Here is a 72089-nt window from a genome sequence, read left to right as displayed (position 1 = left end):
TTCGTTCGGCCGCCTGGGAGACCCGGGCCGGGTGCCCGGTCAGCTGGATGTCCGGGGATGGTCCGCCAGTCCGCTCGGCATGACCGTGTCGTTGACCCTTGACCTCCACGTGTCGTTGACCCCCCGCTACCGAGGGTCCCTCATCCTTGTTACCGGATCAATATATATATATATATGTGTGTGTGTGTGTATGTGTATATGAGATTTGACAACCTCTGACTGTCCAGTTCTGACTTTGAGTTTCATCGAAATTCTAGGTCAAATCGACGCCTCACAAACGAGCCCCTCACTAGGGCCATCGGATAAAACACATGACCACATCTAAAGATAGACAAATAGATTAATGTTGTCATATTAAAGGGTAGGTAGATCGTCAACCCTATAGAATGACGTCGTCATCTATCTTGTTTACAAAAAGTAAGTTTGAGGGGCACATGGCATTATAGGAAAGGAGACATTTATGGCATTGATAAAAGACAAAAGAGTGGCAAGGCACACCACGCTGGGGGTCTTGTCGGGCATTTATGACGACGACCATCTAATTAACCCAACTACGTGTGGATGGGGCACTATGCGAGGACTATCGAAACCCCCATCTAGGACCTAGTGGGGCCTCATGAAGGCAGAATGCCCTATCTAAGCCACCCAACTATAGTCGACCGTCTCCACAGCCGAAGTAGAGGGTCCCTGTCTAAGCGTAGGTCCGCAAGCACTCATGCCACCAGTCAAGGTAAATTAGTAAGTCGACCAAGCGAAGTGCTTAGTAGTCAGTCGACTACAAGTTGGGTGGCGATTACTCGAGTCTGTGACGAACATTCACTAACCACTACCCTGAGGGAATAGCGGAGGCACATAACGCTACCCTAAGGGAATAGCGAAAAACATTACTTGATCGAGACAAAAGAGGGCGACCTTGACTCTAGCCCCTATAAGTTAGTGCTCACATACACAAAAATAAACAACACCCCGCTAGAAGAAGCCAAACAAGATTGTAGTTCATTACCAACCAAGAAGGGTCTATGATCAGTCTAACTTTAGCATACAGGGTTCACGAAATTATTTAAAGACAGGGAAGGCTTCATCTGGTAGGCCATTTAAAAGTCACCCACAATCTAAAAAATCTTCAAGTGGTTCTGAAACTAGCAAACTCGCCTCATGTAGTTGGATGAGGGCCCCCTCGGCGTCATAACAAAGCATTTGATTAATAACGTCGCCGACTTGGGACCCGAAGTTTAGAGAAGAAAAGTAGGTGGTTTTTTTGGCTTTAAAGTGGTCATCCTCCTCTGCTTGGTCATTCTCTAGCTCGCGCTAGGATTGGAATAGCTTGGATTGCACCCTGGTCAATTTAAGTTTAGAAGATGCAGACTCAGACTTAGCCACCTATAACTCAGTATGCAGGGATTCCAGGGCAGTCCTTTAAGCATCTAGTTGTTGTTGATAGTAAGATTCCCACGAGGCACTGGCAACTAACTCAACCTCTTTTGTCGATAAAATCGCCAAAGTCGATGCATGAGTGTCACCTAGCTCCTTTATCTTAATGGAAAGGGCCTGGGCTTCAAGAGTTTTTGCGAAAAGGTCGGCCATCGCCTAGGTCATTCACGCACTTTTTGATCGAAGTCTATCCGTATTAGTTTTCAGGTCAGCCTCTAGTTTCAAGATTTTATCGGCCTTCACACTGGTCAACTCCCGAGCTTCATGCGCTTTCTTCTCCGCTTGGCCTAACAAAACGGCTTGCGTCTAAGTCTCCTGGGGCGAAGGTAGGTCACAGGCATGGCCCGAAGCCCTGGAAGACCACGGCTCTAGGGCCTGTTTCCATAAAGCTTCATTTTCTTGTTGTAGCCCCACGACGACTTGGGATACACGCATTACAGTCACACGAGCCTATAGAGGGACATAGTTTAGCAGCACTTTACACACAAGGGCAAAACAACCAAAACTTACCGTGAATAACTATTGGAAAAAATCTATCTACCAAATTTAGCACTAGGAAATCCAACACCTTATCTGTCACATCCTTCCAGGCCTCTGCTAATAAGCCCTTTAGCCACACTTGCACACAGACTGGTGGAGGATCCGAAATTGGGACGGGGTTAACACTTGGAGGGACGGCACGTGGAAGGCAAAGGTAGACAAGAAATGACTTTTGGTCGGGAGAAGAAGATGACACTTCCCAGGGTGGGACGATGGGCGAAGTGGAGGGCCTAGTAGGTATGGAAGTGGTGGAAGAGACGCCCGCCCTAGAGGACTTTTCCCTTTGCTCCGAGCTAGGGGGATGTGGGAGTGAAGCAACAAACCTAGGAGAGGTCAGAGTACTTCCTTGGGATGGGGTAGATGCCCGAGCAGATGGGCGAGTCAAAGATAGCCGCTTAGGCGAAGATTGTACTTAAGGGGTAACTGGGCGCCTCTTACATTGGAGGCATACAAGATGTTCAGGGTCCTAGACCGGGATATCTACGAGGATGGTCAAGGCTCAACAACTGGGGTGATGCTACCTGCTTGGTCACAGGATGCTCCCTCGGAAGGGTCGGTTGGCTGGACCTCCTACTCGGACAAAATAACCTGACCTTGCCATTTTAATAGGTCTTTCTTCAATTTCGAGGAGTTGACGATGTAGGCTCTAAACATGATGTCCTCTACGTAACAAAAAAGAGACCTCAATCAGTGAGAACATAAGAGCTAAGTTACCTGAGCTTACCGAGAGGAGCAGGAAGTGATGCGCAAATAAGACTCTGGCCAAAGGCGTGAAGAAGGCTCTCGCATAGCAAAGGGGAGAAGGAATTGCACATCTATTAGCTTTTCCGAAGCAACAACACAAGTAGGCTCATGTTGGCGGTCCTTTAACTCAGAGGGAGAGGGGAGGTCCAACTGCCACACAGTCAGCCAAAGTATAGGATCAGGGGCTTGAATGAAAAAGAAATGAGATTTCCATTTCTTATTCGAGGAAGGTATGTTTTTAAAGAATACTACCTTAGCTCAAGATTGAACCATGAAAACTCCGGATTTAAACTTATTGAGGTAATAAAATGGTGAAAGAGATTAGGGGATAAAGGAATATCGTATAGACGACACGATTACCATTTCGCACATAGCGCAAAAGGCATTATGAGCAAATTTAGAAAGGGGGATGCAAAAATACTAGCTTAGGTCTGAAAAGAACTGAGGAATAAAGAATCATAGATTAGCATGAAGTTGATCCTTAAAAATGGTAACAAAACTAGAAGGAGGATGGTGGGGGTGATATTGAGGGTCAGGAATGTAAGAGAAAAGGTTTTAGGGATCTCCAGCCTCAACCTAGCCGACGATAGCTCATAGCTATCAAAATTGGAACGGAATGTGGCATACCAAGGGGCTAGGGTTTCTTGAGCCATAGTCAAGGAACAAAGAAAAGAGAAGGGCAAAAAAAAGAGTAAGGTTGGAAATAATCACCTACTGGAGGAGCTGCAGAAAAGGGGGTGCGGACAAGCGTAGGAGCTGGAGGTTGAAGAAGGCAGAGTACAAATGGGGAATACTCCACAACACTTAGGGTACGTTTGATTGGGGGTTATTTTTGATAACCTTGGGTATCCATCTAAGGTTATCAATGAAAATCCTATTTGGTTTAGGTAATCGATGATTCCCGAGTAATGTTCTATGCCCAACACATCAGCAAAATGGACATGCAACCCAAAATCGAAAAACCTCGGAAAACTGAGGCTTTTCTTGATTCTAGGGTTAACAAATTTTTTTTTACCTAAAATACCCTTAGATAAGAGAAAAATGTGAAAAAAAAACATAAAGGAAAAAAAGGAAAACATAAAAAAAAATTAATAACCTTTAAAAAAAAAAGTAAAAACATAAAAAAATAAAAAAAAATGTAAAAAATAAAAAATAAAAAAATACATAAAAAACGTATAGAAAATATAAAAAAATAAAAGTACATAAAAAACATTAAAAAAACATAAAAATGAAAAAGTATAAAAAAAAAAAACGTAAAGAAAAGTAAAAAAAATAAACAAAAGGAAAAAAAAAAGTAAAGTAAGGTTGATTTTCTAATTGAGAGTAATATAGTAAAATGTTAAATTAGATTATTCATTAAAACTTTAAAATAAGTTTTTATTATATTACCTAAGTTGAACTAAACAATATTTGATTATGTTTTATTCCCTATAATCTTGGTTATGTAATTATATAGTAATTACATAACCAAGGTTATACCTGATAACTTGAACCAAACACACCCTTAGAGTTTTTAAATTAAGAGTCAGAGGATGCCTAAGAGTGTGAGCCGCACGATCGAAACGGTCTTGTTGGGGACAATCGTCAGATCAGGGAAGGTAAATCACCATTGGGACTCGTGCAAAAGGCATGCGTCAACCATCATATTAGAATAAAGTTGGTGAGACACGTGACACCTGCGAATAAAATGACATTTATGATGAAAGATACAAGTAAATCATTACCCTAATACGCTATCGCCGAAACCCTACCTCTCATTTAAAGCAACGGGCAAGCGCTCCTTCGGGAAAGGGGTTGCATAAAATAGTTTCGAGGAGAAGGCATTAGAACAGATGTCTGGTTAAGCAACGAGACAACAATAGGACTCCTGTCTAGTCAGTCGATTGTGAGCTTCCTTCGACTAGACTTGAGGGGGAGGCTTGTGATATGTGGTGCATCATAGATGACCCTGGTGATATTAGGAAGTCAATAGTCAGAGGGACGTGGAAGTCAAAAGTCAAGAGAAGATAGCAATTCAAGCCAAGGAGTTCCTGGCCTAGTCCAAAAGGGAAACAGTGGTCAAGACCGGGAAATCCTTGTGGGACTTGACTTTCCCACCTCAAAGAGCATGGCTCATGGGCATCGCCCCTAGTCTACTCCACGTCAGTTCCTTAGCTGCTGGGCCATCAGGGCTAAGTCCCCTCGTCTCTCGTGGCCATCGCCCCCAGTCTACTCCAGGTCAGTTCCTTAGTCGGTCGGGCTACTATTAGGAAACAACATTGTCAGGGAATCCTAACTGTTTATCAGAGAATAACTACTATCTACCAGAGAATATTCCAACGCTCATACATGGGAGTAAGACGAAACCCTCCTCTACCCAATGGGAGTTCATCATACCTCATCCCTCATATGACATTTTTTGATATCCGATATTCTTTGATGTCTCATGATTACAGAAGTTATAAGGGGCATTATAAAGAGGGAGGTCATCTCTGTTGGCCAGGTATACACACATGCACGCATCTGCTACTATTTATCTTCTTCTAGTTTCGCTTGGCTCTGGTTCTAACTTGAGTGTCGAAGTGTCTATGCTAGTGACCTTTTCCTTAATTTTTGGGGCTCTAACATTTTCGTGGGATTTATTTACATGTGTGTTGGGTCGCGGTACTCTCGGAAAATGGTTCCTCCTTTGCCTCGCATGAGGGTCTGAGGTAACTAGTAGATCCGTAGCCTCCGCCTTCTGGACATGATCACTTAGTTTTTTTTTTTGTTTTTTTTTTTGCAAGATTCATTTGAAGGGAAAGGCAATCTTCCAGGGTGTTTCAACCATTATTCGGCTCTCAATGTCAATGTAAGTCTTAAGATAAGGTAATATTCTCTTTCCCTTGTAATCAAGATATCAATGTTTACATAAGTTAAAACATAAATTTAAAACACAATTCATACATGTCTGAATTTTCAAGGGGCCATTAGGCTGTTATTCTGAGAACCCAAAAATGTTATGATTTTTTTAATAAAAGTTTAATTTTTATGATTTAATTAATTTTGTGTAAATGGCAGTTCGCTACCCAACAATCCCAATAATAAATATTTATCCTCTCTAAATTTTAAACCACGAGTTCATAGAAAATTAGGAATCTACTTACCACTCCACCATAGCCAGGGCCCTAAAAATGTTATGATTGAACTTTCATGTGATCTGATAAGCAAATGGGGGTTGCTGCCCACTGGACATCGCCGGACAACAAGAAATTTTCGAGCGACGCAAGAGGATGAGGAGGCTTCAGCCTTCCCCGCCTATACGCCGCCCACGGCGCTTGCTGCCAGTGTCGATGTATGCCTTATGGCGGTGAGCCGGTGTCGTTGCGTTGTGCCTGTGTGGCTATGTGCTTGTGCCACTGTGTGGTGCAGGTGCGGCTCGTGCGTGTGCAGTGTCGGAGAAGGAGTGTTTTTTTTAATGTTCTTAGCATTTTAATTAAGCAATATGACAACTTAGTAAGTGGGGCCCAAAGTTAAATAATAAAAAAAACAAAAACATTGAACACGGATCAACTGTGCAAATCTGCCTTTTCTTTTCTTTTCCCTTTGCTGCTGCTTCGCAAAATGGCGAAAACCCTAAGTCCCTAACCTTTTCCTCTCGCACTCTAACTCTCCTTCAAGGCTCTGGAGTCAAGGCTCCAAGCCTCCAACCAAGTCTCCAAGTGCGGTCGTCGATAGAGTCGTTGTCTCGCTCGCGGATAGCCAGGCGGCACCAGTAGTCTCCAATCTCCATTCTCCAACCGGAAACTGAGTCTCTAACTCTAAGGCTCCAATCTCCAACACCATTTCCCCATAAGGTTAGAACTTAGATTTGTTGTATTTTAATTTTTTTTTTTTTTTTTTTTGGAAATGTACATAATACTATATTACCATTGTAGTTTAGTTTTCTATTAAATTGGTAGTTTTCCACTATTATTTGATTTTTTAATAAAATATAAAGAATTATATTTGTAGTTTAGTTTTCCGTTAGTATTCTATTAGATTGGTAGTGGTGGTTTATTAAAGTTTTAGTTCAACATATATTTTTCCATTACATTTGTAGTTTTCCATTACATACTTTATTTTTAGTTATTTATTTGTGTAAGATATAGAGAGATTTTTTAAACGAACTCGTAGTTCCGGCTCTAGCTCCTCTAATGAGCCGAATGTTATTGAACAAGTGAAAAATCAATCCCATGTAGAATTAAATTTGGATGATATTGTTAGTGATCTGGGATTACGAAAACCAATTGAAGAATTTGATATTGTTATTCAAGATCAAGCTCGAAGAGAGTATGCGCTCTTAGGGTCATGTCAACCAAATGGTCATGCGCATCTAAAAACAACTTTTGGTAATCAAGAAAGAAGTTTTCAAGGAATTTAGTATAAAAAATATACATGGCTAGAGTATAGCATATCAAAAATACTGCTTTTTGTTTTTGGTGTTATCTTTTCAAACCATTAAATAAAGAAAATGTAGATAATGCATTTATAAAAGATAAATACAACAATTGGAAAAGAGCATTAGAAAGATTCAATCGTCATATAGGGACTGTGAATAGTTGTCACAATGAAGCTAGAATGCAATTTGAGTCTTTTCAAGATCAAAGGCATAGTATAGGGAATATTTTACGAGTACATAGTCGTGATATGGAAATTGATTATCGCACTCATTTGACAGTAATATTGGATGTGACACGCTTTCTATTGAAGTAAGGGTTGCCTTTTCAAGGACACGATGAGTCAACTAGTTCTTCAAATAGAGGTAATTTTATTGAGTTGCTTGAATGGTATAATCAATGAAATGAAGAGATTTCTAAAGTTATAAAACAAAATGCTCCTGCAAACAATGATCACACTTGCTATAATCAATGATATTAGAGATAAATTCTTTTCTTTGATGGTTGATGAGGCTCAGGACAGTTCAGTGAAGGAGCATATGAAAGTTGTTTTGAGGTATGTGAATAAATAAGGATGTGTGATTGAACGATTTCTTACAGTTGTACATGTACCTGACACTAGTTCTCATTCTTTGAAAATGGCTATTGATGTTTTATTTCTGCAACATGGTTTATCATTATCTAGATTGAAAGGCCAAGGATATGATGGAGCTTCAAATATGCATGGTGAGTTCAATGGATTGAAATCTCTGATAATATAAGAAAATCCATTTGCAATGTATGTTCAATGTTTCTCTCACCAACTCCAATTAGTTCTTGTTGTTGTTGCCCATGAAAATTTTACTGTGAGTGAATTTTTTGGGTATATCACCATGATTGTGAATATATCTAGAGCATCTTGTAAGAGGAGAGATCAACTTAGAAAGATTTAACATGATAAGATAATTACTGAATTGGAAAGTGGAGAAATTACTAGTGGAAAAGGAAAAAAATCAAAAAATTGGTTTAGCAAGACCTGGAGATACGCATTGGGGATCACACTACTTAACATTACTTCGTTTATGCTCTATGTGGTCTTCAGTGATAGAAGTGTTAGGATATGTACATGATGACACCTCTTATTCTGCGAATAAAGGTGTTGCCACAAGTTTAATTGAGACGATAGAGAGTTATCAGTTTATTTTTGTGTTACATTTGATGAAGTATATATTGGGAATTACAAATGAGTTATCACTTAACCTACAACAAGGGGATCAAACTATTGTTCAAGCCATGTCCTCGGTTAGAAGTGTGAAATGTTGACTACAAGACTTTATGGAAGATTGATGGCAGATAATTTTGGAACAAGTTAACACATTTTGTGAATTGAATATGATTTCAATACTTGATATGGAGGACAACATGCTAACTCGTGGTCATGGCAGGCGTAGAGGGCAACTCATCACTAATTTTCATCATTATCATGTGGATATTTTTTGTTAGGTATTATTTCTAAAAATCTATTTTTTTTGTTAAAGAGATTTCATTGATTATTAATGCTATCAAATTTGAATGTTAGGTTGTTGATTTAATTATACAAGAGATGAATAATCATTTTTCAGAAGTTAGTACGGAACTGTTTGGTTGCATATCATGTCTTCATCCAAGAAATTCTTTCTCTCAATTTGATGTTCACAAACTCATCCATCTTGCTGATTTTTATCTCGAGGACTTCTGTGGTACTGATTATTTATTTTTGGAACAATAACTTATGAGTTACTTTTATAATCTGCGGGATGATCCATACTTTCAATTGATGACTTGGGAATTTTTGCTCAGAACTTGGTTGAGATTGAAAAACATTTGGTGTTCCCATTGGTTTATCGTATGATAAAGTTGGTATTAGTTTTACCAGTTGCAACTATTTCGGTTGAACGAGTTTTTCTGCAATGAAGACTGTGAAGATTGATTTACGCAATAGAATGGGAGATGAATGGATGAATGACAGTCTAGTTGTATACATTGAAAATGATATTTTTTCTACAATTGAAAATGAGCAAATATTACAACATTTTCAACAAATGCAGTCTCGTATAATTCAATTGTCTCCTCTTGTACTGACTACCATTGCAGACTTCTGTGCCAACCCGGAAATGAAGCTCACCTATGGAAGAAAGGTAGACTAATCTTTCCTAAACTTCTAGTTTTTTTTTCTTGCAAGTTATATCAAATGTTCTCAATGTTAATTTATCAGGTTATGGAGATTCGGTAGAGTATAAAGTGGGATAAGGGAAAGGCTCTCGAGTTCTAGTCTCTTGGACTCTGGTAAACTCTAACAATATCATTTCAATTACATATTGTAAGTATTAATATTGCAGTCTATTATATGGTTAAAATGAGAATCCTAAGTGTTCAACACGATCAATTGGTTGTGATTAACTTAATAGGCTAATAGCTTTTGCATGGAGAGTGTTTCATGTTGTTAGTCATCAAGTGAGTTGCAAAATAAGATGTACAACTATTTCTTATTGCTTCTGTATTGACAGAAACATTTGCTATTAAAGTGTTCTTTGTTCATGTTGATTCCTTAAAATTCTTAACCTCCTTTTTTTTGCTCTGTTCTACACTATCTTTCATGAGAATTTCATGCATATTATGATTTATGTGAGTGATGTTCATGTTTATTTGGCTGCAGTTTCTGCAGCAATGTATATTATGCAAGAATTGGAGCCTTAGAGGGATCATCACACTGGAAATGAATAGACTAGAGTTTAATTTCTTTGTCAGTTAGATTTCAGACTTCATGTGTATAGTTTCTGTAGCATCGTATATTATGCAAGAGTTGATGTAAAATTTTAATTATAAATGTTTTTATTTAGCCGTACAAAAAAAAATATCTGTGCAATTCAGTCCCTTGAATTTTTTTTGTTCCACTTCTGCATGCAAACATCTCTTTATTGTGGTCATGAGCTTACGGCTTGGCCACAAGTAGTTTGTGATCGCAAGCTTGCAGGTCAGCCATGCCTCCTATGTCGCAGAGGTCGTGAGCATTTCGCTTGACCATGCCAGAAGCTCATCATGACTAGACAGTCTGTCTATTTAACTGAGTTGCAGTTACTTTTGTTTCAATTTAGTTATTTGAGGTTTATATATATATATATATATATATATATATATATATATATATATATATATATATATATATATATATATATATATATATATATATATATATATATAAAATGAAGGATCATCATTACTCTTATGGTCCAGGCCCCCTGAGCATCTAGTCACTCTGATTCACTCTAGCTTTTTCCGCTAGTATCCGGTCATCCTAACTTATTCCGGAACCTTCTTTGCAAGTATCCGGTCAACCTGACATGCTCTGGGGTCTTCCCGCAAGCATTCCATCAACCTAACTTGCTCCGAGACCTTCTCACAAACATTCAGTCAATCTAACCTACTCCGGACTTATCCTCAACTTCGTTCAAGGTTGTTGGGATCCTTCGTACGTCTAGAGAGGGGGGTGTGAATAGCCGACCCCAATCTTTCGCGTTTCTTCCTACGATTAGGTTAGTGCAGCGGAAATACAACGTAGAAAGAAAACAGGAGAAGAAAGACAAACCATATAACGAGGTTCGGAGATGAACTCCTACTCCTCGGCGTGTCCGTAAGGTGGACGAAGCCTACCAATCCGTCGGTGGATGAGTCCCCGGAAACCCGGCTAATAGATACTCCTTGTGGGTGGAGAAACCTCACCACAATCTTTGCAACAGCAATAGGACTACAAATAGGAACAAGAAAACAAGAACAGAAATGTAAACAACACTTGCTTGCCTTCTTGAAGTCAGCAGGAACCCTGGTGAAGCAGCAGCTTCTCGGATCCAAGCCTAGCTAGAAAACCAGCAACAGGAAGAAGCTCACGCGAAGCTTTAGCACCCAACGAGCTCAACAAAGCTCGGCAGGAAGAAGAAGCGAAGCTTCAGCAGAGAGAACTTCGAAAGGAAGAAGTAGTCAAGGTGTTTCACCAAGTCCCGTAGCCCTCTTTATACCGCGAAGAAGAAGAGAGAACTAGCCGTGCATCGCAACGGCTAGATTCTGATCGGTCCATGGACCGATCAGGAACCTCTGATCGGTCCACGACTCAGGCTTGATCCTCGTCTGATCGGCGTCTCTGATCGGTCTTGTGGACCGATCAGGAACATCCCTGATCGGTCCATAGACCGATCAGCTTCTTCCCATCCGATCGATAGCCACTGATCGGTCCGCCGACCGATCAAGTGAGATCTCAGGACCGATCCACGTCTTTCTTCTCGCGAGGTTGCGTTGCCTCGACGGTCTCCGATCGATTCAATCGATGAGCCACCGATCTGATTCTCGATCGGTCACCGGACCGATTAGGCAAACGCAGATCACCGGATCGGTCACCGCACCGATCCAAACTTCTCGCCCTAAACCTAAGGCTTCCACACCAACATCCGGTCAACCTTTACCTGTTGGTACATCATCCCTAACATCTGGTCACTCCCCGCTAGCACTCCCCGCTAAGTGTCCGGTCAATCCCTTTGACCCACTTAGACTTTTCCACACCAGATGTCCGATCATCCTGATCCATCTGGATTTTCCTCTTCGTGCCAAGTATCCGATCACTCCCTTGACCTACTTGGACTTTCCAACACCAGAAGTCCGATCATCCCTGATCCATCTGGATTTTCCCTTGCCTGGTTTCACTCACCAGGACTCTCCAACTGCCTAACATCCTAGTTAGGAATTTCCCACTGCCTGGCTTCACTTACCAGGACTTTCCACACTGCCTAACATCCTAGTTAGGACTTTCCCACTGCCTGGCTTCACTCACCAGGGCTTTCCAACTGCCTAACATCCCAGTTAGGACTTTCCCATTGCCTGGCTTCGCTCACCAGGACTTTCCAACTGCCTAACATCCCAGTTAGGACTTTCCCTCGTGCCAAGCTCCCTGCTTGGACTTTTCCCGTGCCAAGTCTCCATACTAGGACTTTTCGCGTGCCAAGCTCCCTGCTTGGACTTTTCCAGTGCCAAGTCTCCATACTAGGACTTTTCGCGTGCCAAGCTCCCTGCTTGGACTTTTCCAGTGCCAAGTCTCCATACTTGGACTTTTCCAGTGCCAAGCTCCCTGCTTGGACTTTTCAGGTCAACCAGGTCAACCTTGACCTACGGTTGCACCAACAATCTCCCAAGTTCGTATTCTTGTCAACACATCAGAATACAACTTTTCTACTCTCCTCAAACATTGTCAAACATCAAAATACAACTCGAGTCAGGTCACCCTTGACCAACTCGAGTCAGGTCAACCAAGTCAACCTTGACCTAACGTTGCACCAACAATCTCCCCCTTTTTGATGTTTGACAAAATCCAAAATCAAGTTAGGTTAACCCGATAACCTAACTTAGGTTTTCCAACCATCTTCCAATGTCCAATGTTCTTTCCTTGAACATTCTCTGGACATTCTCCCCTTAGGTTAACCCGATAACCTAACTTGGGTTCTCCAATAATTCTCCCCCTTTTTGACACACATCAAAAAGAATTCCAATGTTCTTCCTTGAACATTCCTTGACATTCTTCCCCTAGCTTAGGTTAACCCGATAACCTAACTTGGGTTCTCCAATAATTCTCCAATTAACACTCTCCCTTTTTGACACACATCAAAAGGAAAAAGGAGGTATCAAGGTCAAGAGTTTCTTCCTAATGAAAGTCCCATACCTTTCATTGAAACTCTTAATTTCCCTGATACTAAACTCAACAATCAACTTAGTGATAATCCCATATCACTAATCCTCAAAAGTCTTAAGGAGTAAAACTCCCCTAAAGTTAACTCCCCTTGACAATTAGGTAAAACTCCCCTAAAGGTCAACTCCCCTTGACCATTGCACCAACAATGTCTTTGTGAGTTCCAAACCTTTAGAAATCCAAAACCCAACTTCCAGCTGAAATTTCAGACCAACAGTGAAATTAGAAGGTCGGCATGCTCTGATCGGTCCCTGACCGATCAGACCTTCCCTGGATCGGTCACCGGACCGATCAGGTCTTCTCTGGATCGGTCACAGTGACCGATCCACAACTGCCTGGATCGATCAGACTCCCTTCTGATCGGTCCACAGACCTCTGATATCAGTTTCAAAATTTCCTTCCGAAATTCAGAAACTCCTAGAAAATTTCAAAAATTTCAAAAATTGTGAAATTTTGAGGATACATTCCTCATAACATATACTATCATGGAAAAATAGTTTTCTATGAAAATAACTTCCATTTTTCAATCTTGATACAAAGTTCAAAAACTTTGAAATAGTTCAAGTTTAACTCAACTTTGTATCACAATGTTCAATGATGAATGCTATCACTAGGAAAGCTTCATCAAGGTTTTTCAAATCAATTTTAAAATGCTTTTAAAACCATTTGAATTTAGGACCATAATCTTAGGGCTAGATGTACATGACTTGTACACAAGCTTTCCCTATGATCCTTAATTTCTTGAATTAGGGTCATCTAGGTACAAGGACAATGCACCTTGATCCTAACTCATGATCCTAATATCTCACACACATCTAAGGTGTATCAAACCACATTCAAGTCAATTTGATGTGAGATATGGGTTAAGGTCAACTTAGGCTAAGTTCTCATGCATTTTCTAAACACCAATTTGATCTCAATATCAAATTATATGTTTGTCCTCAAATCAATTTCATTGATTATAATGCAAGAGATGATGACATGGCATATAATGATATCATAAGTAAAAACATGTGCCAATGTCATGATGTCATGGCATAAAGTTTGAAAACTTAAATAAAGCATGACATATAAACTAGCCTAAGCATTATCATGACATTTCAAATGATAATAAGATAAATATGATGTCATGGCATGGCATATGGCAACCAATCATGGCAAGTTAGCACAAATAAAATACCTAAATTCCCTATCTAAGTATCCTTAGCCTTAACTAACTTAAAATCTAACCCTAGATTGCCCATATATCCCTAAGAGAAAACCAAAATCCCAATTATGGTATTTCTCTAGGTTTTCTTAAATTGTGCCAAATAAGATTAAAATCGATATTTTTTAAATATGGCACAATTTACTCTTCAAGGAGTAAATAATAATTCTTTTTCATTTTCAAAGGTTATCAAAACCTCGAAAATGCTCCTTGAGTGTCAATTTCCTCAAAGTTGGGTTAACTACCCTTCTAATTGGAGTTGACACTCTCTAACCCATCTATGGGGTAGAGAAGATGCTCCTAGGAACCCAATACCTATTTGAGCTCATTGGGTTCACTAAATATTCACTAGGGATAACTTCCCTAGCAACCCTCCTAATGACCCTCTTAGGCTTTGAAGCCTTGGTCATTTGGGATTCATCAAGATCAACTCTAGGGGTGACTCCCCTTGTGACCTTGGTGGTGGTCTTCCTAGCACTAGGTTTTGTTCCATAATCGAATGGAACATTATGATAAGTGGGCTTGACCATTTGGGACTTAGGTTTGTGACCCAAACCTTTCTTGTCCTTGGACTTGGGTTTTTGACTCTTAAACCCTAGAGATGACTTCTCCATGTTTTTAAGAGCCTTTTCTAAATTATCAAGTCTTGACCTCAAGACTTGATTTTCCTTCTCTAATACCTCAAGCTTTAATTTATCATTATTCCTTGAGGTATTTCTAGGCATATGTCTAGATGATTTGGGATTTCTACCTAGGTTCTCCTTAACCTTAGATTAGTTAATCCTAGTGTTATCATTTCTAGCATTGTCCTTACCTAGACTAACATGCTTGGCACCTAAGCACATATATCGATTTCTATGATTATCATGCTTATCATTCTTGACAATTGCAATAAGACTACTAGCATGTATCTTATTAGAAGTGCAAGAATGAACCTTAGAGAATACCTTAGGGTTTGCCTTCGCTCCCCCTTTACACATGCTTTGTCTTTTGTCCTTGTGAGATTGCCTCCCCCTTGGACATTGACTCCTATAATGTCCCCGTTGCTTGCATTGGAAGCACACCATGTGCTCCTTGCCCTTGCGTTTTGGGACTCCGACTTCCTTGATCTTTGGCGCCGGTGGAGTCTTCTTAGTCTTCTTTGGACATTTACTCTTGTAATGTCCAAATTCCCTACACTCAAAACACATTATATGCAATTTACTTGAACTTAAGGTGTTTAAGTTACCTAGGGTTGAGGATAGATGGATGCTCTCTTCTTCATCCCTCCCGGAGGTAGAAGCTTCTTCTTCGTGCTCCGAACTTGAAGAAGAACTCTCCTCCTCTTCGTCCTTAGATGTTGAGTAACCCTCAACTTCTAATTCCTCTCCTCCATGATGTGAGCTACTTGATGACTCACTTGTCTCCTCTTCATGATTTGAAGTGGAGCTCTCCTTATGGTACTTGGCCAAGTTATCCCATAATTCCTTGGTATTGTTGTAACCTATCTTACACAAGATGTTAGTAGGCAATGAAAATTCAATTATTCTCGTTACCTCTTCGTTGATTTCGAATTTGTGAATTTGTTCTTTGGTCCACTCCTTCTTCTCAAGAGGTTTTCCTTCCTTATCCACCGGAGGAGTAAAACCTTCTTGTACACAAAACCAATTCATTATGTTAGTCATAAGAAAGTACTTCATCCTTACCTTCCAATACGCGAAGTCACCGCATTCGTAGAAGGGTGGAATGATGACATCTTCTCCGAGTAGATCCATCCTCTAGCTCGTGCTCCCCGGGTGTTAATCCGATGAAGAGCAAACCTTTACTCTGATACCACTTGTTGGGATCTTTCGTACGGCTAGAGAGGGGGGTGTGAATAGCCGACCCCAATCTTTCGCGTTTCTTCCTACGATTAGGTTAGTGCAGCGGAAATACAACGTAGAAAGAAAACAGGAGAAGAAAGACAAACCATATAACGAGGTTCGGAGATGAACTCCTACTTCTCGGCGTGTCCGTAAGGTGGACGAAGCCTACCAATCCGTCGGTGGATGAGTCCCCGAAAACCCGGCTAATAGATACTCCTTGTGGGTGGAGAAACCTCACCACAATCTTTGCAACAGCAATAGGAGTACAAATAGGAACAAGAAAACAAGAACAGAAATGTAAACAACACTTGCTTGCCTTCTTGAAGTCAGCAGGAACCCTGGTGAAGCAGCAGCTGTTAGAGTGTATACTAAAAGCCTAGCTTTTGGTATAAACATTTATCTAGAAATAAGAATCACATTGGTCAAATGTCTACATTTGTGATAAATGTAGTTGTTCAATTAATTTATATTGTAGATAACATGGTGTGTGGTGTCACACACAGAGGATCATGTTATCAGTACCTTATAAATTATAAACAGTAGCTCACGACCAAAATGGAAAGGAACAAACCATTAGAAGGTCGTAGTGTAATTAGGTATCAGTTTATCTTGACTGTATAATTACACTAGTACACTTAGAGTGTATTGAGTAGGACCATTTGAGGTCGTTTCTTTTATACTGACTTTATAAAGAAACAAAGACCTCGGTTATTATGGAAGTGTGTGCTCTTAATCCTAATATAATAACAAGCACATATATTTGATATTTATTTCTTTAATTTATCAATGGGTGAGATTTAGTTCGATGAATCAATAAGCCCGATAAGTTGGGAAATGGTATCACTTATAGTGTGTGTTGTTGATTATAGAAGGAAACTGTGTCCTAGAGATACTAGGTTGATAATGTCCTCAAGAGGAGCTCATAAGGATTGTCATGTTAAACCCTGCAGGTGGACTTAGTCCGACATGACGATAAGGTTGAGTGGTACTACTCTTGGACTAAGATATTAATTAAGTGAGTTGTCAGTAACTTACTTAATTAGTGGACATTTGTTATCTTAAACACAGGGAGACTAACACACTCATAATAAGAAGGAGCCCAAAATATAATTTGGGATTGGTGCGGTAGTTCAATAATAGTTCTCTAGTGGAATGAATTATTATTGATAAAATTAAGTTGTGTGTTCGGGGCGAACACGGGATGCTTAATTTTATCGGGAGACCAAAACCAATTCCTCCTCTCGGTCCCTATCGTAGCCTCTAGTATATAGAGATTTATATCCACCGCATACCCACCTTCTTACCCATCCAATGGGGCCGGCCAAGCTAGCTTGGAACCCAAGCTAGGGCCGGCCAAGACCAAGTGGATGAGCCAAGTTGGTGGCCGGCCAAAGCTTGGGTCCCAAGCTTAGGTGGCCGGCCACTAGAATATTAAAAAGGATTTTTATTAAAATTATTTCTTATGTGGATATCATGTTTTTAAAAGAGAGTTAAAAAATTAAAAATTTCCTTTTATAACTTTCTACAAAAGATTAAGAGAAGAGATTAATCTCTTTCCTTATTTGTAGTTTAAAAGGATGGTTTTAATTTTTGGTAAAAACTTTCCTTATTTGTAAATCATCCACATGATTAAAAGAGAGTTTAAAATTTGAAATCTTTCCTTATTTGTTGATTAAAGGAGGATTTTAAATTTTAAGAAAACTTTCTTTTTAAACATGTTCATGATTTAAAAGAGAGTTTAAAAATTAAATATTCTCTTTTATAAGTTTCTACAAAAGATTAAGAAAAGATTTGATATCTTTCCTTATTTGTAGATTGAAAGAGATTTTAATTTTTAGAGATAACTTTCTTTTTATCCACATGTTTAAAAGAAAGATTTTAATTTATTAAATTTCCTTTTATAAACCAATCATGAAGGGATAAAATTATTGGAGAAATTTTTATAAATTTCCGAAAACAAATTAGGAAGTTTTAATTCTTGTTTAATTAAAACTCTCCTTGATTTGAGGAAGTAAGTGGTCGCCATGTTTTAGTGAGAAGAAAAATTATTTTAATTAAAATAAAATTTTCCTTTTCATGGCAAAAGAATTAAGGAAGTTTTTATTAAAATTTCCTTATTTGCCAAGACCAAGGATTATAAAAGAGGAGGTAGAGGAGCCTTCAAGGGTGAACAACCTCTATTATTTTCTCCCTCTTTTCTTCCTTGGTGTGGCCGGCCTCCTTCCTTTCTCTTCTCTCCATCTTGTGGCCGGACCTCTCTTCCTCCTTGAAGATCAAGTGGTGGCCGGATTTTAGCTTGGAGAAGAAGGAGAGAAAGCTTACATCCCTTGGAGCTTGATTGATGGAAAAAGATCTTCATCTCTTGGAAGCATAGTGCTTGGCCGAAACTTGAAGAAAGGAGAAGAAGGTGCTTTGGTGGTTTCTCATCTCGAAAGATCGTTGCCCACACAACGTCCGAGGTTAGAAGAGGAATACGGTAGAAGATCAAGAGGTTTTTCTATAAGGTATAACTAGTAATTTTTCTTTCCGCATCATACTAGTTATTTATGGAAATAATACCAAATACAAGAGGCTTACGATTCTAGTATTTCGAATATGTTTTTCGAAGTTGTGTTCTTTTATTTTTCTTTTCCTTGTGATTTGATTGTTCCTTTTGGTTGACCTAAAGTTATTTTAGGAAATTAAATATTAGCTTTCCATAAAAGGTTTTGTCTAGTCGGTGGTGGTTGTTCTCATATCCAAGAAGGTCATGTGCCTCGCCACGTCAGTACTGGGAACCAATTATGGAAATTAATATTTAATGGAATTAATAACTTAGGTGATTTGGATCAAACGTGTTAAGTTCCGCAGGAGATCCAAGTCTAAACCTTAAAGAACAAATAGATTAAGTTTTGGATCAAACGTGTTAAGTTCCGCAGGCGATCCAAAATTTAATTTAAAAGAACACATGGTAGCTAGGAAAAGGTTCAGACCTTTGTACAAAATTTTTATACAGTGGAACCTCTAGGTTTTCCGAGTAGCAATCAACAATTGGTATCAGAGCTAGGGTTTTGCCTCTGTGTATTTGGTATTAGTTTAATTATTCACATATCATACATAATTTAGGCAGGATAATAGTAGGATGTGCTAACTTTGTGGATGCATGATCCAACTATTATGGCTTATAGTTATTATGTGTGTGATTGGACCCTTGGACATGTCAAGGGCATTTATTGTGTGTGCATGATTGTATTATAAAATACAGCAGGAGCTGTATTTAGTTTTATTAGGATTTTATTTTGATCTAGATACATGTACATTCCTTTTATGGAATATAGGATCAAAATTGTAAAATTCTATTTATGTCATGGATCAAATCTTGCAAAGCGTGGAACCTTCTAAGGACCAGAGGCGTAACAAGGAGCAAGATGGACAGCTAGACCCGATGGCGGTGGCCAAATATGGCAGCAGCTTGGGATGACAACACACGGAGGACAACTAGAGATAAAAGCCATAATAGTTGAAAATTAGATTTTCTATTTATTGCTTTTATATTGTCAGTGTGCATGTTAGTTTACAAGTTTAGTAGGCTAGCATAGTTAAAATTCCTCATTAATAAATAACTAAGTGGGAGAGGGATTTTAAGTAAATCCCATGGTCTCCATTATTGGTTTGTAAGTGATGCAAACAAGCTTGCGCGTTGGCTCGAGTGCCTTCCTCCATAACGGATGAGCTTATTTGCGGATCACTAGAATAGACTTCCATTTTGGATGACTATAGGAAGTTAATTAAGAGCGTGTGATCTTCCCCAACGGAAGGGCATAATCTTATTAATGGACTTAGTGTCAAGTAATGGTATACACTTAGACACATCTAATAGTATCCTCCCCATCGAGTCCGCTATTATTTGTGTGACCAAATGAAACCAACTATTAATTTGTCATAAAACTAGGTTGACAAGATAATAAAATTAAAGGGTTAAAACCCTCTTACAAATGATTGATTTTGTACGTTCACACTAACGTGGCATACAAAATTAACGGTGTTTGAGATAATTTTATTTGTCATAAAGTTACGTTGACAAGATAGTTAATGGGTAAAACCCTCCTCTTACAAATGTTGATTTTGTATACGTCCACACTAACGTGGCATGCAAAATTCACGGTGTTTTGAGGTGTTGGTAAATTTAAATAGTATTGTTAGAGGAATCAATATTATTTTAAATTTAGAGTCTTGACCAAATATTTGATTAAAGATAGACCAACTATTAATTTTATTCGTCATAAAGTAAGGTTGACGAGATAATAAAATTAAATGATAAAATTTTCTCTTTGAATTTGTATACGTCCACACTAACGTGGCATACAAAATTCATGGGAATTTTAAGGAGTTGATCTTGACCAAATATTTTTGTGACTCTTAGGAAGATGGTCAAACCCTAGCTGATAGACTTAGTGGTCCCAATTATAATTGATTGGAAATAGAATTTGGACATTAAGGTAGACTGTTCTCTTAGAATTAAGAACAATATAGGTGTATTTTATTCATTAGTTGATACATGTTTAGTGGAGTTATCTACCGGTACCTGGTGTGTAGATACAAGATGCCATTAATCATGTCTGCAATTCATTGCTCCAGGAAACCCAACAACTAAATGAAAGGTAAATCACCGTCCATATGGGCACTACTGTAAAAGTGGTAGCTGTTGCAGTGGGAGATGTTTATCCTTTGATAAGAATAAAATATGGATTTTAAGTAATTGTCTTTACATACCAAGTTTAGAAAGAACCTGATTTCAGTTTCTAAACTATTATAGATATTGTGTCTATTTTGATAACAAAGTTGTTATCAAGAAAAATAGGAAAGTTATCTATTCTGGTATGATGGTTGACAATTTATAATCCAATAACTCCCACGATGCAACAAATGGAAATTAGTCACACATCTTCTAATTTTAAGAGAAAGCAACCTTCGGAAATGAACCAATTATATCTTTGGCATCTAAAGCTAGGTTATATTAACTTAAGTAGGATTCATTGGTAGCTGATGAACTTTTGTGTTCATTAGTAGTGGAAATCTTTCCAACCTACAAGTCTTACTTGAAAGGAAAAATAACCAAGAAGTTTTTAAGTCTAAGGGGAATAGAGTCAAAGATATATTGGAATTGGTTCATTCTGATTTGTGTGATCCTATGACAATCCAGACAAGAGGTAGTATCGAATATTTCGTCTATTTTATAGACAACTATTCAAGATACAAATACATTTACTTAATGTACCGCAAGACTAAGTGCTTTGATTAGTTCAAAGAGTACGAGGCTGATGCGGAGAAATGTTAAAGTAAAAAGTCACTATGGAAAATCGTAGTGGCAAGTACCTCTTGAGAGATTTTAGGAGTCACTTATCAGAAGTTGGATTTCAATCCCAACTAACTGCATCTGGAACACCCCAACAGAATGGTGTAGTAGAAAGAAGGTATAGGACTCTTATGGAATTATTAGATAGATGATGAGTTATTCAGAAAATTACCAAATTTGTTTTAAGGATATGCTCTGGAAACGGAAGTGAACTTTCCAAAGTCATAACTCTCTGCTCATATAGAATTGCTGAATAGGTGTAAGCCTATTTTGAAACATATTCGGATTCGGGTAATCCAGCACATATGTTAAAGAGAGATAATGATAAGTTGGATAGGAGTTCACTTGTTTGTAAGATATCCTAGATAAACAAAAGTAGGTTTATAGTCTTAAAATCAGAAGGTCATTGTCAGCATAAATGACTGATTTTTAGAAAAGGACTATATAATGAACCACGTGCTCATAAGTAAATTTGTTCTTAAGGAAATAATAAAGGACATGTCTAATCGAGTACCAACTGTACAAGATGAGATACCACAAGAAAACTGCAACTCGTATCACAAATTGATACACAATTACAGAAAGTGTCTTATTGTAGTGGGAGGGTTGTTATGCAACCTAAATAGGTTCATGTTTTGGGAGAGTTTTTGGACTCGATCTCTGGAGGGCATGAACCTGATCTCCGGTCATATGATGAAGCACTCCAAGATAAAGATGCAGCATCTTGGCAAAGAGTAATGAATAAAAGAATTAGAATATATGTATTCTAATAAAATCTGGAAGCTTGTAGAATCACCAAATGGTGTAAAAGCCGTTGGGTATAAAAAGGTCTATAATAGGAAAAGAGGGATAGACAGGAAGGTAGTAACTTTCAAAGCAAGGCTTGATGAAAAAGGAAACTTTTTCACTGGTAGTCATGCTTAAGTTTATCCGAATTCTTTTATCTATTTGGCAAGTGGATGTCAAGACAGCATTCCTTAATGGAAGTCTTGAAGAAAACATCCATATAAAGCAACCAGAAGGGTTCATTGCAAAGGGCTAAAAGCATCTTGTGTGTAAGCTCAATCAGTCTATGGACTGAAGCAAAGTTTCAAGGTCTTGGAACATCTGATTTATCAAAGTAATCCAGATCTATGGATTTAGTAACCGGATAAGTCTTGTGTATACAAAAGATGTGATGGAAACGTGGTGGTATTTCTTGTACTATACTTAGATAACATTTTTGGTAGTTGGAAACAATATCAAAATGTTGTCAGAAGTAAGGGTATGGTTGTCCAAACAATTCGATATAAAGGACTTGGGAGAATGTATATATTCTTGAGATCAAAGTAATAAGGGATCGCAAGAAAAGAATATTTTACTTATCCCAAGCTTCATACATCGGAAAAATCCTTGCTCGTTTTAAGCATACAAAACTCCAAGAAAGGTTTCTTACCTTTTCAGGATGGAGTAACTTTATCTAAAGATATGTCTCTGTAGACATCAAAGGAGATAAAGGAAATAAAGGCAGTTCTTTATGTTACGGCTGGAAGCCTAATGTATGTTATGCACTAGATCAGAAATCTGTTTGTCAAGGGCATAGTTAGCAGATATCAAAGTAACCTAGACAAGGACATGCAGCAAAGCATATATTGTAGTACCTTAGAGGTACTAGAGATTATATGCTAGCTTACAAGGCGATTAATTTAGTCCTTGTGGGTTGCAAGGATTTTGACTTCCAACTGGATAGGGACAATAATAAGTCAACCACGGGTTTTGTGTTTACTTTAGGAGGTAAAGTCATAACTATGGAAGAGTGATAAGCATAGGTGTTTTTCTGGACTCCACCATAGAAGCTTAGCATATGGCAAGCCTCTGAGGTAGCCATAAAAGCTGAATGACTCAATAACCCCAAGATAGACTTAGATATGATTTCTAGTTTGTCCAAAAATTATTACAATTTATTGTAATAATGATGGTGCAGTAGCAAACTCGAAGAAACCATAAGTCTATAAGGCAAGTAAACACAATAGAGCGCAAGTACCACCCAATACGAGGAATCGTATAAATGAGGAGAAGTTGTTGCCGCCTAGATTGCATCAGGTGATGACCTATAGATCCTTTCACTAAGGTCCTTAAGGCAAGAGCTTTTGATGGGCATGTTGAAGGGATGGGAATCAGATGTATGGCAGCAGATATGGCAGCTTAGTCTTTTAGTATAAGTGGGAGATTGTTAGAGTGTATACTAAAAGCCTAGCTTTTGGTATAAACATTTATCTAGAAATAAGAATCACATTGGTCAAATGTCTACATTTGTGATAAATGAAGTTGTTCAATTAATTTATATTGTAGATAACATGGTGTGTGGTGTCACACACAGAGGATCATGTTATCAGTACCTTATAAATTATAAACAGTAGCTCACGACCAAAATGGAAAGGAACAAACCATTAGAAGGTCGTAGTGTAATTAGGTATCAGTTTATCTTGTGTATAATTACACTAGTACACTTAGAGTGTATTGAGTAGGACCATTTGAGGTCGTTTCTTTTATACTGATTTTATAAAGAAACAAAGACCTCGGTTATTATGGAAGTGTGTGCTCTTAATCCTAATATAATAACAAGCACATATATTTGATATTTATTTCTTTAATTTATCAATGGGTGAGATTTAGTTCGATGAATCAATAAGCCCGATAAGTTGGGAAATGGTATCACTTATAGTGTGTGTTGTTGATTATAGAAGGAAACTGTGTCCTAGAGATACTAGGTTGATAATGTCCTCAAGAGGAGCTCATAAGGATTGTCATGTTAAACCCTGCAGGTGGACCTAGTCCGACATGATGATAAGGTTGAGTGGTACTACTCTTGGACTAAGATATTAATTAAGTGAGTTGTCAGTAACTTACTTAATTAGTGGACATTTGTTATCTTAAACACAAGGAGACTAACACACTCATAATAAGAAGGAGCCCAAAATATAATTTGGGATTGGTGCGGTAGTTCAATAATAGTTCTCTAGTAGAATGAATTATTATTGATAAAATTAAGTTGTGTGTTCGGGGCGAACACGGGATGCTTAATTTTATCGGGAGACCAAAACCAATTCCTCCTCTCGGTCCCTATCGTAGCCTCTAGTATATAGAGATTTATACCCACCGTGATACCCACCTTCTTACCCATCCAATGGGGGCCAAGCTAGCTTGGAACCCAAGCTAGGCCGCCAAGACCAAGTGGATGAGCCATGAAGGTGGCGCCAAAGCTTGGGTCCCAAGCTTAGGTGGCGCCACTAGAATATTAAAAGGATTTTATTAAAATTATTTCTTATGTGGATATCATGTTTTTAAAGAGAGTTAAAAATTAAAAATTTCCTTTTATAACTTTCTACAAAGATTAAGAGAAGAGATTAATCTCTTTCCTTATTTGTAGTTTAAAAGGATGGTTTTAATTTTTGTAAAACTTTCTTATTTGTAAATCATCTACATGATTAAAGAGAGTTTAAAATTTGAAATCTTTCCTTATTTGTTGATTAAAGGAGGATTTTAAATTTAAGAAAAACTTTCCTCTTTTAAACATGTTCATGATTTAAAGAGAGTTTAAAAATTAAATATTCTCTTTTATAAGTTTCTACAAAAGATTAAGAAAAGATTTGATATCTTTCCTTATTTGTAGATTGAAAGAGATTTTAATTTTTAGAGATAACTTTCTTTTTATCCACATGTTTAAAAGAAAGATTTTAATTTATTAAATTTCCTTTTATAAATCAATCATGAAGGGATAAAATTATTGGAGAAATTTTTATAAATTTCTGGAAACAAATTAGGAAGTTTTAATTCTTGTTTAATTAAAACTCTCCTTGATTTGAGGAAATAAGTGGCCGGCCATGTTTTAGTGAGAAGGAAAATTATTTTAATTAAAATAAAATTTTCCTTTTCATGGCAAAAGAATTAAGGAAGTTTTTATTAAAATTTCCTTATTTGCCAAGACCAAAGATTATAAAAGAGGAGGTAGAGGAGCCTTCAAGGGTGAACAACCTCTATTATTTTCTCCTTCTTTTCTTCCTTGGTGTGGCCGGCCTCCTTCCTTTCTCTTCTCTCCATCTTGTGGCCGGACCTCTCTTCCTCCTTGAAGATCAAGTGGTGGCCGGATTTTAGCTTGGAGAAGAAGGAGAGAAAGCTTACATCCCTTGGAGCTTGATTGATGGAAAAGATCTTCATCTCTTGGAAGCATAGTGCTTGGCGAAACTTGAAGAAAGGAGAAGAAGGTGCTTTGGTGGTTTCTCATCTCGGAAGATCGTTGCCCACACAACGTCCGAGGTTAGAAGAGGAATACGGTAGAAGATCAAGAGGTTTTTCTATAAGGTATAACTAGTAATTTTTCTTTCCGCATCATACTAGTTATTTATGGAAATAATACCAAATACAAGAGGCTTACGATTCTAGTATTTGAATATGTTTTCGAAGTGTGTTCTTTTATTTTTCTTTTCCTTGTGATTTGATTGTTCCTTTTGGTTGACCTAAAGTTATTTTAGGAAATTAAATATTAGCTTTCCATAAAAGGTTTTGTCTAGTCGGTGGTGGTTGTTCCCATATCCAAGAAGGTCATGTGCCTCGCCACGTCAGTACTGGGAACCAATTATGGAAATTAATATTTAATGGAATTAATAACTTAGGTGATTTGGATCAAACGTGTTAAGTTCTACAGGAGATCCAAGTCTAAACCTTAAAGAACAAATAGATTAAGTTTTGGATCAAACGTGTTAAGTTCCGCAGGCGATCCAAAATTTAATTTAAAAGAACACATGGTAGCTAGGAAAATGTTCAGACCTTTGTACAAAATTTTTGTACAGTGGAACCTCTAGGTTTTCCGAGTAGCAACCAACAGCAGCTTCTCGGATCCAAGCCTAGCTAGAAAACCAGCAACAGGAAGAAGCTCACGCGAAGCTTTAGCACCCAACGAGCTCAACAAAGCTCAGCAGGAAGAAGAAGCAGAAGCTTCAGGCAGGAGAGAACTTCCAGAAGGAAGAAGAAGTAGCTGCTGAAGGTGTTTCACCGAAGTCCTGTAGCCCTCTTTTATACCTGCGAAGAAGAAGAGCAGAGAACTAGCCGTTGCATCGCAACGGCTAGATTCCTGATCGGTCCATGGACCGATCAGGGAACCTCCTGATCGGTCCACAGACCGATCAGGCTTCGGTCCCTCGTCTGATCGGCGTCTCCTGATCGGTCTTGTGGACCGATCAGGGAACATCCTGATCGGTCCATAGACCGATCAGGCTTCGGTTCCTCAGCCACTGATCTATGCCTGATCGGTCTGCCGACCGATCAGGCCATGGGTGGATCGGTCAGCAGACCGATCCACGGCTTTCTTCTCGCGAGGTTGCGTTGCCTCCTGATCGGTCTCCAGACCGATCAGATTACAATCAGTGAGCCACTGATCTGATTCTGATCGGTCACCAGACCGATCAGGGCAAACGCAGTATCACTGGATCGGTCACCAGACCGATCCAAACTTCTCAGCCCTAAACCTAAGGCTTCCACACCAACATCCGGTCAACCTTGACCTGTTGGTACATCATCCCTAGCATCTGGTCACTCCCTTGACCTGCTAGCACTCCCCGCTAAGTGTCCGGTCAATCCCTTTGACCCACTTAGACTTTTCCACACCAGATGTCCGATCATCCCTGATCCATCTGGATTTTCCTCTTCGTGCCAAGTATCCGATCACTCCCTTGACCTACTTGGACTTTCCAACACCAGAAGTCCGATCATCCCTGATCCATCTGGATTTTCCCTTGCCTGGTTTCACTCACCAGGACTCTCCAACTGCCTAACATCCTAGTTAGGAATTTCCCACTGCCTGGCTTCACTTACCAGGACTTTCCACACTGCCTAACATCCTAGTTAGGACTTTCCCACTGCCTGGCTTCACTCACCAGGGCTTTCCAACTGCCTAACATCCCAGTTAGGACTTTCCCATTGCCTGGCTTCGCTCACCAGGACTTTCCAACTGCCTAACATCCCAGTTAGGACTTTCCCTCGTGCCAAGCTCCCTGCTTGGACTTTTCCCGTGCCAAGTCTCCATACTAGGACTTTTCGCGTGCCAAGCTCCCTGCTTGGACTTTTCCAGTGCCAAGTCTCCATACTAGGACTTTTCGCGTGCCAAGCTCCCTGCTTGGACTTTTCCAGTGCCAAGTCTCCATACTTGGACTTTTCCAGTGCCAAGCTCCCTGCTTGGACTTTTCAGGTCAACCAGGTCAACCTTGACCTACGGTTGCACCAACAATCTCCCAAGTTCGTATTCTTGTCAACACATCAGAATACAACTTTTCTACTCTCCTCAAACATTGTCAAACATCAAAATACAACTCGAGTCAGGTCACCCTTGACCAACTCGAGTCAGGTCAACCAAGTCAACCTTGACCTAAGGTTGCACCAACAAAGGTCACCCTGCATAGTATCTGGTCTGGATCATGACTCTGATATAATTTGTTGTTACCAAAGGATATTTAAATATCTCTATAATTACATGATATTATCCACAGTCTAAGATCTCATGACTTTACTTTTTGACTCTATCTGAAAAGTCACATCCCAATAAAAATATCCTACCTTGTTTAAATCTATAATTTTTATTAAATCTTTTTAATATAGGATTTGATTGAATCTTTACTACTAAATAAATTTGAAAAAATCAAGTGGATTCGTAACGTGACTCTCTAATGTCATGGTTACCAACGTAAAGAATTACGTTGAAGACAAATTCCGTTGACAAAGTATCATGTGTATAAATCAGATTCTCTGTCTTAAAATTTTCGTGTTCCTATATCTTCTCATCGATCGAATGGTCATGACATTCTCATAGTGTGTACTGCATTTTTAAAATATGATTTAATGTGTCAGATCGACAAAAAAAAAACATGAAGATACAAAAAAAAATCTAAGGACAGATGATCTGATCTCCCATCTACTATATCTTCCATGACTAACATTTTACAAAAGTATTTTTTATAATCTTAACATGTCATATCAAAAATTTATAGAGTAGTTTTAATTGGGTCCCTTTTACATCATTTTAATATACCATTTTCATATCTAAGAGACATCAAATATATTTCAACCGTGTCACTTAAACTTGCACTAGTTTGATACAAGTTAACAGTACAGCACCAATTTCTTTCTTTATTTTCTACTTTCAAATTTAGAAAGCTACTTTCTTTAATATAATATATTATAATATTAAATTTATATTTAAAATATTTTTAAATATTATTTAATTTAATAGAATGTATTATGTAAAATTTATATATTATAAATGTATATTAATTATTAATTTAAATAAGTAATATTTAAAATATTTGTTATATTACTTAATATTATAATATTTTAAATTTAAAATGAGTGTTTTTAGGTTACATATTTTTTATTTAATTAGGTAAGTATTTTGATACATTATTTTACTTTTAAATTATTTAAAATTTAACTTAGAAATAATTAAAATAACAAATTATATTGATAATTTTATTTTGTAACTAAAAATATAATATCATAAAAATTAATTATTATGTATTAGAAAATTATTAATTTTAATAATAATTATTATTATCATCACAATAAAAATATTTTAAAAATTAATATGTATATTGAATAATAAATTATAAGATGGAAAAATAGAATATTCTAAGGAATATTTTTTTATAAAAAATGGTGTGTATTAGTTAGAGTTAAAAAAATATTTAGTGCTGAAATGATATCAAATTAGTATTAAAAATATAATAAAATGGGTGTTATGATTAGAGATAGTCTTAGAACTTTAAATAATTTTTGTATGGTTCAATTCATACCATGTAATTATATGATTACATGTATATTATTTTGATTTTAAGATAAAAAAAATAAATTTAAAATTTTATTACTATTCTTATACTATAAATCTCAAACTTTACACTCACAATAATTAAAACTTTTTTCTTCAATTTTTTATTTTTACGAACTTTTTTTAACAAATTTGTCTAAGAGATGCTCTTAGACTCTCGTTACATAAAAATTCATTATTATCCTCAACCACTGCACCACGTATCTGGGGTAGGGATCCTCTGGTCCAGAATTTATGGACTAATCTTGGACCCTTGTATGTTCATTGAATTGGTGGACTGTACTCCACCTGTTAAATAGGTGGGGTCCAATTCATCTCATCAATGAACATGCAGGACCTCCTCTGAGATTCTGGACCAGAGGATCTGACCTCCACGCATCTGTACCCAACATTCATAATTTTAATCATCTATAATTTTTTCTTTTTAATATAATCTGAAAATAGACGGGAAGAAAATTCTGATATATGAAGGAATGTTATGATCTTTTTTATCTTCATCACATGATTTTCCATACTGATACGAAAGTTTTATTATCAATAACTTGGAGATCGATTTCCGCAAAATGTCCTATTGATTTTCTCAATCCCACTGTGCTATTATTACTGATGAAATTCCTCGCATAATTTATTTCATTTCAAATATAAACAAATATTATGAATGGATCGTCAAAATGGAAAGGAAGTTTTGTCTCGTAATTTATTGATGGGATGAATAATCTTTATTTATAAAATAGGTAAGGATCATTTATCTCCATTAATATATATATATATGTAAAATGAAGATTCTCTAATCAAAAGTGTATACTTTTCCCCAAATAGAGCATAAAGTTAAAAAAAAATAAGGAATACAATTTGCAGAACCATTTCTCTCTTTCAACTATATTCTGCGGGCGGGATCCTGGGCCCGCCTGACCTGGTCTGCTTTGGACCAGGAGCCATCATAAATAGATAAGAATCAGTGAATTTATTTATCACTGTATTAGACTAGGACTAAGGCCCTGGTCTATTAAATATGATTCAGAAGATCCTGCTCGTATTGTGACACTGCTGCCCATCATCTAGCAAGTTGCTTGGCTAAATCTATCAATCTCACTCGTTAATAATGTTTAATAATTCGTATTTTGCACACTTGAAAGTGTTAGAATTGAATCTGCCCAAATTAATAGAAATTTGTCCCCCAGTTGACCTAGAATTCATGAGTCATCCATTATAAATACTTTCTATTTTTTTTATAACTGATGTAAAATTTTTATAGGGTTAAATTAGTCACATTAAAAATTAGTCAGTATAAATTAAATAATTAGTATCAATTAATAATAATAATAATAATAATTTATATTTTGATCCATAGTGATGGAACAAAATTATCGAAATTATGCCAAAGACGCAATGATGCAACAGTATAATATTTTTTTCAGTTTATATATATATATATATATATATATATATATATATATATATATATATATATATATATGTTAGGAATACAATTAAAGTCCTATATTGAAAAGCTATGAAAAAGATCATGAATTTAAAAGAATCTAAAATATCTTTATTGGAATGAGACATTTTTAGTATAACCCAAAAATAAAGTCATGAGGACTTAGCCCAAAGTAGACAATATTATATCATTGTGGAGATATCTGAATTCCTTTTGGATACAACAAATGGTATCAAAGTCATGGTTCAGACCAAATATCATATAAGGTGGTCTTAAACAAAGTTATGGGGAGGCTCGAAGCAAGTCAGAGTAACCAGAAGCTTGCAGAGAGACCCAAATCAAGTCAGGTTAACTAAATGTTCACAAGGAGGTCCGAAGCAGGTCAAGAGTAATCGGACACTCACGGGTAGGCCTAGACCATGAGAGTAATTGTGGTCTTTCATTTGAACGGAGGATTGTTGGAGATACAAAAATTAAAGTCTCATATTGAAAAGATATAAAAAAGATTATGAGTTTAAAAGAATGTAAGATATCTTCATTGGAATAAGAACTTTTGGGTAGAGCCCAAAAATAAAGTTATGAGGATTTAGTCTAAAGGTGGACAATATCAATGGCACACTTGTTTGGGAGGGAAGGGCACTTTGAACTTTGTTTGTAAAGGAGTGAGTTAAAGGAAAGGAGAAATGTATATAAAGGGAAGCGGGACTTTGAAGTGAGCTAAAAGAAAAGAAAGGAAAGGTAGGGATTGATAACCTTTAACCTTCTTTACCCACCAAATTATCCCTATTCTAATTTTATGCTAATTTATTTTTTTTTTCTACTAGAAGTGTTCCCCTCTTTGTATTTCTCTTTTTTCTCACGACACAAACCACTCCTCTTCTTGCTGCTGCCGATTATGCCTTCCTCTTCTTGTAGCCGTTTCATCATCTTCTCGAGGCCGCTTCAATGTCTAATTTAAGAAGTAAGAATATTTTTATAACTTTATATATTTAACCTTTATTCCCTATGATTTCTCCCAAATAAAATAACACATGATATATTAATAAATTTTCTCTTACTATTAAATAAGAAAAATATAAATACTTTACTTCTTCCTTAACCTTTCTCACACCCATCTAAATGAATCCTAATGATCGAATGTCAACTTCAACAGTGAATTAATGAATAAATTTTTGTTAATAAGTGATTAATTTAAAAATACTTGGCTGATGAGTAAGAGGATCAAATTAAATAAATCATTTTAAATTAATTGGATACCTGCCAATTAAAATAAATTATAAAAATTATCAATCTTGTCGGAACTTTGTTCATTCACAACCTTGATTAAAAGAATTTCATGCTAAATCTAAATTTGTGTGAGAAAGAGAAGGGGCCAGACATAAAGTGAGGAAGTATTGGCGATGGCGGCGGCGATGGTGAAGAAGTACGGTCCTCTCGCCGGCATGCTCTACGTTCAGGTGGCCTACGGCGCGATGTTCCTAATCAGCCGCTTCGCCCTGACCCGCGGCATGAGCCACTACGCCTTCGTCCTCTACCGGCAGCTCATCGCCTCCGTCACCATCTTCCCCGCCGCTTACTATTTCAACAGTTCGATGCAACTCAGCACGTTAAGCTGGAAGAACTTGAAGCATATCTTCTTCCTCGCTCTGATCGGGTAATTAAATAGTCAATTTTCCTTTTGTTCCAGTTATCTGCAGTATTCCTCACTTTCTCACCAGGTGCATCGATCGCGTGTCGCTCGTGCAGGACGAGCATAAGTCAAAATTTCTACTACGCCGGACTTGCGCTCACTTCCTCCACTTTCGTCAGCACCATGAACAATCTCCAACCCGCCATCACTTTCCTGCTGGCCTATCTACTCAAGTAATAATTACTCGTTAATCAAGGACTAATTATAATGGATTCACATCATTTTCATTTGTTAATTAATCTCAGTTGTTGATCAGATTGGAAGAGGTAAAAATAAGGAGATTGGAAGGGCAAGCAAAGGTAGTTGGAACCCTAGTGTGTGTTGGAGGTGCAGTGGTGATGACTCTCTCTAAGGTTCATGGTGAGGGCCTGCATGAAGTGCTCAAGCTGGTCGTCCATGGCGAGGAAAATGATGCCGGCTTCATTTTTGGAGCCATTCTTACTGTCATAGGATCTTCTTCCTGGTCTCTCTTCGTAATATATCAGGTCAGTGAACCCTCAGTATCTTTGCGTTCATTTTTTTTTTCCTTTGTCCAGATGATTAATTAAGAGTATTATCCTTCATCTCTGAATGATTAAAATATTAATATAAGATTTAGACATTGAAGGTGCATGGCAAAAGCAACTCATGGCTATTGACTTGGAGGAGGTGGAGCGCTGCTCTGCTAATTTAAATTGACAAAGAACAATTAATGCCAACTATGTTCATTAGTGGCATAAAATTGAAATTTTAAATTAAAAAAATAAGTGAAGAAATGACAATTTTTTTTTTTTTAATGTACTCTTGTCTATTGAGAGTGGGTATCGAGGACAAAGGCAATTAATGGATGGTGTAGAAAGTCACAGTGTGGTTGTCTAAATGACCGCAGACATCTCCTATAGTAGATCCAAAAATAGTAGATTTATTTTTTCGCCATCATATACCATATTAAAAATTATAAATCCACTTGTATTCTCAATCATAAACCTAAAAAGTAGATTTATTAGCCCACTATTTTAGTAATTATAATAGTAGTTAGATATTAATGGAGCCCATAAAAATTTGGTAAAAATATGATTCTTAATTTTAGAGCTAAGTTTTTTATTTGAACCAAAAATACAAGTCACTCATAGTAATAGGTTTAAAAATGGAAGTTTATCTCCCAAGACATAGCATAGAAGGTGGATGCATGATATCTCTGATGTAATGATTAGAAGTCGATTTTTAAAAACTGACAACCTAGGAATTTTAGAGCTAAGTTTTTTATTTGAACCAAAAATACAAGTCACTCATAGTAATAGGTTTAAAAATGGAAGTTTATCTCCCAAGACATAGCATGGAAGGTGGATGCATGATATCTCTGATGTAATGGTTAGAAGTCGATTTTTAAAAACTGACAACCTAGGATTTACCCTACCATGCATCTAATATCTGTGTATCTGTATTTACCTCTCTCTATATTCGTGGATAGAGGCTCGTTAATATAACAGATATATATATATATATATATATATTAAAAAATAGAGGTGATCTGGTGATAACTCAGGAGGGCCCACCTCAAGGAAATTCAACGTTTTGGTGGTCGCCAAAGTCAAAAGGTGGTTAGCTATTAAACTAGCCGATCAGAAGGGCCTTCGCCCCCGGTCAGCAGGAAGAATTCGGAGGGGGTTGGCCGAGCCTACGACGCACCGAGGCAAAGGGCACTCAGGCCGATCGGACTAGACATAGGCGTAGGAGGTCAAAGAGGTGGGCGGTCGGACTGATCAAAGGGAGTCCAGTTGGACCAACACCCGATAAATGAGACGGGAGATACGTGCCAACATCCTTTTGGGAGTCAGTATCGTCATTAGTGGTGCATATGGACCGAACATCCTTTTGGGAGTCGGTGCCGCCGACTGACGGCGCGGATGGACAGGAGATCGTATGGAAGAAGATCCCGCTGCCTAGGCAAAGATACGTTTGCCCTGTTATGGTAAGATGTTCGGGACCCTTATTCGATGTTAGCTTTTTGGGAAAGTTTAGGGATGCACATCCACTCGGAAAGCGCATAGCCTGCCCGTCGAAGCTCTATATAAGGAGAGGAGCAGCCATTCGCGGAGGTACACATACACGTCTTCTGGAGCCACTATTCATTGCTTCATCTTTGCCTTCTCGATTTTCCTTGCTTGCCGGTGTGTGACTTGAGCGTCGGAGGGCCGTTGCCAGGAGCCCCCTCCCGGCTTGGCACTAACGACTTGTGGTTGCAGGACGAAGACGAAGAGCCACCTCAGCGTTGCTTCCCGGTTGCCATCTACTCAGCTTCTAGGCAGGATCAAATTAGCACCGTCTGTGGGAACCTCAACCTGAACCCAGAAGCAAAAGATGGAGGGCGCCGGAAGATCAACGACCGTAACGCTGCCGATAGAAGAATTGGAGAAGCTAATCCAGGCTGGAGTGGCAAGGGCAATGGAGCAGCAGCAACGGATGTTGGCCGATCGACCGACACAGGAGCCAGCCGTCTCAGGATCCGGCCAACCAGGGGATCATGTTCGCGGGATGGAACCCGCAGCCGACCAGGACATCCGTAAAAAATTGGATACATACAGACTAGCACCCAACGCACCCATCCTCTTTCACCGAGCATTATTCCGGACACCCTCGGTGGAAGGAGGCGGAGCCCGCCGAGACCGGGGCTCCTCGTCATATGAGGTGCCCAAAAGGGATGCCAGAAAGGGAAAAGCGTCGCGGGACGAGGACTCGCCTGAAAGGATCAATTGTCAATTTTCAAGAGGAATTATGGAGGATCCGCTACCCCGACATTACACTCCATTGGCGATCGGAGAGTACAATGGAAGCACCGATCCTGACGATCATTTAGCCAAGTTAGACAATGCAGCTACACTGCACCAATATACCGACGGGCTTAAGTGCAGGGTCTTCTTAACAACCCTATCGGGGTCGGCGCAGCGATGGTTCACACGGGTGCCGAGCGGGTCCATTCGTAGCTTCAAGGATTTCCAGGCGGCCTTCCTGCATCATTTTGCTAGCAGCCGCCGACATCAGAAGACAAGTGTCAACTTGTTCTCGCTGAAGCAAGGTCCACGAGAAACGCTTAGGACCTATATCCAGCGCTTCAACCAAGTAACGATGGATATACCAGCAGTCTCTTCGAACGTACTGGTAAACGCTTTCACCCAGGGACTCGTAGAAGGCGAATTCTTTCGGTCACTCATCTGTAGGCCACCACGCGATTTCGCCCATCTGTAGAAGAAAGCCACGGAGTATATCAACGTGGAGGAAGCACAGGCGGCCCACAGAAAAGAAGCACCAGCCGAGCCCCACGCGCCATCCGAGCGGAGAGTACCCAGCAGCCATCATCCCCCGCGAGGACCCTGGGGCCACAGGGGCACCATAGTACCCCGAGCCAAGGACGTATGCCCATTTGGAGGCTAGTCAGCAGAAGAAAGGAAAGAAATGGACGCCGATGTTCTGTAAGTTCCACCGGTCAGAAACACACAACACATGGGAATGTCGTGGCGACCCCAGTGTTCACCGACCCAAGCCAAGGGAATATCGACACCGGTCACTCACCCCGGATCGGCATCCCGAACGCAAAACTGAACAGCGGAATGATGGTCAGAGGACGCGCGAACGGCAGGAACATCATCCGCGGGATCGGAGCCCCACTCGAGTGTCCGCCAAGCGGAATAGACATTCTACATGAGAGGAGAAAATAGAAGAAACGCCTCCCGCGGAGAAATTGGAATGATCTCAGGCGGCCCGACTGGAGGAGACTCTAACCGAGCCCCAAAAAGCCATGCTCGGCAGTTATTTATTCACGTGGTGGGATGTAGCAAGGAAAAAGCGGAAGGGCCAAAGATCAGTTTCGACCCTAAGGACTTGGAGGGAGTAGAGGTCCCTCATGATGACGCGTTGATCGTCAAGGCGGTGATCGCTAACTACACTATCCATCGAACTTTTGTCGACATGGGAAGTTCGGTAAATATCATTTTTAAGCAAGCATTTGATTTATTGCAAATTGACCGAGCCGAGCTCTTGCTCATGGCAACTCCGCTATACGGCTTCACTGGTAACGAGGTCTTGCTAGTCGGGCAAGCAAGGCTAGCCATCTCGCTCGGAGAAGAGCCACTGGTTAGGACGCGCACCACGAATTTCATTGTGGTGGATGCGCCCTCAGCGTACAACGTAATATTGGGTCGGCCGGCCCTCAACGAGTTTCGTGCCATAGTGTCTACCCATTATCAAAAGATCAAATTCGCGGTGGGGAACCTGGTGGGCGAAGTTCGGGGCGACCAAGTGGCGGCCCGGCGTTGTTATGTCGAAATGTTCAAGTCGGAAGCTAAAGTAGCCAGGAAATGCCCCCCGTTGGAGGTGAACGCCATCAGAGAGAAACATCCCACGCTGGTGTACGACAATAAGGAGGAGGTATAAATACACTCGAGCCAGCCGAAGGCTACTACTTTCGTAGCATCTGATATGTCGGACCAGCACAAGAAGGAGCTGGTAGCCTGCCTTCGAAGGAACCATGACGTATTCGCTTGGTCAACTCATGAGTTACCCGGAGTCGACCCAAGCGTGGCGCAGCACGAGCTGCACGTCCGGCCAGATGCTCGACCAGTCAAGCAAAGGAAGCGCAACTTCAGCGCCTAGTAATATTTTATCATCCGAGTCGAGGTTGACAAGCTACTGGACGCCGGACACATCAGGGAGATTCAATTTCCAACTTGGCTCACCAACGTGGTACTGGTCTCCAAGCCAGGTAATAAATGGCGAGTGTGCATTGATTTCAGGGATTTGAACAAGGCATGCCCCAAGAACTCCTTCCCATTGCCCCGGATCGACTAGATGGTGGACTCGACAGCCAGGTACGAGCTGATTTGCATGCTCGACGCTTATCAAGGCTATCATCAGGTGCCCCTCGCACGCGAAGACCAGGAGAAAGTCAGCTTCGTCATGGCCGACGGAACGTTCTGCTATAAGGTCATGTCGTTCGGGTTAAAGAACCCCGACGCCACTTATCAACGGATGATGAACAAAGTGTTCCGGAAACAAATCGGGTGGAATTTGGAGGTATATGTCGACGACATCCTCATTAAGTCTTTTCGATCTATCGACCTATGTGCAGACATAGAAGAAACTTGCCAAACGTTGAGAAATTACGGGATCAAGCTCAACCCGATCAAGTGTCTGTTCGGTGCTAAAGGCGGACGTTTTCTAGGCTATATCATCACCGAACAGGGGATTGAGGCAAACCCCGACAAAATAAAAGCGCTCCAAGACATGCCACCGCCCCACAATCTAAAAGAGGTGTAGAGGTTGACCGGAAGAATCACGACTTTGTCAAGGTTCATCTCCAAGTATTCCGATCGGAGCCTGCCGTTCTTCAAGATTCTGCAACGAGCGGCCAAGTTCCAATGGGATGACGAGTATGACCAGGCCTTCGAAGAGCTCAAGCAATATCTCAGCTCCTTGCCCATATTGGCCAAGCCGATCGTGGGGGAGCCGCTTTGGATTTATCTATCATCTACCAAGTACGCGATCGGATCGACATTAGTCAGGCAAGAGGGGGGAATGCAACAACCCGTGTATTTTCTGAGCCACATATTGAAAGATGCCGAGTCTCGCTACACCAGTCTCGAAAAGCTCGCTTATGCATTAGTTCTCACCGCCCGAAGGCTCCGGCCTTATTTCCTGACCCACTCCATAATCGTGTTGACCAACAGCACCTTGGGTTGAGTACTGCTCAACCCCGAGGCATCCGGCCGGTTAATCAAGTGGACCACCGAACTCAGTGTGTTTGACATCCAATATCAACCCCGGTCGGCCATAAAAGCACAAGCATTGGTAGATTTTATCACGGAAGTACAAAACCCGGAGTTGGAATCCTCATGGAAGGTGTACGTGGATGGGTCGTCCGCTCGGTAGGGAAGCGGAATTGGCATCTTACTCATATCTCCGAGAGAAGACCGGATGCAGTTATCCATTCGGTTGGATTACCGAGCAGCCAACAACGAAGCTGAGTACGAAGCGCTCATAGTCGGTTTACAAGCTGCTCGGCATGTCGGTGCCACCAAGGTGCTCCTACACTCAGACTCACAGTCGGCAGCCCAGCAGTTGACCGGAACGTTCGAGATCAATAGCGTGCGGCTCAGGCTATATGCGGAGGCCTTCGAGAAACTCAAGGCGAACTTCCAAGAGGTTATCATACACAAGATTCCTCGATCGGAGAACCAAACAGCAGATGAACTGGCCAAGTTAGCCAGTGCAATGACGTCGATCGTCGCCAGTTGCCCAATCGAGCAAGTCTCCCTAGTGGCACATGTTGACCGATCGGGAGGGACACCACTTCCGGAGGATTGGAGGACACCCATCATTGAGTTCCTCCAACCGGGGGGCCAATTGGGAAACCATGAAGCCGATCGAACTCTAAGGAAGTGAGTCGCTCGGTTCACATTAGTGGGTGAGCAATTATATAAAAAGGCATTTTCACGCCCTCTGCTCAAGTGTGTGCTCAAGTGTGTGGGTACTGAAGATGCTGAATACATCCTTCAAGACACTACAAGAGTTTCTGGATTTAACCACACCTAATAGACAACAGTTTTTCTAGAATTACATCAAGGTTCCTGCGGGAGACATCCAGGTGGACGGTCGCTGGCAAGGAAAGTTATCCTGGCAGGATACTTTTGGCCTACACTCCAGGAAGATGCGAGTCGGGTGGCAGCCACCTGCTTGTCCTGTCAAAGGTATCACAATTTGGCACATCGCCCGACCACCGAAATGAAAGCGTCCACTGTCGTATGCTCGTTCGACCAATGGGGAATGGGCATAGTCGGCCCTTTTCCTATAGCGATCGGTCAAAGAAAGTTCTTGCTCATAGCTGTGGATTATTTCTCAAAATGGGTGGAAGCCGAGCCGCTAGCAAGGATAACAGAAAGTATGGTCAAGAAGTTCATATGGCAGAACATCATATGTCGATTCGGCATTCCTCGGTGACTCGTCTCGAACAATGGAAGACAGTTCACCAGCCAAGAGCTAAAGGAATGGTGTGAGGGTTACGGCATGCAGCAAGCCTTTACCTCCGTGGCCTACCCCCAGAGTAATGGATAGGCTGAGGTCACTAACCGGGAAATCCTCCGAATACTACGTGTCCGGCTCGACCACCTGGGAGGCAGTTGGGTGGATGAACTACCTAGCGTATTATGGGCGCTTCGAACGACCCCCAAAGAGGGAACCAGCCTCACTCCTTTCCATCTGGTATATGGCGGGGAGGCTGTCGTATCCGTAGAGATTGGAGTTGCGTCCGATCGGGTGCTGCACTACGACGAAGAAAATGACGAAAGGAGGCAGATGGAACTCGACATGATCGACGAGGCTTGCGACAAGGCAGCTGCCCGGCTTGTGGCATACCGACAAAGAATGAGGCAAAATTATAATTGACGGATGATCCCTAGATCTTTTCAGGTGGGTGATCTAGTATGGAAAAGGGTCAAGCCAGTTGGCGATGTCAAAAAGTTGGAAGCTCCATGGGCCGGCCCATTCAAAGTAGTAGAGAAGTTGCGATCAAGTGCCTGCTATTTGGAAGATGCGGAAGGAAGAAGACTGGATCGACCATGGAGCGCAAACCACCTCCAACCTTATAGAGCCGGATGAGAGGTGCACGAGTGGATTCATGTACCCTTGCATGTATGTATTCTTGTTGTTCGCAGGAAGAAAACAATTGGATTTTTCCAAACCACCTCTTAATGAGCGCGTCATCGACGGTCGCTCGAGCGACGACCTTAAACTCTTGTGTCATCGACGGTCGAGCGACGACTTTAAACCCTTGCATCATCGGCGGTCGAGCGTCATCGGCGGTCGAGCGGCGACCTTAAACCCTTGCATCATCGACGGTTGAGCGACGACCTTAAACCCTTGCATCATCGGCGATCAAGCGGCGACCTTAAACCCTTGTGTCATCGACGGTTGAGCGGCAACCTTAAACCCTTGCGTCATCGGCGGTCGAGCGGCGACCTTAAATCCTAGCGTCATCGGTGGTCGAGCGGCGACCTTAAACCCTTGCATCATTGACGGTCGAACGACAACCTTAAACCCTTGAGTCATCGACAGTCGAGCGACGACCTTAAACTATCGCACCACTTGAATCGTACCCAATTCGTCGACTAGATAAGCGAGTATGAGGACGACCACCTTGTTGTATTTGGAAGACAAATGGAAAAACGTCAAAAAATGTTAGAAAGAAGATGGGCCCGAATTTTGTAAAAGTTTACACCGATCGGATAAAGGCAAACAAAAAGTACAACAAAAAGACCCCCAAACAAGGCATACAAGGAGATGTCAACACTCATTCCAAGTAATCCAGAGCATCATCTGGGATGGAGTCGTTGAGCTGGTCACGGTCAATGATCGTGCCTGCCAGATCAGCAGGCAGGTGCCTCTCTTCTTGAGTTGGTCAAAAACGTTGTCAACGGCAAGTCCGAAAAGTCGAAGAATCCGGGCAACGAACTTGTCAACGAAGGTGTCAGACCGGATATAGGCCACCTTCATCTCCTCGAAGCGGCTAGGCTCGATTTCTTTATGCGCCTCTAGGGTCGACCGGGCGTTCTCCAGGTCCGCCTTCACCACCGTGAGATCGGCATCCTTGTCGGACAGCTGGCAACTTAAAGAGGCTTCTTCGGACTCGCGGGTTTGCCGTTCGGACGCCAGGAGGTCCTCCACCTTCTTCAGCTCGTCCTCCGCCCCTTTTAGCTTCTGCTTGAGAGCCCAGGCTTCCACATTCTTCTTCTCCAAATCATCGACGGCCCTTTGCTTGCGGGTGGTGGCGAGCGTGATTTTGCTCTCAAAGGTAGTGATTTCTTTTTTGAGCCGGTCGATGTAGACGGCCTGCTCAGCACTCTTACCCCGCTCGGCAGCTAGCAGCTCCTCACTCTTAGCCAAGTCATCCTACAGCTGAGCCACTTGAGTATCGTTCAGACCATGAGTGGTGCCCGACTGGCCTGGAGCCTCCTTCAGCCGTTTCAGCTCATCCTCCACGAAAGCGAGCCTCTGGCACATCGCCAGGCCGTCCACCCAAAACTGCAGAAACCAGAACCTGGAGTGGATTAGTGATAAGGCCAAACTAGTTGGTGTAAGAGCTAAAAGAAAAACTCATGCCAATAAGTTACCTAGTGTGGCTATCTGCCAGCACACCCGGGGGCACGACCGTCGCTCGGGCATGTGCATCCTCTCACACCTCGGCAATTGGCCTCGAATGATGATTCGGTGTTCAGTCTGGCCTGTCGAGCCCCCCGTTACTGAAAGCTTTTCGGTTGGAAGATGGAGGGTTGCAGTGACGTGTCTCCGGCCGGTCGGGGCTGAATGAGAGGAAGCCAACCTGCCAGCGCGGGAAGAAGAGGGTGCAGGGTTGATGCTTGACCTTAAAATACAACCTTGACCCGATATTAGCGGTAGACTGACAACTGGAGAGGCGACAAGAGGGTCGGAAGGTGTCCGTCGGAAGAGACGTTGGCGGTCTCCGGCAATGTTGGTCCAGAAGCACCAGTTCGATCGGCGATCCTCACCGCTGAGGACGCTGAGCGAGCAGCTTTCTCTGCTCGGCGCCTCTTGCGCGTATTCTCGAGTGGCGTCTCCAACATCGAGCCCTCTTCTAGAATCGACAGAGTGGTCGGAAGCTCTACAATCGGAGCACCAATTGTCGCTCCTTCTGTTGGCGCTTGACCCGACTCCCCACCAGCCTCCTGAATGCCTATATGCCCGCGATCGGTGGATGATTGCTCTGGAAGATCATCTGGTCGGAACCCGCGCTCGGCCAAAACTTCGACCACTACTTTGTCGACATCAGCAGTAGTAAGCTTCAATTGCCCAACCAAGCGTGCCCTCATCATGATGTCGGCTGTAAAATAAAGAAAGAAATCAGTTAGACAAAAAGAAAAAAAAAGCGAGTCAATAGTTTACCTAAGTTGACTGGCTCGTACGGGCTGATCAAGCTAAGGCCGAAAAGCATCAGGACTCCTTCCTCCAGCAACTTATGAATGTTGAACTTTTGACCGGCCAGCATGGAGGCGGCTTGTAAGTAGGCCGGAGTGCTCTTATATCGGGGCAGTGAGGGTTGGGGCCCCAACGAAAGTTGCCAAGTGGTTTGAAACGGTGGTCGATCGGGAAAGCGAACAAAAAAGAAATACTCTCTCCAATGCTTATTAGAGAATGACACCCTATCAAAAAAGACTAGGTCAGGGCGAGCCTACAAGAGGAAGGTGCTCGACTGATCGGAAAGCTTGGGATAATAAAAATAGTGGAAACAGAAGGTGTCAGAGGGATGCGATGCAAGCGGAACAAGATAATTACCCCGCACAAAAGGTGAAAAGAGTTCGGGACTAACTGGGAAATAGATAAACCAAAATATTTACAAACATCTGCAATAAAGGGATGAAGGGGCATCCGCAGACCGGCAGTGAACTGATCCCGGAAGAAGCAAGCACAGTTGCTCGGAGGATTGGACGGTCGATCGGTGGCTAAAGGAACAAGGATCTCGTAGCCAGGGGTAGTTCGAAGGTATTCACGAGAAGCTGAGCATCATCCTCGTCAAACCTGGACTCTATGCTGTTGTACCAAGGACTCGAGGCCGGAATCGAGGACTGGGAGATACTGGCCATGGTCGAAGAGACAACCGAGAGGGGCCGAGAAGGAGCGAAGAAAAGGAATCGAAAGGTAGATGAAAAAGTTCACCGGAAGGGTGTTGGAAGGGGAAAAATAGAGAAGGACTACAGAAGAAAGTAATGGACTCACCGGAGGCGGAAGCAGCGAGAGAAGTAGAAGAATTCGCCGAAGAACAAGGAAGAAATCGCCGGAAATAGGAACGCTGAAGGAGGAAGGCGGCAGCCGCGGGCTTATGAACCTCAGGAGGAAAGGCTGAGCCATCCGATCGGTACCACGAATACTTAGAGAAATCTGGTCGTTAAAATTCAAATCGCCAAAGGTCGCGTCCCCCCTGTCACATCAAGCGTGCGGCGGCAGGCGGTGACACGTGGCGTGCACTCGTAGGGCAAGTGTCAGAACAATTAAGAAGGCGTGCTCCGCATTAACGCCTCAGAGTAGCGCTAGTTTCAAGAGATTCTGCCGAGGAGAAGTGCCAAGGCAGAGACTCTATGGGCCGACCGAGCGGGAATAGTAGACTCATGGTCATGCGTTCCCCCATGCTGACCGATCAGCCTGTTGAAGGCATCACCTCATGAAGAAAACTTAGGACGAGCAGTGGATCTCCCGCGAAGGAGCATAGTCGACCGAAGCGCTAAACAGGGAGTAATATTTTCACACCATTTGTCCAGTCAGTCGGACTTATAGCCTCCTTCGACTAGACTTAAAGGGGAGGCATGTGATACGATGATAACTCAGGAGGACCCACCTCCAGGGAAGTTCAACGTTGTGGTGGTCGCCAAAGTCAAGAGGTGGTCAGCTATTAAACTAGCCGATCGGAAGGACCTTCGCCTTTGGTCGGTCAGAAGAATTTGGAGGGGGTTGGCCAAGCCTACAATGCACCGAGGCAAAGGACACTCAAGCCGATCGGACTAGACATAGGTGTAGGAGGTCAAAGAGGTGGTCAGTCGGACCGATCAAAGGTAGTCTAGTTGGACCAACACCCGATAAATGAGACGGGAGATACGTGCCAACATCCTTTTGGGAGTCAGTATCGACGATTAGTGGTGCATATGGACCGAACATCCTTTTGGGAGTCGGTGTCGCCGACTTACGGCGCGGATGGACAGGAGATCGTACGGAAGGAGATCCCGCCGCCTAGGCAGAGATACGTTTGCCTTGTTATGGTAAGATGTCAGGGACCCTTATTCGATGTTAGCTTTTTAGAAAAGTTTGGGGGTGCACATCCACTTGGAAAGCGCGTAGTCTGCCCGTCGAAGCTCTATATAAGGAGAGGAGCAGCCATCCGCGGAGGTACACATACACGTCTTCTGGAGCCACTATTCATTGCTTCATCTTTGCCTTCTCGATTTCCCTTGCTTGCTGGTGTGTGACTTGAGTGTCGGAGGGCCGTCGCCGGGAGCCTCCTCCCGGCTTGACACTAACGACTTGTGGTTGCAGGAGCAGAGGAGCCGCAGCGAAGACGAAGAGCCACCTCAACGTTACTTCCTGGTTGTCATCTACTCACCTTCTGGGCAGGATCAGGAGGTTTATTTTTTAAACTCAATAATTTAATCCCCATTAGAGATGCCCTAATGGAAGTGAGTGAGTTTTCCTATGGTATAAAAATTTATTACTTTCTCCATTATAAAAAAAAGTTTTCTAATAATTTTTTTAAGACCCTACACTATTAAATCACTCTTAAAATAAAAATCTCAAATCTTACGTCCATAATGGTTCAAACTTTTTTATTCAGTTTTTTTAAATTTTATAAATCTCTCTAAAAATCTTGTATTAGAGTTGCTCTAATTATGATGGTTTGGTCAGTCGACTACTAGATGATTAAATAATTATTTTTTTCTTCTAGATTATCAAGTATTTTGTGTTATTTTATTTTGATTCAATAGTCAACTGCTCACTAACCTCCAATTGTTCTAATGTTGTGACTCAATCTTTCAATTCTTGATTTTCTTATATTAATGTTTCTACTTGAGTACATGAAAAACTATGGTGAACCTTGAGCCTAGAAGTTATCACACGATTATATGTGACTTTTGCTTGGGAGCTAAGGCCGTAGAGAAGGTTTTTTTTCCACTGATAACTTCATAATATTTATCATTTATAGTATCATTTGATAGAGTCTGTAACTCTTCTTCCTCTATAGCAGGCTGAGATGTCTATGTAACTTGATCAATTATATTATTCTATATAAAAATATTATTAATATCTAATATACATAAAGCTAGTCATTATTAAATGTGAATGGTAATAAAGTTTACATTTTTATGTCTATGACTTTTGATCGATTATTGACAAAAGTGTCATTTTTTTGTATTTATGAAATACCTCCCAATGAGAGGTCTCTATAAAGTATCAACCCGCATATAATTTTTTTATAAAATAAAATAAGTTCATTAATAATTAAAAAAAATTCTTATATAACTTTATTATAATTCACTAAGTCCATTGCATGCTCTATAATAGATCATCATCCTAGTTTATTTTGTGGATCCGGTATTTAGGCTACCAAGTTCAGTATTTCTATTGTTTTGCTGTCATTTTTAACAACCCAAATTATTCTTCCATGCATCCAAATCTCATCTAGTACATGAGATAACCTTGTTCCCTTCCTTCTTCACTTGCATAATAAGTCCTTATATAATTTTTGATAATAATTATTTCATTGTTGGGGTTGTAAAGTTGCAAACATAGTCCCACATTGAAAACATATGGGAAAATCATGGGTTTATAAGAGAAAAGATATCTTTATTGACATGAGACCTTTTGGGTAGAGCCCAAGAGCAAAATTATGAGGGCTTAAGCCCAAAGTGGACAATATCAAACTATTGTGGAGATATCTAAATTCTTTTTGATCCTATAATTGGTATCAGAGCCTGCCAGAAGGTTTCACCGCCAACTATGCACAAGAGCTATGATCTGATTGAGCCATGTGAGCCATGTGAGTACAATATTGACTTCGAACAAAGAAAGTGGGAGCTCCTATGTTCGGATCAAGAGGACCAAACACCAGGCAGGAAGTCCTAATAGGTCGGGTGGACCGAGGGGCAGGAAGACCTGGCGGGTCAAGGATCGGATGTGGGAAGCCTGTGATCCTTTGTTTAAAGGGGGGATTGTTGGGTGGACCGAGGGGCAGGAAGACCTGGTGGATCAAGGATCGGATGTGGGAAGCCTGTGATCCCTTGTTTAAGGGGGAGATTGTTGGGGTTGCAAAGTTGTAAACATAGTCTCACATTAAAAACATATGAAAAAATCATGGGTTTATAAGAGAAAAGATATCTCTATTGATATGAGGCCTTTTGGGTAGAGCCCAAGAACAAAACCATGAGGGTTTAAGCCCAAAGTGGACAATATCATACAATTCTGGAGATATCTAAATTCTTTTCGATCCTACAATTTCATGTTGCCTTAAATTTTGCCTTGTGTCATTCCTCCAAAAAAAAAAAATTTACGACAATATCGAGAAAATAAAAGATATTATATTACACAGTATCAATAATATTTAAATTACTTATCAAAAATTTCTAATAATAAAAATATTTAAGATCTTGGTCTCATGGCTCCTTGTAAAACCAAAGAGAACTGACATTCTTTAAATTTTTTTTATAATCGGGAGTAAAACTACATTTTTTCATTTTTTGAAGTAATAAATAAAAAATTAGATAAATTTTAATTACTAATAATAGCAATACTTATAAATCTCTAAGAATCTTCAACATAATTTGGCCACAAATCAGAATAATAATATCTTATATAGTAGAACTAGCTAATGAGATTTACATGTAAAAAATAAATATATCCTAAAATTTAATCATTATTACAATCTAAATTATTAACATTAATAATTTCTAAGTCTTTATCGCTAGACTCTATTCTGGTTGAAAACTTGTGCCTACTATAAATTCTTCTCTAACTACTCAATTTGTTGCCTCAACAATGGTTCTTTTTGTTATGCCCAAAGGATGTTCACATATTTTCATAATGACATGATATTGTCCACTTTGGGTCTGAGCTCTCATGACTTTAGTCTTGGGATATACCTAAAAATCCTCATGCCGTTAAAGATATCCTACATTCTTTTAAACCCATGATTTATTACTCTCATGGTCTGGGCTTCCCCGCGAGCATCCGGTCACTCTTGACCTACATTGAGCCTCCCTGTAAGTATCTAATCATCTTGACCAATTTCGTGCCTCTCCGTAAGTATCCGATCATCTTAAACTACTCTGGGTCTCTCTACAAGCATTCGCTCATCCTAACCTACTTTGGGCTTTTCCCGTGAGCATTTGGTCACCTTGACCTACTCTGGACCTCCCTACAAGTGTCTGGTCATCTTGACCTGTTTCGGACCTCCCCACGAGTATCTAGTCACCTTGGCCTGCTCTGGGACCACCCTCAACTTCGTTTAAGGTTGCTCACATGACATTTGGTTTGGACCATGACTCTGATACCATTTGTTGTGACCAAAAGATATTCATATATCTCTACAATGGTATTAGTTTGGGCCCAAGCCCTCATGACCTTCCTTTTGGGTTCTACTCAAAAAGCTTCATGTCAATGGAGATATGATACATTCATGTAAATCCATGATCTTTTTTAAATATTTCCAATGTAGGACTTTAATTAAATTCCAATAATCCTCCCCTCAAATGAAGGATCACCATTACTCTCATGGTCCGCCCCTCTCCCCCTCCGATCATCCTGACCTGTTTTGGGTCTTCCCCGTGAGTATCCGGTCATCTTGACCTACTTCAGGCCTTCCTGCAAGTGTCCGGTCACCTTGACTTGCTTCGGGCTCACCCTCAACTTCGTTTAAGGCCACCACACATGACATCTAGTTTGGACCATAACTCTGATACCATTTGTTGTGACCAAAGGATATTCATATATCTCCACAATGGTATGATATTTTCCACTTTGGACCTAAACCTTCATATCTTTGCTCTTGGTCTCTATCGAAAAAACTTCATACTAATAGAGATATCATATATCCATTTAAACTCATGATTTTTTTAAATTATTCTAATATGATACTTTGATTGAATCTTAAGACTCTTAATTATCGGTGCTTCAGAACTAGTTATTTTTCTTGGAGGTCAAAAATAGTGGTTTCTATGAAGTAGATTGGAAGCATTCTAGTGGAAATGTTCCTTGGACCAACTGATTGCACCTTAATAGTGACGGAGATGCACTTGCTAGATCATTTTTATCGACTTGTTTAGGCTTGAACACAAGTGAATGTGACTATCTAGAGAGTTGAAATTCCTACTCTTTCATGTGATTATTTTTTTAATATCCCTAAGTAAGGTTGGTAATCCAATGGGAGATCCAAACAAATATAATTAGTTTTATTAAATGAACTCTTGGAAGTAGCAAATGTTAACTTTGTACATAATGCCAAGAAAAAAAGAATCTTTACTATAATTCTATCGAATTAACAAGTATAAATTAGATTTGAGCTTTCATCTTTGATACTTTGCACCAATTCAAATTGATAGTTCTTTTGATCTCTGTCTGCTCATCTTCTTTGTTAATTCACTGCCCATTTCAGCAGTAGCACAACACTGGAATGCTTTTGAGTTCGAATCAACAGATACATGTTGGAAACCAATTTTAAAACATTTGGTCGAGACAGAGTAAGATTCAAACAACACAACCTTTGTATAAACTTGAAAAACCTTACATGAACACAACTAACAGTCAATGAAATTACACACATACACAATGAAAATATTAGCTCCTGTCATCTTTAACAAGCAAAAATATAGGTAACTACTTCATTAAACTCCTAATCCAAGTAAATATATTAACTACTTCATTAAACCCCTGGTTGGGCTCAGCTCGTAGCTGCGCGCACTTGGCCACCTAGCCAGGGATGTGCGCGTGCCCGACTGCCCAGCTAGAGCTACGCACGTGCTTGGCCAACTAGCAAGGGCTGCGTGGGTGCTTGGCCACCTAACTAGGGTTGCGCTGCACCTGATCGTCTAGCCAGGGTTGCGTGTATGCTCAGCCGCCCGACTGCCCAACCAGGACTATACGTGCATGCCCAACCGCCTAGCCAGGGCTACGCGCATGCCCGACCATGGCTGCGCATGCACACTACAAGCCGACCAAGGCACACAGCTGAGGTAGCTGCCCAACCTCACTGCAAGGCAACAGTCAAGGTGAGACCTCGTTGTGAGGTCGCCACTAGGCTATCACTAAGAGGGGAGAGGATCGAGCATATTGACGAAATATGTGTCAATGCAAAAGATTGGAGAAGAGAGGAGCATGTCGCAAAGAGGATCAGATCAGAGATGAAAATTTTAAGACATCGGAAAGCAAAAATAAGGAATGAATATTCTAATTAAAAAGTCAATTAGCATAAGTTTCCATCCCTAAAATAGTAACAAAATCTTAATTTCATCACTATTTTAGTGATGGAAATTAGTTTCGTCATTAAAATAGTCATGGAAACTTAGTCTTATCACTGTAATAGAGATGGAAATTTAATTCCATCATTAAATTTAGTGACAAAATTAATTTTAGTCAATAATTAAATGATGAAAATAATTTTTGTTACTAATTTAAATCATAATTAATTTTGACTTTAACTTGGATGAATATTAATTTTGTCACTATTTTAGTGATGGAATCCCAGTTAGTTTCATTGATTATTTCTGGGGTGATCGATCCAGTTTCACGGAAGTTTTTCACCGACTACCAGGGTAAATCGGGAAGCACGCGCGACAGCCAACCCAGACGCTCAGCATTCTTTGATTACGCTCTCCATTTGGAAGAAAATTCTTGTAAATACGTCGTAGCTTGGGATCGAATCGTGGGTGTCTAAATGACAACTTATATGTCTTACCGTGACATCATATCCCGGGGACAGATGATGAAATAAGAATATAGATGAAATAGATGATGAAATTTAATTTTCGTTAATAAATTAGAGATCGTAATTTATTTTAATAGTTAAATAGTGATGAAAATTAAATTTCATTATTAATCTCGTCACTATTATTCTGATACTATTGTTTCATGATTTTTTTTAAAAAATAATACATAGGCACACGTATATTCTATTTAGGATGCACTAGAGAGACAAGCAATCCTTTAAATATTTCTAAAAGTGATTTTCATAGGATGGAGAAGAAATCCATCATTACCATTAGCCAGTGTGACTCATATAGTGGCTAACAATATGATAAAAAAAAGGGTATATCTGATAGAGATGGGAGGTATAACTGTCACGCTCCAGAGGAGTCCTTGTCCGAAAAAATTTCGGCAGCATCTCCCCTGTACGGTGGACAATCTAAAACTTTTCTACATCTCACAAATACCTCAGCCACAGGCGGCTGGAATAATAACAACAAAATAAACATCACCACGTAGTTATATAATAGTAAACAAAACATTAATACTCTGACTCGAAATCCACCCTACTCCACTACACACGTAAAACTCAAAACCGACGAACTCACCTTTTCTGTCGTCCAGGCAGACATGTAGTAGAATAAAAACCAAATCCAAATCCATCGATATAATAAAATCTATACCATGTCCATAAGTAAATAAATCCAGAACATAACAAGTTCAAACAGTCTAGAACAGAAAAGGGAACCAAACGAAAACCAATCACATCCTCGAGGTCTGCAGGGACCAGCAACTGGAACTCTCTCCTGACAGCATCAACCTGAAAATATCAACAATGGAGGTGGGGTGAGTCCAACACTCAGCAGGTACAATTGATATGCAAAGTAAAGAAATAACACCTAGCACTAATCATGCGTACAGTCTCCTGATAAAAGAAAGATAATCACATACCGAAGTAAACAGGAGAGAATCTGTACTAACCAGGACTCGGTATAAGGACAAACAGTCCGAGTGGTATAGAATACCTGTATGCATGTCAAACATAGGTATCCAAACAATATGCAGCATATAAATGCAGCCAACACAAACACAAACATATGATGCCAATGATGCGTCCTGGTCACCCCTGACGCCAGTCGATCATCTCACACACATAGTGAGGCCAAGTGGGTAGGGCTGTGACAACCGTGCACTCTGTCGTCACTACTCCTGATGAGTGACCGAGTGGACGGGATGCTGTCGGAGTACACCTATCCTCCTATCCCAAATCATAAATGGGGGAGCGCAATGCTCTCATCTCCCGGTACTCAAAGACGGGGAGGAATCCCTGCCGGATAACACGTTGTGTCACACTACCCATGAGCGGACCAACGGTGCCTAACAGAGTCCCTGCTGCAACACACTCAGCCTGAATCGACCACTAACCCATGAGTGGTGGTGTGTGCAGATCCATGTAACTGGCGATGTGCTCAACAATAATGGAGCGGACTATCGCTCAGCATGCAATCATGCAAATGGTGCATGACACTAACCACAAAAATATCCTGACCTAATCCACGTATATATAAAAATGCATCATAGGTCAACGAATCCAAAACAATCCAAAGGTATACAGAGGGTATAAAACATAGGTCCTGAACATGGTCAAGCATGACATATCACTACCCCTATATGCATGTATAGACAGGTAAAGTATACATGGGATGCAAAACAAATCAATCAATCAAACATATACCAAGATTTGGGTAATGATTAACCGGAATAGATAAGAAACATAATTAATGAAACATGTTAATTCCATTACTAAGCATATCAAAGACAATAAGTCAAAAGTACCCGCCTACGATAAAATGGTCCAAATCTGACTCCGAGATACTCATCTCGCGTCAAAGTCCTGTAATACCAAACATATACGATTATTTAGCTAAATTCCTATAAATAGCTAAATAAATTCTTTAACCCTAAATTAGGGCAAAAACCCCAATTCCAAAAACACATAAACCTAATCAACCGACACATGAATAATCATCTAACAAAAATCAAGTACACTACGATCTACAACTAAGCAAATGCTTAATCCAGATACCCAATAAACCTTACCTACTCTCACAGCCACTGTTATTAATCCACAATTAGGGATAGTGCCGCCAAAAGGAGTAGCCGCTGTTGGAGACCAGGACCCTACAATCAGAGACCACCCAACATAGTACTGCTCACGGTAGAACACAAAACAAAGCACAAAAAGGAAAAACCAACTCTAAACCCTCACCTTCAATCACTGCTAAGACACGACACAGAAAAATGGAACCACGGTGTCGGCTCGATCAAACTGACAGAGAGATCAGTGAGGGCATCAGCAACTGGGGGCGGCAGTGTGCAGCGGTGAAGAGGCTAGGGCAGAGGTGGCCGGCGGTGAATCTAGGGCATGGCTCAGTGGAGGAGGCCGGCACAGAGGAGATCGGCAAAGGCTCAACTAGGGCTTGCCTCTTCCGTGCAGAGGACGACTCCGAGAAAAGAAGACAAAGCCTGCCGTGGTGCTCGGGTCAAGAGTTGGCGGCGGTCGGAGGACTCTCGGTGGCTGGCGGAGGCGTCGGGTGGAGAAGGCCGGCGTCGGGGCAGAGCTTGGTGCACTCGGGGAAGAAGGAAAACTCGGCGTGGGATAAGTAGAGAAGAGGGGAAGGAGGAGGAAACCGCCGAGTGGCCGGCGGTTAGGGCTCAGAGGAGTCGGGCTGAGAGGGAAATCGGCGTCGGGGGGAAAGACTCGGGCTCGCGGAAGAGGAAAAAGAAACGGGGGAATAAAAATAAGGAAAAAGAAAAAAAGAAAAAGAAAAAGAAAAGGAAAAGAAAATAAAACTTTTCCTCATTTAAATGGGGTAGCCTAAACAGGCTTTTCCGGATCCCGTTTTTATCCCCGTCAACTCGTCCGTACGAGCTCCGAAAAATTCCCGAAAAATTTTCAAAAATTTCGGAAAATTCCCTTATTAATATTCGCCTATTTTCCGGTATTTTACATTCTCCCCCACTAATAAAAAATTTGGTCCCCAAATTTCGTGATCTACCATCAGCAAGTACTAACAATAGACAGGAAGTATAAATGCTGAACGGTAAACTGAATCACATACCTCAAGTAAAAAGATGGGGATATCGAGCTCAGATAGTGTCCTCAAGCTCCCAAGTAGCCTCCTCGTCTGAATGATGCTGCCATCCAACTTTAACCAGCCGGATAGTCTTGTTCCGTAACTGACGCTCTTTCCAGTCGAGAATCCGTACCGGAACCTCCTGGAACTGGAATATCTGCCAGCACATGCGTCGGGTCGGGCACGTATCTCCTCAGCATCGATACGTGGAATACATCGTGAACGCCTGACAGGGACGGTGGTAGTGCCAATCGGTAAGCTACAGCTCCGATCCTCTCCAAGATCTCGAAAGGACCAATGTACCGCGGAGCTAGCTTACCTATGAGGCCAAATCTCTTCACCCCTTTCGTGGGTGAAACTCGCAGAAATACATGGTCACCAACAGAGAACTCTAGTGGTCTGCGTCTCCGATCAGCGTAACTCTTCTGGCGATCCTGCGCCTCTGACATCCTCCGTCTGATAGTACGGACCAACTCTGCATCCTGCTGAACTCTATGAGGTCCCAACAGCTGGGCCTCTCCAACCTCATCCCAGAGGACGGGTGTCCGACAAGGTCTACCATACAACGCCTCAAACGGTGCCATCTGGATAGCCGAATGAAAGCTGTGTTGTAAGCAAACTCTACCAACGGCAGATGGTCCTCCCAACTGCCTCCGAAATCCATAACACATGACCTCAGCAGGTCCTCTAATGTCTGAATGGTCCGCTCTGACTGTCCATCTGTCTGTGGATGGAAATGTGCCCAAAGCCTGCTGCAGACTCTGCCAGAACCGAGACGTAAACCGTGGATCTCTATCCGAAATAATACTCAACGGAACACCATGTAGCCTGATGATCTCCCGGCAATACAGATCTGTCAATCGATCCAGGGAATCAGTCCTCCGAATCGCTAAAAAGTGCGCGGATTTGGTTAATCGATCAACGATTACCCAAATCGCGTCATGGCCTCGTCGTGTCCTCGGCAAACCCACCACAAAGTCCATGGTAATGTGATCCCACTTCCACTCAGGAATAGGAATCCGCTGAAGTAATCCTGCAGGTCTCTGGTGTTCAGCCTTCACCTGCTGACAGACAAGACATCTAGCTACGAAATCCGCGATGTCTTTCTTCATGCCATTTCACCAATAGGAACGCCTCAAGTCTCGATACATACGAGTCCCGTCCGGATGGATCGCAAATCGAGAACGGTGTGCCTCCTGTAGTAGCTCCTGTAAGACCGGGTGAGACTGAGGTACGCATAATCTACCTCAGAAGTATATAATACCCTCCTCGTCTCGTGTAAACTCGGTCTGCTGCCCGGAAGCTATCTGACTGCCAATAAACTGCAAATGCTGATCACTGGCCTGTGCCTCTCGGATCCTCATCCTGATCGACGACTGAGCAACCATGGTAACCAGAATACCCTGCTCTGTCGGTCCCTGCTCCTCAAGATCTAACTTAGAGAAACCCTGAATCAAGTCCGTGACTGAAGTCCGGTGGCAAGCCGAAGTCCCTCTGGACTTCCTGCTGAGTGCATCTGCAACCACATTAGCTTTTCCCGGGTGGTAGCTAATGGTACAATCATAGTCCTTCAGGAACTCCATCAATCTCCTCTGTCGGAGATTAAGCTCCTTCTGAGTGAAAATGTATTTGAGACTCTTATGATCAGTGAGAATCTCAAATGTGATACCGTATAAATGATGTTGCCATAGCTTCAGAGCAAAGATGATGGCAGCTAACTCCAGGTCATGAACTGGGTAGTTCTTCTCATGCTCCTTCAGCTGACGAGAAGCATAAGAGACTACTCTGCCGTGCTGCATCAGAACAGCGCCCAAACCCTGAAGAGATGCGTCGGTGTAAAGTACAAATCCATCCTCTCCAAAAGGTAAAACCAAAACTGGAGCCGACACTAATCTCCGCTTCAGCTCCTGAAAGCTTGTCTCGCAATCCTGACCATGTAACTTCACGCCTTTCCGGTAAGGCGTGTCAACGCATAGCAATACGCGGAATCCTCGACAAAACGCGTCGGTAATATCCGCCAATCCTGCGGATCTCTCGAATCGACTTTGCTCCCAACCGGTGACCTCGATCTTCGAGGATCAATCAAATACCTCGCTAGAAACCACGTGTCCCGAAAATCGATCGAGGATAGCGAGATGCATACTTGCCGAACTTCGCTGGTACGATGTCGTCGAAGAATCTCCAAGATCGTGCGAAGATGCTGTGCATGCTCCTCGGAACGAGAGTAGACCAATATGTCATCAATGAAAACGATAACAAACTGATCCAGATACTCCGAAATATGCGGTTCATCAAGTCCATAAACACCGCTGGAGCATTGGTAAGCCCTCATAATGACCGTATCTGGTACGGAAAGCTGTCTTCTGAATATCTGAGTCTCTGACTCTCAGCTGATGATATCCGGATCGCAGATCAATCTTAGAATACACTGATGTACTTCTAAGCTGATCAAACAAATCCTCGATCCGTGGTAATGGATATTTATTTCTGATGGTCACTGTATTCAGCTGTCTGTAGTCAATACACAACCTCATAGTACCATCTTTTTTCTTGACAAACAGAACTGGAGAACCCTATGGTGAAACACTTGGGCGAATAAATCCCCTGTCTAAAAGCTCCTGGAGTTGAACCTTCAGCTCGTTCAACTCTTTTAGTGCCATACGATACGGAGCTTTCGATGTCGGCGCGGTTCCCGGAATCAGCTCAATAGCGAACTCCACTTGTCTTCTGGGAGGCAAACCTGGCAGCTCCTCTGGAAATACATCTGGGTACTCCCGGACTACAGGAACGTCGGAGAGCTGCGAACTACTAGTGTCCTCAGTACTGATCAACGATAACAGAAAACCATGACAGCCGTGAGACAGCAGCTTCTGCGCCTGAATCACCGAAATAATCGAGATGCCGTCATCTCTAATGCCAGTGAAACTCCACGAGGGTTGGTTCGGAGGCTGGAAGGTGACCACCCTCGTCTGGCAATCAACGGTAGCATGATAAACTGATAGTCAATCCATGCCAAGAATAATATCAAACTCGACCATCTCCAATACTAGAAGATCTACCGTAAGTATCATGTTGCCAAAGTCTAATGGGCAACCTCTGATCTCCTGGGTGACATCTAAAGTATCACCGGACGGTAGAGAGACAGTCAATCGTTGGGGTCTGCAAGTGGGTAATCTACCAATCTCCCGCATAAATGTACGAGATATAAAAGAGTGCGAGCTACCAGTATCAATCAATATATCAGCGGAAAATGAATAAATGGAAATCATACCGCGGAAAACGGATCCGTCGGCTCGCTGCGCATCCTCCCTGGTAATCGCATGAACACGTCCAGTCTCTGGCGGAGGAGGAGGAGGTAACGCTGCCAGCGGCTGCTGCGGCTGGGCAGAAGCCTGCCGCTGAGGCGCTGTTGGATACTGCTGTGCAGCTGGCTGGGACTGAGTCTGGTACTGCCCCTGAGTCGGATAATAAGGTCCTGGAACAAAACTCTGGGGTGCTATGGAAGCACTGGAGTACTCCTGTCCAAGCATGCCAAATGCTGCTGCTGAGGGAGCTGCTCCCTGCTGACGCTGTGAAGACTGAGCTTTCTGCCCTCGATATGCCCCTGACTGACTAGACTGTCCCCTCTGACCTGACCCTCCTGCAACTATGTGCTGAGCCTTCAGTTGACACTCTCGGCTCTGGTGTCCAAGCAGTTTGCAATAATAGCAAACTGACTGTCCCAGAGAGCAAGCTGAGGTGAGGTGATCTCTGGATCCACATCTGAAACAATGTGTATCACTGGAAGGTGGTTGCCGGTTCTGCTGAGAAAATCGGGAATGTCCTGAAGAAGACCGCCCTGATTTTTGAGGCCTACGAGACGCCCCAGAAGTACCCTGACCTGACCGTCTGTGACTACTCTGAGGCTGTCCTGTCGCCTGTGTCTGCTGGACCTGCCCTGATGTCTGACCCGTATGCTTTCTTTTCCTGTCCGAATATGCTGTCTGCCGAGCTAACTCTATCATCAAAGCTCGATTCAATGCATCAGAGTAAGATGTAATCCCTAATCCGGCAAGCTGTACATGCAGATAACCATCCAATCCCTGTATAAACTGCATCATGCGAGTTCTGTCCTCCGCAACTAACTCTGGACAAAACTGAGCCAACCGGAGGAATTCAGTATTATACTCAGTCACTGAGTGATTATTCTGCCTCAGACTCATAAAATCCTGTCGGCGAGCCATCTGATAATACAGTGGAAAGAAACAGCTCTCAAAAGCCTCTCTGAACCTGGTCCATGTGACATTGCGCTCACCAATAATAAAACGCTGAGTAATCCACCAGGCATTAGCTTCATCCCGTAAATGATAGGCGGCCAACTCTGCTTTCTCCCACTCGGAGCAAGCCATATAGAAGAAAGTCTGCTCCATAGTCTCTATCCATGACAGAGCCATACTCGGATCGAGATCTCCGCGGAAAAGAGTGAAACGAGTCTTCATCGACTCAGCCAGTGCTGGAATCCTAGCTCGTGCAGCGACAATATCAGTGAGCTGTGTCGGGAAGGCTGCAGGAGCTGGCGGAAATACTGGAGCTGATACTACAGGTGGTATCGCGGAATAAACCGGAGGAGGAACTCCCGGTGCTGCTGTATATACCGGAGCATAAGCCGTCGGTGGTACTGCCTGGGGAACAAAAGTGGTGGCAACTGGAGGTACGGTAGGAAAAGGTACCGGATGTGGAGCAGCTGCTGCTACTGTAGGCACTGGGGGTACAGGTGCCACTGGTATAGGATACACTGTAGATCCAAGTGGTGGTGGCACTGAATACGCCGTAGGCTGCGCTGGAGCAGATGTCGGGTACACCAATGGTACCCCTGATGGTACTGTAAACAGGGTAGGCGTGGATACCGTCGGTGTGGCCAAAATAGGTATCTCCACAGGAGCTATCGGGATTTGAGAGCCCGATGCTCCCGCCGCATCCTGAGTCTGTCCCTGACTGACAGGCTCATCAATAGTGGGCATCTCTGGCATATCCAGAGATCCCGTGGTCCTCCCACGTGGTCGTCCAGCACCACGTCTCGCAGCAATACGTGTGGATCGTCTCATATCTGTTAAATTAAATTACAGATATTACTACAAGTATAAAAATCATAAACTAACAACATACCTATTTGCTGTCTGGAGATGTTTCGTCGCTGTCCAGTCCCCAACTTGACCTCAAAATTTCGAACGAGAATATCGTCGGAAATCCAATAAATCCGAAACGGAAATCCGAAACATAACCATATCGAAATCCGAAAATGCCCAGTTTGACTCGCAAACCCGGCTAACCCAAATATCCAGAATACCAACAACCAGTATCCGATAAATCTCCAGAACACCAAAAGCAGGTATCATAACCCGCTCTGATACCAAATAAATTGGTATCAGATAAATCTCGAAAATCCAAAATACAAAAATCCAACAAGTATCGCCAAACCTGGCGCTCTGATACCAAGTAAATAAATTGGTATCAGGTTATCCCAAACATCCAAATACGAAAACAAAAGATCGTATAACTTGGCTCTGATACCAATAAATTGTCACGCCCCAAAGGAGTCCCTGTCCGAGAAAATTTCGGCAGCATCTCCCCTGTACGGTGGACAATCTGAAACTTTTCTACATCTCACAAATACCTCAGCCACAGGCGGCTGGAATAATAACAACAAAATAAACATCACCACGCAGTTATATAATAGTAAACAAAACATTAATACTCTGACTCGAAATCCACCCTACTCCACTACACACGTAAAACTCAAAACCGACGAACTCACCTCTTCTGCCGTCCAGGCAGGCATGTAGTAGAATAAAAACCAAATCCAAATCCATCGATATAATAAAATCTATACCATGTCCATAAGTAAATAAATCCAGAACATAACAAGTTCAAACAGTCTAGAACAGAAAAGGGAACCAAACGAAAACCAATCACATCCTCGAGGTCTGCAGGGACCAGCAACTGGAACTCTCTCCTGACAGCATCAACCTGAAAATATCAACAATGGAGGTGGGGTGAGTCCAACACTCAGCAGGTACAATTGATATGCAAAGTAAAGAAATAACACCTAGCACTAATCATGCGTACAGTCTCCTGATAAAAGAAAGATAAAAATATGCATCTGAAGTAAACAGGAGAGGAACTGTACTAACCAGGACCTGAGTATAAGGACAAACAGTCCGAGTGGTATAGGAATCCTGTATGCATGTCAAACATAGGTATCCAAACAATATGCAGCATATAAATGCAGCAACCACAAACACAAGCAATAAATGCATCATGCATATGATGCCAATGATGCGTCCTGGTCACCCCTGACGCCAGTCGATCATCTCACACACATAGTGAGGCCGAGTGGGTAGGGCTGTGACAACCGTGCACTCTGTCGTCACTACTCCTGATGAGTGACCGAGTGGACGGGATGCTGTCGGAGTACACTTATCCTTCTACCCCAAATCATAAATGGGGGAGCGCAATGCTCTCATCTCTCGGTACTCAAAGATGGGGAGGAATCCCTGCCGGATAACACGTTGTGTCACACTACCCATGAGCGGACCAACGGTGCCTAATAGAGTCCCTGCTGCAACACACTCAGCCTGAATTGACCACTAACCCATGAGTGGTGGTGTGTGCAGATCCATGTAACTGGCGATGTGCTCAATAATAATGGAGCGGACTATCGCTCAGCATGCAATCATGCAAATGGTGCATGACACTAACCACAAAAATATCCTGACCTAATCCACGTATATATAAAAATGCATCATAGGTCAACGAATCCAAAACAATCCAAAGGTATACAGAGGGTATAAAACCTAGGTCCTGAACATGGTCAAGCATGGCATATCACTACCCCTATATGCATGTATAGACAGGTAAAGTATACATGGGATGCAAAACAAATCAATCAATCAAACATGTACCAAGATTTGGGTAGTGATTAACCGGAATAGATAAGAAACATAATTAATGAAACATGTTAATTCCATTACTAAGCATATCAAAGACAATAAGTCAAAAGTACCCGCCTCCGATAAAATGGTTCAAATCTGACTCCGAGATACTCGTCTCGCGTCAAAGTCCTGTAATACCAAACATATACGATTATTTAGCTAAATTCCTATAAATAGCTAAATAAATTCTTTAACCCTAAATTAGGGCAAAAACCCTAATTCCCAAAACACATAAACCTAATCAACCGACACATGAATAATCATCTAACAAAAATCAAGTACACTACGATCTACAACTAAGCAAATGCTTAATCCAGATACCCAATAAACCTTACCTACTCTCACAGCCACTGTTATTAATCCACAATTAGGGATAGTGCCGCCAAAAGGAGTAGCCGCTGTTGGAGACCAGGACCCTACAATCAGAGACCACCCAACATAGTACTGCTCACGGTAGAACACAAAACAAAGCACAAAAAGGAAAAACCAACTCTAAACCTCACCTTCAATCACTGCTAAGACACGACACAGAAAAATGGAACCACGGTGTCAGCTCGATCAAACTGACAGAGAGATCAGTGAGGGCATCAGCAACTGGGGGCGGCAGTGTGCAGCGGTGAAGAGGCTAGGGCAGAGGTGGCCGGCGGTGAATCTAGGGCATGGCTCAGTGGAGGAGGCTGGCACAGAGGAGATCGGCAAAGGCTCAACTAGGGCTTGCCTCTTCCGTGCAGAGGACGACTCCGAGAAAAGAAGACAAAGCCTGCTGTGGTGCTCGGGTCAAGAGTCGGCGGCGGTCGGAGGACTCTCGGTGGCTGGCGGAGGCGTCGGGGCAGAGCTTGGTGCACTCGGGGAAGAAGGAAAACTCGGCGTAGGATAAGTAGAGAAGAGGGGAAGGAGGAGGAAACCGCCGAGTGGCCGGCGGTTAGGGCTCGGAGGAGTCGGGCTGAGAGGGAAATCGGCGTCGGGGGGAAAGACTCGGGCTCGCGGAAGAGGAAAAAGAAACGGGGGAATAAAAATAAGGAAAAAGAAAAAAAGAAAAAAGAAAAGGAAAAGAAAATAAAACTTTTCCTCATTTAAATGGGGTAGCCTAAACAGGCTTTTCCGGATCCCGTTTTTATCCCCGTCAACTCGTCCGTACGAGCTCCGAAAAATTCTCGAAAAATTTCCAAAAATTCTGGAAAATTCCCTTATTAATATTCACCTATTTTCCGGTATTTTACAATAACTACAAGTTAAGTAGTAAATTATGGATTAGAGGATTATCCTTTGCACGAGAATTCTTGATTTGGATAGACTCCACCTTTAAATAGATGGAATCTATCCAAATCAAGAGTGTAAAAAAATGGATCATCCTTTGATCCACAATTTGCGGACCAGAGGATCCGTCCTCGTTAAGTATGGTGGTACTAATTATATTCATCCCGGATACTAGGGGTGTCAAAAATAGATTTGACATGTCAATCTAACTTGAATCAACCAGAAAAATATTAGATTCTGATTAAGGGTTTTAAGTTTTTTGGATTGGTTAGGTTCGGATTAGATTCAAATTGATCTGAATTTAGAATTTAGGAATTTTTAGGATTAAATTAAATTTTATTTTAATAAATTAAGATGTTTTATGTACCTGAATAACAGAACGTTAATTTAATAATGATGAAATATTGAGATAAAAATGAATAATTTTAGGGAATAAAAAAAAAAAAGGTTTTCAGGTCTAGCATGTTATTCAGGCTGGTCAAGTTATTTGGACGGGTTCGAGTTTATGGTATTCAGATTGAGTTCGAGTTCAGATTGATTTTTTTTTTATAATATTCTTACTTCAACCTGACCCAAATTTATTCGACCTATCCGAATTGACACCTCTATCCAAAGGTGACTACTGCTAAGAGACAAAAAAACAAAACAATATTATTTCATATTTTAATGAGAATTCTCTAATTAATCAACAAGGATAGAAGGAAAAGGTGATCATAGGGTCAAAGATCTTACCGGTGTAGATCTAGGTCTAGAATCTAGATCTTCAAATTAAAGATGTTTAATGCTATATCGGCAATGCATACAAAAGATAACAAAGAGATATGGTTAGATCCTCTAATGGATAGCTAAAAGATTTAAAATTTGAATTTTAGCTATAGTGTACTATAGGAGGTTTTATCTTTAGTGGTGGTACTTTCATTATTAGTCGGTTCGAAGAGCTGGATACTCAGATTATTTTTTAAAAAAAATTGAATTATCCAAAGAAGAAGATAGAAACTTAGGGTACTATAAAGATAGCAAATTAACTTAGGATATTGTTGTCCTTATTATTTTGGAGAACAAACTATACAAATTTAAGTTGTGCAATTTAACATTTATGGAGTGATGAAGACCATGAGTTTAAGAGGTGACTCAAGTAGAGACGCAAGGCATCAACATAATCAAACTTAGTTTACATTAAGTTATCATGGGGTAAATGGACTTTATCTCAGAGATGACGAGCAATCTAAAATAAGTTAATTGTATTAAGAAGAATGCTAATATAGAGTTAAGAGGGTTGGAAAATGCCTCTAGTGGTATAGTGCACCTCACGACGATAGATGACAAAGGAGCAAATTTGTTAGTTATCTGTTCAGAATTTTAAGATTCTAGATAGGCAAATAAACATAATCTGCTCAATATAGCATTAGAGCCCTAGCTAGAGAAAATTTGCATTTGAAGGACGACTTCAACATGTGAAGACTTAGGAAAGATTTTTTTAAATATGAATATCTTACTATGAGCATTGTAGAGCATATGAAAGGTGCTTTGGAACCATGCAAACTTTGTGAGAGACCAGAAGACTTGTAAACAGAGAGCTTTCTAGACCAACTTATTTTTTGATGTTAAAGAGCAATGGAGAGAGTTTTTTCTGTTTTCTCTTTATTGGTATTGAGAGATGAGTGCAAGTACAACATGATGAAATCAATTTGTTTAATTTTAATTTTCTCTCATCTATTACATAGATTTTGGATTTTCTTCATAGAGTACTAGTCTTACACCAATAAATTACTCTTATTCTCTTAGTGTATTTGTGTTATAGAGAAATATTCTACCATATGGATCATGTGGTGAAGATGATCCCTCATTCTATAGGAATTAACTTAAGATTTACAAGAATATGATTTCAAGGATGGTCTAACACCATCTAAATGTACTAGAGAAACTTCTCATCCCAACACAATTAATTGTATTAGTTAAGAGATAGAGATGGATAAAGAAATATAGAGTTGAGCATGTAATAGTTAGCAAGTAAAATAATAATAATAAAATGCGATATAATAATTTACCCCTTATTAATGTTTTTACCGAACGTCGATGCATTTTTTAATGGCCCAAATGTCAATATATAGTTAGAAAACATATGATTTTTCACACATCTAATTAAAAACTATTTCATTTTAAATCTTAATTTCTTATAACTATCTTATGATTTATCTGTGTAGGCATGGATTGTGGAAGAGTATCCTTCACAACTCACTCTATCGGCTCTTGTTAGCTTAATGGGAAGCCTTCAAGTCATTGTTATCGCATTCACATTTGAAAATCCGAGGGCCTTAATCTTAGACTTTGGCTCGCAACTTCTCGCCGTCAGCTATAGTGTATTCAATTTTTTTTATATATCTTTAAATATTACTAAAAAACTTACTCTACCTTTCATTTTACTATTATTTATATAAAATATTTTTTTTTAAAAAAAAATGAAATTATAGGGAATATTTTGCTCGGGCTTGGGTGCGTTCACCATCATGTGGTGTGTAAAGGAAAAGGGTCCGGTTTACTCCACAGCATTCAATCCTCTCGCCACTCTACTTGTCGCCATACTAGAGCCTCTTCTCCTTCACGTGAAACTCACATGGGGCAGGTCGGTTTTTCCTACTCTTTCTATATAGCATTTATTTTAGTTGCATTATGTTAAATTTTTCAATGGCCTTAATTACAAAGTAGCACAATATTGCTAACAATTTGCATTATATATATATGTTCAGCTTGACAGGCATGGCGATGGTGATAGGAGGGCTCTACTTGTATCTGTGGGGCAAAGCTCAAGATGTAAAGCCGTGCAATACTTTAACTCAATGCTCTAATGGAATATCAGGGGGAGAATGCGATTCAAATGAAATAATTATCACAAGGGAAGAAGTAGGCAACCAGGAGCCATTGTTAGCTTAAGACAATGTATAATTTCAATTTTTTCCAAACAACTAGTTGAACAAATTCTCTTGAACTAGACATATATGAACATGGGAGAAGTTATAAATACGGTATGGTGTAATAGTTGTACAGAAATGATCTCTACATTTTTATTAGCATGTGAAAAGATAGAGGCTTGAACCTTAATTAGCATGTGTTAAAAAACTAGAAGACTCCCATGAAAAAATGTCATTATGTAAGTGTGTCGTTAGATTATATCAGAGAAGAAAATAGGGTCAAGATATATGGATAAATAACATCTTGGCTCAAATTATTCTTGAATTATTATTAAAAAATGGAATTAATAGAGTTATCAATTGTACTTTACCCCTTTGGAGAGGAGAGGATAGGAGAGGAGAGGTGAGAAAAGGGGAAAAAATCATTAGCTGTATTAATTTTATCTTTGTGTGGGAGATCGGAGGAGACGAGAGGGAAAAAATACAATAATTTTTTTATCTTTATCGACCAAATTCTCAATTATGTATGACAATCATTGTGTATGATTTTGAAGTGTAAGAAGAAGAATAGAGAGAGAGAGTAAGAAATAATATGAGAGTAATAAAATATATTGTTCATTTATATTTATCCTAAGGGCAATACAATATATAATATTCAAAAAGTACATCATCAATTAATCAATTAATCAATTAATAAATAGAATAATTTTGAGAATTATTCTAATAATTATAATAAAATTATTAGGATAATCTAAATATTAATTTAATTTGATTTGGTAATTTGATCCGATCAATTTTGATAATTTATTTTATCTCTTTTATGAAAGACAATTCGATGCCCCCGGAAATGATGTGGTGGCAAGAGGATTAGTATTTCTCTCAAATAACAAGGGTTCAATTCTCATGTAAAACACACTTGCGGCGATTGAATTTCTGGTGACGCATGGTGCCACATTAAAAATTTTTTGGATTTACTTGATGGATGAAAAATGAGATCGACCCATCTTGTTAGATATTTAGTTTTCATAATCCGCATGAATTCTACAGCTTTACGGAATAAGCAAACAAAAGGATCTAATAGCAGAGCTGGACCTGATGCCAATCTCATGAAGCCATTGTTTCAGGCCCTAAGCTCCCAAAAAAAAATAGATATAGTATTATATATAGATATAAAATGTGTGGTAAAGTTTGTTGGATTAGAAAATTAAAAATGTCCAAACCCAAATTAAAAAGAAAATAAAAAGTAAAAAAAACACACACACACACAACACACCACCATACAGACTAAACTCACGTAGATTTAAGTTGTACCTCAGATTTAGAGTTTTACATTTTCTTAATTTCTTCTATCTAACTGTAAGTGAGAGTGAGATTATGGGAGATGGCAACGGAAACGGCAATGCCCAATGACAAAAACAAAGGCAAAGGTGATCAATAATTTCAATTCTAAGTTTTCTCTAGGGGGGTAAATGAGTCAAGCCGGTCATGAGCTATTCAAAGCTCGATTCGATAAAAGCTCGTTTGAGTTCGTTTAATGAAGCTCGTTAAGATAAACAAATCAAGCTCATGCTTCATAATATTCGGCTCGTTAGCTCGTGAACATGTTCGTTAAGCTCATAAATCAACTTTTAAATAAAAATAATAATAATTTTGATATTGAATTTATAGATTTTACACTCTACTTATGAAAAATATAGACAAATATATTAAATTTATTTATTAGAATAAAATTATAAATTTTAACAAGAATATTATAATTTTTTAAAAATATATAATTTAGTTTTTAATGAATATTTAAATTTATAATTTATATTTATTAAGCTCATTTAGGCTCGATAAAAGCTCGAATAAGCTCATGAGCCATGAATATAGTCGTTAAATAAAGCTCGAGCTCAAGCTCGGCTCAATTATAAATGAGTCAAACTCAAACATCCAAGAGTTCGGCTCGGCTCGGCTCGGCTCGGCTCGATTACACCCCTAGTTTTCTCTCAGGTACTAGTCTCATAACTCTTTCGTCTGTCTAGTTGAATTGATATTATGAATCTATATCTTCTTTCTATAGTTTTTCTTGTTTTCATGTGATGATATGCTAATGTTATTGCAATTGCAGAAATTAAGGAAATTAAGGAAGTTTTAATTAAAACTTTCCTTATTTGTCAAAACCAAAAAATATAAAAGAGAGGGTAGAGGTGCCTCATCTCATAACAATCTATCTTCTATTATTCCTCTCTTCCTTGTGGTGGTCGGCCCTCTCTTCTTCCTCTTCCTGTCACGCCCCAGAGGAGTCCGTGTCCGAAGAAATTTCGGCAGCATCTCCCCTGTACGGCGGACAATCTGAAACTTCTACATAACACATATACCTCAGCCACAGGCGGCTGGAATTATAACAATAAATAAAAACAATCACCACGCAGTTTATATAGATATTCAGCCTCTGGCTGTCACAACCACGCAGTTAATAATAGTAATCACAAATAATAGTACTCTGACTCGAAATCCACCCTACTCAACTACACTCGTAAAGCTCAAATCCGACGAACTCACCTCTTCCGCCGTCCAGGCAGGCATTGTTGGTTGCTACTCGGCAAACCTAGAGGTTCCACTGTACAAAAATTTTGTACAAAGGTCTGAACCTTTTCCTAGCTACCATGTGTTCTTTTAAATTAAATTTTGGATCGCCTGCGGAACTTAACACGTTTGATCCAAAACTTAATCTATTTGTTCTTTAAGGTTTAGACTTGGATCTCCTGCGGAACTTAACACGTTTGATCCAAATCACCTAAGTTATTAATTCCATTAAATATTAATTTCCATAATTGGTTCCCAGTACTGACGTGGCGAGGCACATGGCCTTCTTGGATATGGGAACAACCACCACCGACTAGACAAAACCTTTTATGGAAAGCTAATATTTAATTTCCTAAAATAACTTTAGGTCAACCAAAAGGAACAATCAAATCACAAGGAAAAGAAAAATAAAGAACACAACTTCGAAAAACATATTCGAAATACTAGAATCGTAAGCCTCTTGTATTTGGTATTATTTCCATAAATAACTAGTATGATGCGGAAAGAAAAATTACTAGTTATACCTTATAGAAAAACCTCTTGATCTTCTACCGTATTCCTCTTCTAACCTCGGACGTTGTGTGGGCAACGATCTTCCGAGATGAGAAACCACCAAAGCACCTTCTTCTCCTTTCTTCAAGTTTCGGCCAAGCACTATGCTTCCAAGAGATGAAGATCTTTTTCCACCAATCAAGCTCCAAGGGATGTAAGCTTTCTCTCCTTCTTCTCCAAGCTAAAATCCGGCCACCACTTGATCTTCAAGGAGGAAGAGAGGTCCGGCCACAAGATGGAGAGAAGAGAAAAGAAGGAGGCCGGCCACACCAAGGAAGAAAAGAGGGAGAAAATAATAGAGGTTGTTCCCCCTTGAAGGCTCCTCTACCTCCTCTTTTATAATCCTTGGTCTTGGCAAATAAGGAAATTTTAATAAAAACTTCCTTAATTCTTTTGCCATGAAAAGGAAAAATTTATTTTAATTAAAATAATTTTTCTTCTCACTAAAACATGGCCGGCCACTTACTTCCTCAAATCAAGGAGAGTTTTAATTAAACAAGAATTAAAACTTCCTAATTTGTTTCCGGAAATTTATAAAAATTTCTCCAATAATTTTATCCCTTCATGATTGGTTTATAAAAAGGAAATTTAATAAATTAAAATCTTTCTTTTAAACATGTGGATAAAAAGAAAGTTATCTCTAAAAATTAAAATCTCTTTCAATCTACAAATAAGGAAAGATATCAAATCTTTTCTTAATCTTTTGTAGAAACTTATAAAAGAGAATATTTAATTTTTAAACTCTCTTTTAAATCATGAGCATGTTTAAAAAGTAAAGTTTTCTTAAAATTTAAAATTCTCCTTTAATCAACAAATAAGGAAAGATTTCAAATTTTAAACTCTCTTTTAACCATGTAGATGATTTACAAATAAGGAAAGTTTTTACCAAAAATTAAAACCATCCTTTTAAACTACAAATAAGGAAAGAGATTAATCTCTTCTCTTAATCTTTTGTAGAAAGTTATAAAAGGAAATTTTTAATTTTTTAACTCTCTTTTAAAAACATGATATCCACATAAGAAATAATTTTAATAAAAATCCTTTTTAATATTCTAGTGGCCGGCCACCTAAGCTTGGGACCCAAGCTTTGGCCGGCCACATTTCATCCATCATCTTGGTCGGCCCTAGCTTGGTTCCAAGCTAGCTTGACCGGCCCCATTGGATGGGTAAGAAGGTGGGTATGGGTGGGTATAAATCTCTATATACTAGAGGCTACGATAGGGACCGAGAGGAGGAATTGGTTTTGGTCTCCCGATAAAATTAAGCATCCCGTGTTCGCCCCGAACACACAACTTAATTTTATCAATAATAATTCATTCCACTAAAGAACTATTATTGAACTACCGCACCAATCCCAAATTACATTTTGGGCTCCTTCTTATTATGAGTGTGTTAGTCTCCCAATGTTTAAGATAACGAATGTCCACTAATTAAGTGAGTTACTGACAACTCACTTAATTAATATCTTAGTCCAAGAGTAGTACCACTCAACGTTATCGTCATGTCGGACTAAGTCCACCTGCAGGGTTTAACATGACAATCCTTATGAGCTCCTCTTGAGGACATTATCAACCTAGTATCTCTAGGACACAGTTTCCTTCTATAATCAACAACACACACTATAAGTGATACCATTTCCCAACTTATCGGGCTTATTGATTCATCGAACTAAATCTCACCCATTGATAAATTAAAGAAATAAATATCAAATATATGTGCTTGTTATTATATTAGGATTAAGAGCACACACTTCCATAATAACCGAGGTCTTTGTTTCTTTATAAAATCAGTATAAAAGAAACGACCTCAAATGGTCCTACTCAATACACTCTAAGTGTACTAGTGTAATTATACAGTCAAGATAAACTGATACCTAATTACACTACGACCTTCTAATGGTTTGTTCCTTTCCATTTTGGTCGTGAGCTACTGTTTATAATTTATAAGGTACTGATAACATGATCCTCTGTGTGTGACACCACACACCATGTTATCTACAATATAAATTAATTGAACAACTACATTTATCACAAATGTAGACATTTGACCAATGTGATTCTTATTTCTAGATAAATGTTTATACCAAAAGCTAGGCTTTTAGTATACACTCTAACAGGCATGTAGTAGAATAAAATCCAAATCATACCAAAAGTCCATCAAATGGAAGGATTCCATATAATATCCATATGAAAAATCCAAAATAAGACTAAAACAAAGTCTGATAGAGAAAAGCTAAAATAAAATAAACAACTCAAAACTAGCAGAGGACTAGCACTACGTGTTGTGGGAACCAGCGACTGGAACTGCTCCTGACAGCCTCAACTTGAAAATATATCAACAATGGAAGCGGGGTGAGTCCAACACTCAGCAGGTACAACTGATATGCATAATAAAACAAATAACAGACAACACTAATCATGCGTACAGTCTCCTGAATACGAGAAGGATAAATGCAACTGAAACGAAATCAAGAGATAACTGTACTAACCGGAATCAAAGTACAAAGGTAACAGGGTCGTCAGACCGAGAAAGTCATAATCCTGTATGCATGTCAATCATATGCATCCATATAAATGCAGCAAGTAAATGCAGCAATCACAAACAATAAATACAATAAATGCATATGGTGACCGTGCACTCTGACATCACTGCTCCTGATGAGCGACCGAGTGACGGGATGCTGTCGGAGTACTCCTGTCCTCTGACCCCAAATCATAAATGGGGGAGCTCAATGCTCTCATCTCCCGATACACGATGACGGGGAGGATATCTCTGCCGGCTACCACGCTGAGTCATCTGACCAACGGAGCCAAACAGAGTCCACCATCTGCCGGCTACCACGCTGCTACACTAAATGCCAACGGAGCCAAACAGAGCGGAACTGACTGCCGGCTACCACGCTGAGTCCTGCCAAACAGCAGAACCGCCACACACCTGCCTGATATACCACTAATCCATGGGTGGTGGTGTGTGCAGTACATGTAACTGGCGATGCGCTCACAATAATGGAGCAGACAACCGCACAGCATGCAATCATGCAAGATGATGCATGACTCTAAACATGGCAATATCATGAATAGCATAGCAAGATCCATACATAAATAAAAGGTGTACCACAAGTCAATGTATCAGATGGAAGGTACACAAACAGATAGGGTATCATATAAACCCTAGGTCCTGATCATGATGTATCACATGGTTGGGTCACTACCGAAAGCATGTATGGTCAGATAAATAATAACATGCAGTGCATAATAAATAAACAAACAACATGTAACAGATCATGTAGTGACCAACCGAATCAAATGGAAAACATAATCATTGCTATATGTTAAACACTTTATTATGCATATCAAAAGACATAAGTCAAAGTACCCGCCTCCAATGAGAGGATCGTATCCGAATAAATCCTCGTCGAGACACCGTCTCGAATCAAAGTCCTGTAATAACCACATTTAATTTAGCTACATACATACCATATAGCTAAAAATAATTTCTTATTTACTAGAATCCTAATTCGTTCTACTATACAATTTGATTTAGGTCTAAACCTAAATCAACTTGAACTCTTCCAAATATGAACCTAATACCAAAACAAATTTATACACCTTACCTCTATTCACAGCCTTGATTGTTGATCCACACAAGGTTTTGTTGCTGCCAGCAAAGGTTAATTACTGTTGGAAACCAAGAAACACCACAATAACCAATTAACTCACTAAGCACAAAAATTGAAAATCATATTTCTACCTGTTTCCTCTTCGACAGTAGATAATAACAACCGATTGGAACCAAAAACCTGTGGCCAACAGCCAAGGCACCGAACTCTCTGTCCTTGAATCTGTCTTCCCTGTGGAGAAAGCAAAGCACATCAGGTGTGACCACAGTGAGGTGATCAGCGGCTTTCCGACCAGTGTTGGCCGTTGCAATCGAGACGACGCGAGGGGAAGGAAAGGTATGCGATGCTGTAACAGAAGAAAGGAGGAGATAGGGTAGCAGAACCTTGGCCGGCGTCGCGAGAAGTGACGCTAGGACTGAGGAAAAGGACTGTGGTGGCACCGGCTAGGGCAGATCAGGAGAGAGCTCGGTACTCCCTCTTCCGGCCAAAGCTTGCTGACGAAAGGGGCGGCGATTTGAGTCCTCCACGGCGAGAGGCGACAACAGAGGAGAAGAAGAACCGGCGCTAGGGCTGAGTAGGAACGGCAGTGGCGTCGGTGTGCGGCTCAGGAGGAAGAAGGAGAAATGTCGGCACGGCTTTGTGCACTCGGGGAAGAAGGAAACCGCCGTGGCCGGCGGTTAGGGCTCGGAGGAGAAGATGGTGTCGGCGCCGAGTGAGGCTCCGGAGAGAAGGAAGTTTAGTCACGGGGAAAAAGAAAATAAATGAAAAAGAAAAGGAATAAGGAATTTATAAAAGAAACAATTCCTCGCTTAAATGGGTCGCCTAAACAGGCTTTTTTCCGGCCCCGTTCTTGTCCCCGTTAACTCGTCCATACGAGCTCCGAAAAATTCCTGAAAAATTTCCAAAAATTCTGGAAATTTTCCTTATTAATATTCGTATATTTTCGGTATTTTACATTCTCCCCCACTAATAAAAATTTGGTCCCCAAATTTCATTGTCTACCATCAGCAAGTACTACAACAGATATAGAAAGTATGAATGCTGAACGGTATACTAAATCACATACCTCAAGTGAAAAGATGAGGATAACGAGCTCGGATCGTATCCTCGAGCTCCCAAGTAGCTTCCTCGTCCAAATGATGCTGCCATCCGACTTTAACCAGCCAGATAGTCTTGTTCCGCAGCTGACGCTCTTTCCGATCGAGAATCCGTACCGGAATCTCCTCATATGTAATGTCAGGCTGAACTGGAACTGGAATATCTGCCAGCACATGTGTCGGATCGGGTACATATCTCCTCAGCATGAATACGTGGAATACATCGTGAACGCCTGACAGGGACGGTGGTAGTGTCAGTCGGTAAGCT

At 40.6% G+C, this 72089-nt stretch overlaps 1 protein-coding gene across 1 annotated transcript; it reads left to right on the top strand.

The window, feature by feature from the left end:
- Positions 1-31895: 31895 nt before the first annotated feature.
- LOC122054053 (WAT1-related protein At2g37460-like) lies at positions 31896-64138 on the top strand. Its single transcript, XM_042615895.1, has 6 exons — positions 31896-32191; positions 32284-32400; positions 32484-32712; positions 63281-63436; positions 63548-63699; positions 63824-64138. Exons 1-6 carry the CDS (start codon positions 31938-31940, stop codon positions 64005-64007), a joined length of 1092 nt encoding a protein of 363 aa, XP_042471829.1. The 5' UTR covers positions 31896-31937; the 3' UTR covers positions 64008-64138.
- Positions 64139-72089: the final 7951 nt, after the last annotated feature.

The sequence above is a fragment of the Zingiber officinale genome, chromosome 3A, assembly GCF_018446385.1.
Source record: "Zingiber officinale cultivar Zhangliang chromosome 3A, Zo_v1.1, whole genome shotgun sequence".
In the NCBI taxonomy this organism is placed as follows: Eukaryota; Viridiplantae; Streptophyta; class Magnoliopsida; order Zingiberales; family Zingiberaceae; genus Zingiber; species Zingiber officinale.
The sequence above is the reverse complement of the archived record's forward strand: the minus strand, read 5'-3'. Positions and strand labels throughout refer to the sequence as shown.

What these genes read in the sequence shown, in the direction of transcription:
- LOC122054053 (XM_042615895.1), top strand. Translation starts at nt 31,938, where the DNA reads ATGGCGGCGGCGATGGTGAAGAAGTACGGTCCTCTCGCCGGCATGCTC. An exon ending in CTGCTGGCCTATCTACTCAA is followed by an intron (nt 32,401 to 32,483) that starts GTAATAATTACT and finishes GTTGTTGATCAG; the next exon opens with ATTGGAAGAGGTAAAAATAA. An exon ending in TTCTCGCCGTCAGCTATAGT is followed by an intron (nt 63,437 to 63,547) that starts GTATTCAATTTT and finishes ATGAAATTATAG; the next exon opens with GGAATATTTTGCTCGGGCTT.